The sequence below is a fragment of the Capsicum annuum genome, chromosome 2 (assembly GCF_002878395.1).
Source record: "Capsicum annuum cultivar UCD-10X-F1 chromosome 2, UCD10Xv1.1, whole genome shotgun sequence".
Lineage (NCBI taxonomy): Eukaryota > Viridiplantae > Streptophyta > Magnoliopsida > Solanales > Solanaceae > Capsicum > Capsicum annuum.
In genome coordinates, this window is record NC_061112.1 from 143,687,079 (window position 1) to 143,759,167 (window position 72,089).

Consider the following 72,089-nt stretch of genomic DNA (forward strand, 5'->3'; position numbering starts at 1 on the left):
AAATTGTTGAAAACAAATCCAAGTAAACAGCACTATATATTCCTAGTGTTATGAAGGTTAGACATTTCTCCAAGTGGCAACTTTCATAATATCACATCAAAAACTTTTTGCGCATTACATTTTTGGAGACGTACACAACAAGGTATATCTCGAAATTTAGCTGAACGGCCAATAATTAATTAATCCGAACTTCCGTTTAATTTCTCTCCATCACATAACTAATTAACCATCTGTAAAGTGTGTACTCAATAAAAAATTAAAATAATATTAGGGGCTAATTATAGTGCTACACCTGCCACATTGATATAAGATTATAGACCTACTTCTTTCAGTCATATTTTTGTATCAACCAGCACTACTACCGTTTTGAAAATTTTTGAAGACTGTCAACACAAAAGATATATAAACAAAATATTCGGAGCTAGGAGAAATATTTTGTTAAGCATGCAGTACCCAGAATCTTGTATATTTTTTTATTCAACCACTATAATTAAATCCACTATATATGATAATTTCACCTGCCGGGTATCATCAAATTTGTATTTCTTATCAAAAATTTGGTAAAGCGCAACATGATTTCACATAACGTGGTGGGTGAGAAAAATATCATATCAACTAGGGCTTAATATTAAAGAATAAAAAAGAAGAACACAGTGGTCCACTTTCTTTTTTTTCAACAGAAAACAGTAATATACAGCAACATCAGTTACAATTCAATTAGAGAGAAAATAGAAAATCAAATGACCTTTCATAACAGCGAAGTGGAAAACTTGGCTATATTCTGTGCTATTCCAATTAAGAGCTAGGAATATGTATATCGATCTTCAAGTGAATTAACGAGCTTCCAAATATCTTCACAAATAATCCACTTCAATAGTTCTAATTAATTTGAGTTTGAGTCGGTCGGTACACTTATTAATTAACGGAAGAAATCAAAAGTTTAAAATATGTTGAGTAAACTTTTGCACATATGTTGACTTTGCTGTTTTTAGAAGATAAAATTGAAGAATTACTGTATTAAGTATAAAATAAGTGATCGTGTAACTTTTCATAATTTTGTAAAAGAGAAGCGGTTATAATTTGAGGACTAACAAAACAAGAATCATGATCATATCAGGAGTAACAAATGAATGCTATTTCACTTATATACAAGTTAATACGGACAATGTAAAAAATATTAAGACATTTAACTTATCAAAAATCTTATAGTAGGTAATGGTATAAAAATGAGAACGAATATGATTTAAATTATATACGTTAGTAGTTTATTATCTTTTTACACTTAAATTTCTTCCGGTTTTCTTAAGGTTGTTGATGATGTTCTGTAGAGATTACCCCGTTGCTTTTTTTAGTCACTTAGATGTATTCGAACATGGAGCTACTTTATTTATTTGTCATATCTCAGCTTAGAATTTATGAAATTATTACAACAATTTTGATTTTTTTTTTTACTTATTATTGCATAATTTCTACTCGAAAAAAATGGGTCACACTTTATATTCCAACAGTTAAAATACTTTATTCTCTTTATAAATTTTAATCAAAATTAGCATATTACTTTTCATTTTTAATGAAATTAATATGTTAATATTATCAAAAAATTTATTTATAATTATTTAATAAATAAAAATAATGCTTGTACAGAAAGTAAACTCAAAAAGTATACGAAGGCCGCAACATAAGCTAATTTGTATAGTGCACAACTAAACACGTGAAGATCCCCATACCCATTAATCAAAAAGAGTAGAATACAATTATTTCTCGACTCAAATGATTCTCCCCTAGAAGTTAACACACATTCCAAAACCGATCTTTGTGAACCACCTTTTGACAGCAAGAAGCCAATTACTAATGGCCGCGTAGATTTGTAAGTGCACAATTATATTTTTTATGTCTCAATTTACGTGATATTTTGATATTTAAATTTTTAAATTTTAATTGAGAATTCAAACTTGGAGACTTATATTTTTTTAAATAACATTAAATTAGAAATAAATAAAATAATTCAATCAAATTATCCTCTTATTAAATGTATCTTTTAAGGTGTGCTAAAGAAAAACATACCCCAAGTGTAAAATAGACAGGAGGGAGTAGTACTCATTAACCACAACACTCAAACCCACCAAAAAGATGGTACTCATCGTAGAAAATTACAAAAGCGTAGAAACTTTGCAATTACTTGCAAGCAATCTATTTTCTCCCTTTTCATTTTTTTCAACTCTTTCTCTTTCATTTCTTCTTATCTGTTTTGTCCAAGAATAATCAGACGAGTTTAGTGTTATCTCATTGCCATTTGCAACACCCAGGCGAGTTAAGTGTTATCTCATTGCCATTTGCAGCACCCAGAAAAAGAACGATTTTGGAAACCATAATAAGAAATATTTGTCATAGAAGGACAATATAAAACACATTTGTCTTTTGACTATTTGCTTTATATTGGACCCACCAATGAGAATGCTGCTTATACGGATTGAACAACGTCGTATTATATATTTTCCCCACCTACGTATATATTGTCAACAGGAAAAACGTCGGTTGAGGAAATAAAATAATACCAGCAAGCTAATAAAACCGGCCAACGTCCAATGTCTATAACGTTGGCATGATAGGACACGTTGTTTTCCCGTTAATTCCGCCTATGCCATGTAATTAATGCTAATTTGTGTATTATCGTAACATGAAGAATCTACAATAAATGTAATGTATTAAAGATTGCATGTTTAAATATATACTCATCATAAAGCATCATGTGATGTAAATAATGGACATATCAAGAAAGATTTATAAGATTATAATGTAGTATTTGAACAGTTCAAGAAGATTTGGTGCAGATATCCAATCTTCGAGATGTTAATTACAAAAATTATGAAATACCACTGCTCGTCCATCACATGGAGAGAGTGCACCCTCTAACATAAAAAAAAATTACAAAACATAAAAAAGTATTCTGACCATACAAAAAATTATTTGGGAAACTCAATATCTGAATATTGAGTAAAAAAATAATCTGGACAAGGGACTGTTCACACTTGCAGGACTATCGTTCTCTTTGACGGTCATTGAACGATAGTCGAAAAACCCACATGGAGAATGCCTTCTTCTTTGAATTTGCGTTAGTTTGTTGCTGATTCTGGTGACTGATTTCATTAATGGTATTGGTGTCTGTAGATTTGACAAAATCCTTGATACGTCGCATGGCTAAGTTTAACGTATCTTCGGACATGTTAGCGAAACATGCACGGAACCAGCCTGGTTCAGAACAATGGCATGATGATCCAGGAGAAATGTTTAGGCCAACATCGTATACTATTTTCTTCCATAAGTCCATTTCAGCGTCAAAAGTATTGGAGCTCAGTAGATGCCTCATGTCTACCCAACAAAACAGACCGGCATTGCTTTCAAGGCAGTTAATACCGGCATTTTGAAGACCTTTAACGATCATTGCATGTCGTTTCTTTAGCCTCTTTTGATTTTCGGAGAGGTATTTCTTAGTGAACTTTTTGTCGGACAGCATGCATGAAAGAAGGTATTGAGTTTGAGAAGAGACTAAGCCGAAACTGGACATTTTAGTGGCTGCGGAGACAACCATCTCATCGTTGGAGTAAATTGCACCAATGCGAAACCCGGGGAGACCGAGATCTTTGGAGAGACTGTAAACAATGTGAACTCGTTCCCAAACATCTGTTTTCATGTAGTTCTTTTCAATGAGAACTTCCATGACACTGATGAAGCTAGGCGAGTTAAAAACAGTTCCTGAATAGATCTCGTCACTGATGAGATGGATGCCTTTTGCGTCGACGAATGTAAGGAGGAGTTCAAGCTCTTTTCGGCTTAGTGTTGTGCCCAATGGGTTTGAAGGGTTGGTTACTAGAACACCTTTCACTCTAAGGTTGCGCTTTTTGGCATCTAAATAAGCTTCTTCAAGAGCAGATTTTGTAATTCTGAAACCATTTGAACTTTCGCAGTGTATTGGCACAATCTCTGCCCCAGTTCTCCATTTGAGGTCTCTATCGAATCTGCATTGCATAATGCAACAAGACCATCAGTAATGAACAAATATGAACATTATTTCGGGATAAGCTCACAATGTTTTAAGAAAAACATTGTGACAAATAGCGTCATATAAAATGAAATGAATAAGAACATACCCAGGATAGTATGGAGTAGGAAGGAGAAAAGCGTCGCCTTGGTCAGCGAGGCAAAACATAAGTGTCTCATTAGCGGAAGTTGCACCGGCTGTAAGAACAAGCTTGTTGGAATCAAAGCTTACTTTGTTTCCTCTGATTTCTGACATGAATTTTGTCATTGCCTGCATTATATAATATAAACACAATAACGTAAGACAAATGATGTCACACATACGTAATATATAAATATTCATAATACATGAGAATAACTAATTAATTCACAAGTCAGTGGGAGTGGACACCACGTACATTTTTGAAAGCAGGAAGGCCATGGTAATCTTGAAACAGAGCAAGTTCTCTGAATATTGACTCTCCATTTCTCTTAAACCCAGCTGCATCTGGATTTTGTGCTAGCCATGACTCTAATAAATCAAAAGAAAGCTGCGGTAAAGAAAAAAAAAAGTTATTGTTAGAACAAAAAGAATGTGAAAGCCGACAATCGAAGATGGGAATTTGTAAAAACAGAACAGTAATGTTTTTTTTTCCTAACCTGATTCTCTGCAAGACCCATCTGGATGATTCCTTTAGGATTCTGAATTTCATCGTATGGGTTCTTCTCGTACTCCTGCCATCCTAAAAAGTATGAAGAATCTTGTCCGTGTGAGTTACACGTGGCTTTCTCTGACAGCATCTTCATATTCTCTGGTGTTATAAATTTCTGGCTTGTATGTATATTTATAGAAATAAATTTAGCCACAAAGCTATTGACTAAAATGTGCCAGCAAGAAGGGAATTAAGAAGAGTTGGACGTAACAAGTAATCGACCACTTTGGATGTTGAAAAGAAGAGTTTGATTTGGAAAGAAAGATCAAATTGGAGATTCTAGTTTACAGATTTATAGAATGAGATGGAGATGTAGTTGCCATTTGCTGGCATATCCTATGGCTATATATAGGAATTTTGTCAATCAAAGAAACAGCACGTCAGCCAAACTACCCATAATACTGTTTTGACTCTTAAGCTCTTAAATTCCTTTTTAATTATATTAAACAATTAATTCTTTATAAGTCTATGTCTAATTTCACGCGTTTCGCACCGTTGAATTTCAGTGTTTAATGTATAGAAATTTAAGGACATTTAAAGTTCCGTGTTACCTAAGCGCACTAAATACACTTACTTGGGATTTCAGCCTATAACACTAATGTTTACACTCTCCATCTAAAATTAGTTCTGTAATACGGAAACATTAACAAAAAGAATATTTTGATAGAATTCTTTTTACTTATTCTTTAATATCGCACTTCTTTCACAATATTAATTCTATCCACATTGATTAAGAGTATAGATAAAATTAAGTAATTAATTAATCTTGATTTTCTAAAATGACAATTATTTTGAATTAGTTCTTTAGGTTATAAGCAGACAATGAAAATAGTGGAAGTAGTATTTCTTAAAACTGTGAAAACATAAGTAGTAGTGATATCCCATAGGTATTTTACCCCTTTTACCTTAACATATGACTACATCAACATATACTTGAATCAATTGTGGGTGTGTTAATTAAGTAGGCGAAGGCATATAGAAACAAGAAAATCTCAAAGACAACAATGGGTAGAAGTAGAAAAAAGCCCATACGAATTTTGGACCGACGGTGACCGTGCCCTGGTCCATTTGCTTCCTGCCAATGGCCCATCTTTTACTGTGTGTCGGCCACTTATCTCGCCGTCCCCGGTCTCCCCTCTCAGGTGGGGCTACAAAACCCAAAACTTGTTTTCTTATTTCTATAATCGTATTACTACATAATTTAATTACTCTTAATTATCCTTCATTATAATTATAAAGTTTAATTTCCACTTTAATGTTTTTAAAAACAAAATGTCCTGCCCCATAGCACAAGAAAAGACAATGACTTGTTATAGTACAAGTAATTTTCTAATGTCAAGCATGATAGCACGTGACATTGATCAAAGAATTGAAGTCAAATAGTTGTCTACAGTGAAATGCGTTGTCAAAGTAAAGTAAAAAACTCTTACGTTAGTCATGCACAGCTGTATGCACAAGTTCAATTTTGCTTGCACATATCAAGCATTCACACTGCTTAGTGCGTTTAGAACCTAATTGACATCCTAAATGGCTCAATTATACTTAACTGTTGGATTGATAGAGTTCAAATTCAATTCTTTTACGTTTAGTAAATTAGAAAAACTCTGGAATTGCTGTGGTTTCTTACAGTCCGAAAGTTAATTAGTTGTATAAACTAATGGGACAGTCGAGTTATTCTTCCAGAGCATTTCCGAGTATGGTCCATGTACATATAAATGTCTCAACCAAATCTTTGTTTTGCAATGCAAAATAGAATAATGGAAGTACTGTATGATCAGGAACTGAAAATCAGGACTTTGAATTTTGACTGCCAACCACTAAAGCTCATCAAGAAATTTATTGTACGGTAAATAAATGAATTCCGCCACTAGTATTAGCCAACTGTTTGTTTCAAAATGACTATAGATAATATGCGAATATTAAGAAAGGTTATGAGAGAATTTTGAAAGTGGTTCGCTGAAATCGACATCTTTTTACTTAAATTTGGAGTTTCAACCACTTAAGATCAAATAATTTATTGCAAATGGTAAATAAATTAATTCCGCCTGTAGTATTAGCCCACTGATTTTTTACTCTAGCTAGTTAGAACTTAGAAGAATGTACTAGTTAATATTTGCTGTTTGCGTCATAAGCACTCATGGCCAGGGCGGATAGAACTATAGAAGGATCTCAGATAAAAGTGATCCTGAAAGAGAACTTTTTTGTTAGTATATATTTAGTGTAGTAAAATGAGGGGAAAAAAATTTCAATCCTAATAAATATAGTACGTACTATGTAAATGATACATTTGTTGAGTCGAACATATAGAGGTAAAGCAGGGTTGGTATGTTAGCTACCGAAAGGGCGCTACCAGATTTGGTATCTCTTTTTGTCTCCTTATTACAAATTTGAAAAATCTAGAAAAGTGAAAGACAACTCATGATCCTTGCTGTAGCAATGTCTGATTCTTTGCTTTATAGGACCACTAAACTATGGAGAAACCATATCTTGACGAAATTAAGGGGGGGAAACATGTACACTAGCGACAGAGATTCTATACATGATGCTGTTTTCTGTTTTGACATAAACAGTTTGGTGATTAGTTCATAATGTGGTTCTTAACTACTTTCCATTACACTAAGAAGTTACCTCCAAGTGACCAAGGCACCATATATAAGAAGAAAATTGGGAATTAAATTAAGGAAAACCTACTGAAATGTGACATTGCCAGACTAATAAAACAAATTCATCTTATTTTAAGGGAGAAAAAGAAATATGAAAAGATTCAAATTATCCTTGCCGTGTGGAAGAAGTAAGGTTGTGTATGGTTAATTCAATTATCATAGGTGCGGAAACGGGTAGAATTTGTAACAAGTAGTCTAAAGTTTGTCTGATTAAATTATACCTACGGAACCTTACGTCAACGGCTGGCTTTGACCAAAAGCATATGACTCACAAATAATTAATTAGGCAGTGAGAAGTTGACATAATAGATGGATTTAATGTCCTTACACTGACGCAATTTCACAATATCATGTAATCTCACACAAAATTAAAGATTGGTGTCTTGAAAAGATATAGTTGCAAGTATACGCTATAGCATTTTAAAATATGCGAGGGGGAAATTACATTGTCGAAGTTAAATCCATAATTGATAGATGTTAAATCGACTTAATTAACTAGACAGTTAGGAAAATAAAGGACGGATATGTTTATAACATGCTCCAGTTTTGCCCAACACTGAAGTAGACTAATTGGTCTTACAAATGGTAATCACGATTGATTGACTCAACATCTGGATAAGCTTAATTAAGGGACAAGAAGTGACATCATATCATACCCAGCTCTAAAAATGGAGTAGATTAGGTTTCCTAGGATTGACTGAGATTGTCTTGTTATAGATACAAAATTAAACTTGGTATATATTTCACTGAAACAGCGCATCATGTTGAAATTTCTGTGTCATTTGCTTTGATGAGCTTCATGTTGATGAGCTAGCTCACATGCGTCATGGCTATGAGATTTCTGACATATTTGTGAGTTGGAATTCGTAAAGGTCTAGCAGCTAGCTAGTCTGGACCATGTATAGTGGATGAGTATTTGCTTCTTGTATAGTTGTATATTAAGAGTTTAAATAATATACATTATCGGTATGAGTGCTTTTACATTGCCTGGTTATTCAAAGGATATTTATAGATAAACTTCCTTAATATGTGACCTACGGCATATAAAAATGATTGATAGATAAACGGACCTCCTTAATATGTGACCTTCTACGGCATATAAAAATAATTGATAGTAAAATTTTCTTACACTTTAAATGTTAGAAGTTGTTCAGGTGAAATATTTGGTAAATGCTTAAAATGCACATGCATTACAATATGCTCTTATGTGCATATATATGCACCCTCAGCATTTTGGGCTTTCATATACTATTTTTTTACTTTATAATTGCAGAACAAGCTCAGCTTCAAATTAATTAATTAGTTTCACCCTTCATTTTTACTAGAAGAGCTAAAATTTGTCTTGTTTGATGAGAGATCAATATGTTGGTGAGTGAAAATGAAATAGGGGAACATGAAATGATTGAGCGAGGAAACATGTGGTTTGTTACAAAGGAAGGGTGATTAGGGCATGTGAAAGCCCTGTTTAATTGCCCCCACAGAGGCCTTAGAAGTTTAGAAATACATACATCAATTAAGTATTGTGGGGGTCCATTGACCATAGGAATAAGCCTAAAATGTAACTATCCATATATATATATATAGCCCAATTTGCTTCTCTTTGTGACAAGTAACGTGACAAATCACATTTACGTCCATGATCCTCCCATTCCTTAGAGGACTTCCTAGGAGACATTACCCATACGTGGACCATTTGTTTCCTGCCTTTAGTAACTGGGGACCCCCTCCACCATCCCCACACCACCAGGGGCCCTATATTCTGTAAAAAACTAAATATTTGCAACATACCTATATCTCTATTCCATGTATGTCCGTGTTACACCCAAAGTTAAAAGTGGTTAAAGTCAACGACGGTTGCAGTTAATTACCAAATTTGTTGGATGCTAAGTAGAAAAAGTAAGAATTTAACTTAATTTTTACTGGCATTTCACTCTATCAATGTATTTTAACCTTTCGTAGCAGCTTGGTAATCTCATAATTTATTATGGAGTAGTTACATGTATTACATTTTAAATGATCTGATAATGAGACCGATCTATGTTTTAAGTTTATGGATTTTACAACAACCTCAATATATATGCAAAAGGTATTGAGTTTTCATGAACCTCCATCTTCTTATGCTCACTAGTTCCCCTACCGTTGATAGTATTGTTAATTCCGTTGTGTATACATGTTTAAACTTCAAATTAACGAAATGGCCCGCATAGTTACTAACAGTGTTATTTCGCCACATTTATAATCAAGAGTTGACATTAGTCAAGGATTTCTTCAGTAACACGAAGCAAATTGTTTCAAGTAGCTAGCAAGCGCTGACTTGCAAATTAATGAATCGTGCAAGTAATGTGGTTTAATTTCTTCATCTTCATCAGTTCCACGTCGGACTTTGTCATCCTAGTATTTAAGAACGATCACACTAACTGTGTTTTTTTTGTTTCTAGATTTGTTCGATAGTTTGTTTTTATGAAAATGTCTGGAAATTGTAGTGCACCACATTACGTACTTATTGACCAATGCTGCCACATGTCACGTGTAGATGACAACAATTTATTTAATTTTTAGAGCTTGATCAGTCCTATAATGAAATCATATATGCTGTAATTCCTTCTATAGTAAAACCTCATCAAATCTACTCTTACGTTATCTACAAATGTTGACATGCATGGTGCAACATAGGTTTTATTTGGAGGCTGGCTGTACCATATCTGTGCGATCACGTTCAGATGAAACTCTAATAGTTGGACTTTGAGTGCTAAGATAACATTGCATATGTGATAACATGGGACAAAAGTGATATAAAATTCACACGCCCGAAATAAAATTTGGACTATTTTTGGTTGAACATGTTGCAATATAATATAAATTAAACTCAAAGTAAGTTCACAGTTCATAACCGTGTACGTGTAATTTATTATTTGTTAGATTTTCCCATGATTAATATTTTTAGAGAACGATGGATGGGTCCATTAAGAAATATGGAAAGGTATGGGAAGCCATAATCAGAAAACAACCTTTGGTTTGGGGGCGGCTGAGAAAAATTTAAAATATCAAGAAGCTAGCTCTTTACTACACTGGGCTGTACATATTTCATTTCTTGCATATTCCACAGTTCTATAGATTATAAGAGAAATTATGAGCGGTAAAATTAGCATATGAAAATATCAATCATTCATGTCTGTACGGAGTAATGACCCGCCCATATAATTTTCACTTAGTTTATTTGACCTGCTCAACTTAAGTCATCTAAAATTGGGCTATTTTGGGCCAAACATGTAGCACAAATTAATATTTGGTTGCGCAATACCTAAAATGGTTGCCGTGTCACATTTTCATTCCTTAGGGAACTAAACTTACAACAACTTGTTCCTGCTAATTTCATTAGGCACGTAGCTTTGACAATTTTTATAGTAACATAGACTAGATTTAGACAGAACATAACACATAATTAGGATCCTAATTTTACCTACTGTAAACTACCTACAAACTTGGACTATATATGTAATGCTTGTCGTACAATATTTGAAAAACCCATGCTATCTGGAGTCCCCACTACATAGCTTAAATTGACGCATTGCAAGTGTGTAACAGCACAGCACCTTGATTTTTAACGATAGTGACTCCAGCCATTATTCTAAGATGTTAGATTGACAACTACAAATTTATACGTTGTTATCTCCTTTGTACGTACTAATGATAAATAATCCATATCTATCATGTAAGTGTGTTCATATGACCGGTATTTAGAGCATGATGTACATTATCAAGTCATCTAAATGATAATTATAGACAATCCATCCATTAAATGTGAGATTATTGATATGAACATGGCCCGAGTTATGCTATAATAAATTGGAAAAAATATATATATACTGCAACACTATTTTACATTTTCAATAAATATGTGCTAAATCTAATCAATTAAGAACGTTCAAGTAGTTGTGTATTTATGATATATCATGACCCATGACGAGTCTTAGTCCTACAACGTGTGTTTCATATACTCTTTCTCCCTTCCGTTTTAATTCGCTTTATTATTACGTACTTTAAGATGATAGTTCGACTCGTTATTTATATTAGTGGCAGTGAAGAAAATGTTATTTTTAGTGTTGTTTTGAATCATTTCTTATTACAATGTTATCAGATAATTTAAAATGCGGCGAAATAAAAACAAACATCTTACTCGCGTCCTTTTTAAATAAGTGGTCTTTCAATTTTATCCTTCTTTAAATTAGAAGAGTTTTACGTAATCAAAAAACTATTAAAGAGCTGTTAGAAAGATCACACATTAATTATTTAATAATATTCTCAACACGCCCTCCGCGGTTCTGATCCTTTTTTATGGGCCAAACACGTGAATTTCTTTTTTATTTAATAATGGGTGGTGGTGAGATTCGATCCTACTGATACCATGTCAAAGTATTGTGACCATCTCATATAAAAGCTTAAGTTGTTAGAGCGAGCACACTTTAATTATTTAATTATATTATCAACTAGTAAAAACACTCTTTGTTTTCTAAGAATAAGTAGTTTTGTGACCTTCTCATATAAAAGGTTAAGTTGTTAGAGTGAGCACACTTTAATTATTTAACTATATTCTCATCAACGAGTAAAAACACTCTTTGTTTTCTAAGAATGAGTAGTTTCTTAAGGGTTGTGTTCAAACTAAAAATACCACTTCTTTAAAAACGGACAGAGTATAAATTAGAAGGTAACTGAATAACATTTTTATCATCAATCATTAATTGGGACAAAAATTTGTAAGAAAAATATTAAGTAGTTGCTTAGTTGCATGGCAAAAAATAGGAAAAATTGATGGTGAAATTAAGCAGTAGGCCCAGCCCAGGTATGCAGCATTGGGCCGCTGGCTTAAATCCAGAATTCACACTGCTCCGTCGGGAGAATTGGGGACTCTTCCAGCAGAGCCTGAAAGCGATGAGTTCTTTTGTTGGAATTCACTTCAATGCTAAGACTTGTCTTTGTTTATGTCAAACACACCTTGACCTTGCTCTATTAATTTCTCTAGGCCTAATTGCTGCCCATCTCCTTTTGCCGAAATTCGAGCTTAATATTGACTTCCTTGAGAGTAACCTTATGGACCATTTTGTGTTAATCAGCACTAGATGGATGACACTGATTGAGCCTCTCAACTTGTTTCAACAATTTGAACATATTAAATTTGTCCCTCACAACTTGCCTTTGACTTCTCCAAATCAAGATAGTACATAAAAATGTCATAATATGCTACATAAAAATGTTTTCAACAATTTACGCTGGGTTTGATCCTAAAGTTCTAAAATATTTTGTGGTTGAGATGTAAGCAAAGTATCATGGGACACTAAAATTGTTGGTGGAATAACAGGAGAAAAGGGTCAAAAATCTTTCAAACATGGGCCCAATGTATAATGATTAGAAAAATCTAATAAAACCATGTGTCCAGAGGTGCTGCATCAAGGGAGGCACGTTGCTGACTTGCTGTTCTCAGCTGGGTGGGCTACCACTGTTGGAATTGGAAATGTCCATTGGGCTAACACAACATGCTGAGTTAACCATCAACTTGACAACTAACTTTAGCTTGTAGGATTTGAGAACAAACAGGGCCTAATATAAGTTCCAAAGCCCAGAACTGTCTAATAAATGGTTCGATGCTCATGTTCACATGCCTCCTGGTCCTCAGATGCTTCAGAACCAGCTTTGTACTGTGACCATGTATAATTAATTCGTTCCATACAAAGAAGTAATTGCTTTGAACTTTATTGTGGCAGTATCAGTTTGAAAGTTTGGTGGTGTAGTTGAATCAATACAAAATTTATCATTGGATTCCTTTGTGCAAGGCAGCCATTGTGCTAAGACATGGAGAGTGTCTCTTGGATTGAGCTGTGGCAGTGTTGGTAGCTTTATTTGGATCCCTCTATGGGTAGCATTATGTTCTAAATTTGAGAAGAAAAAAATCTAGCATAAGATCCATGAATGACAAATGACAAGTAATCCATCTCGTCTGAAAATTAATGTTGAAGGGATTGGAGCAAAAGGACGTATATGCATAAGAAATTTTACGTGTGAACTACAAAAGTGCGTTAGATAGGAGTTAAAAAATCATCAATTACCATTTATCGTGAAAGTGATAGAAGCAGATATCTAAACTGTGTAATCTACAAATTTTAACATATTCTAATGATGAGAACGTCAAAGTTGAAAACCTATAGTTTAAATTTTAGCATTAAATTTGGGTGTCCACAAGTTTGCTGTTTCAAGAATAGGAGCTGCTCTGGCACCTTACTGTTTAAGAACTTCCCCTTTTCCAAACACATTTAAGCAACAATGGGGTTTTTCTTTTTCCAATTCATGGTTAGAAGAAAAAGAAAGTATATCTCTTTACTTTTAAAAGGGTATTAATTAAGCAAGAGTCAAAATTTGGAAGTGAATTAATCTCTTTGGTGGACAGGGGAGGTTCAAGATTAGAGCCGTTGGTATGGGTTGGGCTGGCTTAATACCACATACGGTTGGGTTTGGGCCAACCATTTAAGCTCCGTCATTGTGGTGCAGCTCTATTTAGGATAAAAAGATGGATAAATTACATAAAACACCACCTTAAGTATCCTATATTACTTAAAATTTCATCCCACTAAACTAATTACAAAAATCCCTTCTAAATCTCTAAAGAAGTTTTTTATCTGATACATAACACACAACTCCTATTTTTAGGCCCCAAATCACGTTGACATTGCTGTAGATAAGGAAAATTCTGTTTTCCTTAGAAAACATGACTATTAAATCATTAATCATGACGTAAGTAATAAAAGTTAGCAATAAATTCATCTGCAATTAACTCTCATTGACGAAATTCCAAAAATAAGCAAAAAAAAAAAAAAAGTCGTTGTATCTGTGTTATGGCCATTGGCCGCAGAAAAAAATTCACAAACAACCTCCATTAACGTACTTCTTCATAAGTGTGTTGTTGATGTTGTAAAGAGAAAATAAAAAGTTGTGAAGACTCAAAAAAAAGAAGTCGTAGCTTGAATCTTGCACAATTAAGTAAGATAGTGTAGTTTCATCAGTATATTATGGTATACAAAAGTTTTGCTGCTGATAATGAATGTCTTGTGCTTATTATATGATCAACTAAAAAGGTACTACTAGTATACAAGCCCATATTCACAAACTTAATGTACTAAAAAGTGATGTATAATGGGCTTAATACTTATTTTGTCACCCCAACTTGCATCGAATCCTTTTGGCACAGCCCTTGGATAATCTTTCACACACCAAATATTTCTCCAAACAGTCTAATGCAATAGACCTATTACTGGCGTAGGCCTAAATATCCTGCATATTATTGAACAAAATCTCAATAACTGCATCAAGTGAAGCCATATAGCATTTAACTCGAGATGCATGGAACAAGATTAATTCGTTTTTCTACAAATCCTAATTAACACGAATCTCTGAATAAATGACCGCGAACATGTATTCAATTCTGCCATGCTGAACTATATAGTCCTAAGAATCAGCTACACGCCGATTCATTTACGGTTAGGATATGGTTACCTTTGAAAAGATCGTAGAACAGATATCTGGTTCAAGGGATTAAGATAAGATGGACAGAAAAGGTAAACAGACTTTACCATATAGAGAAATTTAATGCTAGCTACAGCAACATCCTGATAACAAATAATGCAGATGACAATTTATACCAAATATCTAAACCTGTTACATGATGTTTTGGCTGTATGAATTGAAGGTAACCAAAGTTTTCAACTTTAAATTAATCTGCTTGTACATATTGAATACTCAAAATGATGCAGGATGTTTTTCTTCATTCCTGCTTCTTTTTTCCCTCTTGCTGTGGAAGGTACAAAAATGAAATTTATAAAGACCTAAAAAATCACCGTGACAATGTAGAGATTGGTCCCTTGAATTGTGAGATGGCTGATGTATCAGTGAAATGATTTTACATGGAAAATCTGACACCTAGGCTTGTATCCATCGCTAGCTGCAGCCTTCTCAAACTTTTTGATTGCAGCATCGTTCTCTTGTAGGCTGGTCTGCACAAAGAAACGCGACCACCAAGAAGAGCTCCGCATTTTTGCCTTTACATGGAAAACCAATAGTTTGTCAATTCTTTTAGTTATGATGTCAGAGCAGAAGGAAAAAGGGAAAAGAGTAATATAGAAACCATGTCTTCGTAAGATCATAGCACGCCTATGCCAATATTATCAAACGATCATAAACCTGGTGTTGTAGATAATACTGTCTATTGCAACACCAGTTCTCTAGTTTGTTTTTGTAATCATACCACTAAACCTTTTAACGTAGTTCTTTGCTAAATGGTATCTAGTACCAAGACAGAAAGCTCTCTGTAACCGCAGAATGCAGTTCAACTAATTAGCAGTAAACCTATCCTCGTCACTTAGAATATCAAGAGAAATGTTTCTTAGATGCGGTCACCACCCTAGACGAGGAACCTTCACACTAATGATTACTTTTTTCACTATCAATCAACAAAAAGAAGCAACACGTGACCTACTTTTATGTGGAAGTGTGGAACTAACCAAAAAAATTCCAGTGCACTTGCATACTCAACTTCATTAATATACGACAAGCATAACTATTATGTTGGTACCTTTATACATTAAATTGAGGTAATCTACTCTAGTAGGACAGGGAGTACCACCATAGGCAGAAGCTCAAAAGTGCATTTAACGGCCAGTCACAATCAACACAACTGACAACAATTACACCAACCCAAACAAGTAATAACTGAATGAAGAGACTGCAACTTACAGGTCGCCCAAACTTGGATAGCTCTGCGACTTTAGCTCTGGAGTGACCAGGGTAACCTGATAATTTAGAACAATAGGAAAAAATAAATATACGAGGAAGTAAAATAAACCACAAAGTGCTTTCAGTAACAATAGATGTTATCCTCACGGTACCTTGGAGGTAAAGATATTTGTCTCTGAAAGCAACTATTCAATTAATCATACGCCATGTATGGCAGTGGAAGAGCAAGGCATTTAACTTACATGGGAACTGTCTTAGAAAAATCTATCAAGACCTATAACAAAGAACACCATCTCCCAGGGAGTCTTTTGTCTTTTTATTCTGCATATCTTTTTACTTTTTTTCCTTTTGGGTGTGGGTGAAGTTATAAGATACAAATTTTCCGATGCATAGAGTGGGTTGCCTGAAACTGACCAAATTCTGTTGAAAGGCAGCTGCTATCAACACCGCCTACTCGAACAAAAGAAGGGCACTACCCCATTGCTGGCTTTATTAGAGCATTTATTTTATCACAAGCAGAATAACTATATCTAATGAGAATGTTTCTGAGCTCCAAATACAGACATATGAATAGATTCTAAGACGAAGTCTCTTTTTTTTTCTGGTAAACCACACCCCTCCAAATCCCTTTCCAGGGGTCAAAAGGGAGCCCGTTCCCACTTTGCTCCTTTACTGACTTGAACTCCCAACTTCTTGGTTGGAAGTGGAGTTTTCTTGCCACTGGAGAAAACTCACTTGTTAATTCTAAAGCCACACTATTTTGAAGCAGTAGCATACTGATATGATTTCAATTTGTATAAAGTCCAATTATTCACCACAAGAGACATCTTTAATAAGTACTTATGAGAGAGTCTAATGTCAAGCATTTGTTAGCAGCCTGCCCAAGAAAAATCAGTTTTAACAGCTAGGAACTCTATGCAATGTACCTAAAGTTTTATTAGTTACCTGTAACAATGACTAGACCATTGGCTGACACCCTTGCTAACTCTGGAATAGTCTTGTTTAGGTATTTAGGAGATAAGTAATCCACTGCATCCGACACGATAACAAGAGCAAATGATTTTGGCCTGTAGGCTAATGGGAATTTGATGTCTGCCACACGTACTATTCCTCTGTGGATAAGATTCTTGCAGTTCACATCAACATCCTCAACATCATAAGGCTCAATACCCCATGCTTCAGTCTCTTCTTCTTTTAATAGTTTGGACACCACAGAACAAGTATCAGGTCCCACGTGCAAAACTTTGTGCATGGTTCCACCATATGCCTTCTTTAAATAGGGTATAGCCAGCTGAAGCTCCGAAGTGCAGGTAAATTCACCTACAACCATTGAAACACTAAAGCTCTAAGTTCAATGAGATGATCTTTTTGAACAAACTGGTTCGCAAATACTATACAAACTCAGTGTGGAATATCGCACCCTGAAATAAGAAGATATGCACTCTCAACTTTGTTTAATCTGAAAAGAAATGCCATCAGACATGCTTTCAGTCTTATTCCCTGTATGAATCGTTTCTAGATGGAAGAAAGAATCTTTGTAGTTCATGATGAAGACAAATTATTTTGATGATTTACGGAGGATATATGATTGACTAAGCTTTGACATATCGTTCTGCAGGTTAGATACTCAAGAAAGATACCTATGTAGCTTAAGACTATGACTCCTTGCCTGATCTTCTATGACATTGGTCAGCTATATGAAATAAAGAAGTGAATCGCAAGACAACTCTTACTAGATTTGGAACGATGCAAAAGATGTGACTCTTCCGCACATAGAGATCCCGAAAAAGCTAACTAGTTAACAGATTATGGCTCCCTAACATGGGATCTGAATTAGTGGCGATACCTGAGAAATCTTTCCGCTGTTAATTATTGGTATCAAGTCAAACGTAAGAAGCTTTCAGACTAAAGGCTTTAACATTGATCACTTGTGTAATTACTTTTTTGAAACCCTGACCTCCCATAACCCCTAGCAATTCATCTTAAGTTGTCCTCTTGAAACAGCAAAAATATGGAGTATCATTATTTTTAAATGCAGCAAAGATAGATGATTTATGGCATGATGCGGTGGAGACTACCAATACATAAGGGGTGCTTACCATCAAGCCTGCTGAATGCTGAACTTCCAGATGTACCTATTGGGGAAAGATAACAATCAGCCAATGTATAGAAAGCCAAGTACTATAAAGCATACAATCCGATTGGCAATCAGAATCTTGCTACCACCGAGTAAAAATGAGACAATTGAAGTATGAGTTGAAAGGATATAAAAGCCAAAGAAAATTTCTGGTTGGTGTAGGAAAGACAAATATCTCAGCACTGATACTACCGGTGCATGATCCCATGGAATTAGGAAACAGCCAATACTTCAAAGCAACTGCTTATTTTAGATCCAAAAAATATACCTGAGCCTCGATATAAGTAGCCAACAACAAGGACAACACCCTGAAATTAGTAGATAAAAAAGCTAAGTGTATTAAATTGGAAGTATAGCCTGAATTAGGAAACCAGACACTAAAACAAAGTAAATATATATAGCTAGAATGAATTATACTTGATCAGATAAGTAGTCATGGAACTTACAAGAATGAGAAGGAGCGTAGGTAACAAAGGAGTAGGGCGTGATTTAGGATGAAAAATGCCCCCAAGGCTTCCACTACCAGCAAAACGCCGTGTGGGGTTTCCGGGCCTTCTAGACATGATTACTTTAGTTGTGTGTCTAGCCCAAAATACTACACCTGCAACCAAATTAAAAAAGGAAATTTTTAACCAATGTTACTCACTCCAACAATAGATGTGAACATGTAGAAACAAAGTACAAATAGTAAGAAATGCATACAAGCTCAAAGTTCTTGCAATTATAGAACGTTCACCTTTTTATGGAGTTAATCAATCATCAAGACAACTACTTTGTTTTTTTACCACCTTTGTGTCACACTATTAGAATTCAATATGCTGATCAGGATCCCCCAAGATAAATATACAAAATGATCTTAAAGTTACACAGAAATGGAAAGTCACCCAACCGCCTTTATATGCTATAGATATAAAATAATTGCCAAAGTGGAAACTACATCCACTCTAATTTCAACAAAAACAGAACCTCATTATCCGAAAATAACGATAGGAAAGTTTCTTAATCTTGAATGAGATACCAATTATGGTTTATCTTGCAACTAGAGAAATTGAATTCAGTGACTAATAACTAATAAGCAATTCTTGAAGAAAACAAATGAGCGTCCAAAAGGGACAATATGGATCCGCTAAAGATTCAACATTGCTAGCAAATTCCATTAAAGATTCAAGACTTAGACAAAGTAGAAAATTGGGTTGACAGCAAAATCAAGAACAGCAACATTAACACAAAGATTATATTCATAAATAAAATGAATGTGAGAAGAGGGGACAAAAGCAAAACGAACCAAATCACGAGGAGGGAAGCTTAAGATGGAACAGAATATTTGGCAAATTAAGGAAGAAAGTGGCACCTCGGATCTAAATCTTCCAAGGTAGTTTTGTTTGTTGCAGGACTAGATTTGGATCTGTTGGTGGTGTTTTACATATACAGAAACAAATGCATGCTGGTGTTGGGATGGCACGCGTGTTTTCTTGGGTGTAACTCAGTGAAAACCAATCAATAAACTTGGATGGATAGGGGACCCTGAAAGACAGCAAATGTCAAACACACACGTACGAATTGAAAAATTGCCATTCTTTATTATATAGACTGCGACTTAATATATACTAGTGTCTGCTCATTTACACTTCACCCATAGTTGCCTTCCACCGTCGGTCATCATACTTTAGTAATCATAATAACACTCGTTACACTTGCCATCAACAAATGACACTTGTGTATGTACATAAAGTACTCTTCCTTTTACGTTGTTTCAATTTATTTGTTTTGTTTCGATTTTATATGGAGTTTATGAAAAAGAAATTTTGAATAATGTGATTTTTAATTAAAAATGTGTAGAATGTGTTAAAAATTTCTTTTAATCATGTAGTCATAAACATGTCATATGAAGAGTTAAATTAAAGGAATGTTAAAAAGATTAAAAAAAAAAAAAACTGCCTATAAAGTCAAGTAAGAGCAACAAATTGAAGTGAAGAAACCATTCGCTGAATCTGGAGACTTATATTGCTAGATACTATATTCTTACCCTTCGTTGTATTTCGGTTTACTCATCTTCAGTTTTGATGGGAATTTAACTCTTTGTAACTGAATAAGTAAACCACCAGTACAAGCTTCATCATCTACAATAATGACTAGTACAATTTTAAGTACGTTTTGTTTATGTACTCTGTACAACGTCTAAAAGGAATTGCTTATGAAAACGACAGGGCTGGCAGTCTACATAAATGGATAGATGAAGCATCAATTATGTACTACTACTAATTTTCAAAAGATGTCCCAAAGCGTGTCGGCAGTGTACAGGGTGCTAAAGAATTTGGTGAAAGACTACTTTCAGAACTTATATATTAAGAATCCTTTGACTAGATACTGCATTGCTGAAAATTAGTTAAATCTTAATCTCAACATTAAGGTTTAGAATCCATTTGAAACTATAAGCTTTATACAATCGAACCCAAACGTACTATATTACTTGTCTTGCTCGAACACAATTCACAATAAGTTCCAAATATAGCTCATATTTTAAATCTCGAGTTTCATTACATACAACTCTCTGTCGTACTATGCTTTCCAAGTGTGCTTGTTCCCTCCTCCTTCCTTAACTTATATGACGGCATTAGAATGTCCCAACTCCACATACAGCATGAAACATGTCGCGACTCGCAAGTTACTCAAAGTACATGAAGGAAATACACATGCTTCTACGGGCTGTAACCGAAAATGGGTGCGAACGCCAGAAGAATGTAAGAGCCTGTGAACCAGTTACAATAGGCATTCTAGTTTGATAAGGAACTCTTGATATTCAGAGAACAGAACACACTAGATATAGGACAACCTTCGTAGCATTAACAGTGGGTGCTCCAAACCATGTTTGAAACTTCCATGTCAAGGAGATGCATTTAATTGTTAGTCACGAGTCCTCCTAAGTGTGTTAAAACTTCAATCCCTTTTAGTCATGGATAAAGACAGACGCCTTGATAAGGAATGCTTCTTTTTTCTTTATAAATACTATTGTCCAACTGCTACTGTGTGATCTTCTGTGCGTGGTGGTCTCCATTTGCGATCAAATATATCCTTCTCTATGGTTTTCTGAGGCTTCAATTTTTCATCAAGAAGCTCCAGCAACTCTTGCAATCCAACACCTGTTAAGGCAGACATCTTGACATGTGGAGCGGGCTCAGATCCAAACTGGGTTTCACTTCTAACAAACTCCCATTTCTTAGAGGGGTTATTTTGCTGGACCTCTGCAGACCCGCAGCCCACCGAGGAACCATTATAGTCAACCCAGGAATCTTGTTCATCACCTGAGACCAACCATTCATCAGAGTCCTCATTTTCATTATCATCATAATCAAGGGGGTCCTCTTCACACAATTTATTGGATGCAACATCATTGTCTTCTGATAACCCGCTGGCAACTTCATCCTCATTGCAATAACCATCTCCAACAAAATCCTCATGAAGATCAATCTACATAAATTTCAAAATACTGAAGCAATGCATCTGGATCCATGTTTCAGAATTTTTGAATATCTTCACCAGTTTTAAATGAATTAGGGAATGGTAGTTATTTTACCTACCTTATTCCAAACTTCAATCATATTCTGGAGCTTCTGTTCAGAGACTCCTATCTGCCCAAGAACTTGCAACACTGCTTCTCGTTGCTCATTTAGGTTTGGTGCATTCGAGTCCAGAACATGCTGCAAGAAAAATGTAATCTGTCAGGTTAGAAACTTTATAGCTCAAGCAAATTTTTTTCAGCTAACACAAATCCGAGTCGAACATCATTTTGCTGGAGCTAAAGATGTCAGGACATATATGCGAACAACATTCAAAATGTACTTGATAAAGAAGATACCACAAGGAGGTCAGCTTCAACCACTTCTTCCAATGTTGCATGAAAGGCTTCTACTAGCTGCACACACAAAAAGAAACATTTAAATAAATTGAGTCCAAGTGATTGTTAAGGTCTCTGATGCCATAACAAGAGGACCAGGTGTTGACGCTATCAACTCACCTGTATAGGCAATTCTGAGATGAATCCCACAGTATCACTAAGCAGCACTTTCCTTCTGAATATAAAGCATTTAATTGAACGACCAAAAAAAGAGGTGAGCCATCATCCTCGGGAAAAGGCATAAATCAAATTTGCAACTTCAATGTTTTGTAAGCTCAGTTACTTAGACATCCCATCTATGTAAGAAAAAATTACTGGACCTCCATTCCACTTTGAGAAATAACATAAACTTCCCTGTATAACAGTAGAAGTCTATTCGAACAGTCTGACCAGAACAGACTCATTTTTTAAATTGATTGCTTAGGGAACTTCACCATTAAATGGAAGGACGGAGCAAATTGCATGAAAAAATCATGTAAATTGAAGTCCATCAGCAATTCATTTGCAGTATAAGCTACAAAATTTAAAAAAAAAAAAAAATTGTCAGATGTCTCTTTCTTATTTCTCCTATAGATGTTAGGTAAAACATTAATATTGTATGGAAAATTGAAACAGAAACTTTAAGTTATTATGACACCATATCTTATAAGAGTACTGACATGCAGCAGAGGTATGTGTAATGAGACATTAAACTTTTCTTATATTTCTCAAACTAAAGAGGAGGTTCATCTAGTTTCGCTTTACTAGATTTTATGACTAACAAATTCATCCGATTTCATATTACCCTGACGGGAGAATCACACTTCTTAACTTGGAGTCCACTGTAGCAAACAATCTGCACGATCAAGAGCCCAAATGTTGGATTGTGTCATATAACTCAGCTTGCCAGAATTTCAAGCAATTGACACCCAGCATCAGAGTCAAAGTACAAACTAGCAAATGGTTTACCATACCGATCATCGCAGTAGAGATAGCTCTCCGAGAGTGCACTAACCAAAGTAGATTTCCCCTGTTAAGGAACCAATTTAATCAATACCAAGAGATTGCATTAATATCATATTAAAGGGATTCATGTGCTTCTGATCAACCTACAGCATTAGTGTAACCAACAACAGCAACTGTACGAATTTCTTGACCATCTGTTCCTCCATGCCTCTTACGAGCAGCACGCTGCAATGCTCGTGTACGACGAACCTCTTTAATCTCAGATAACAATTGACTCCTCCGTTCTATAATTCTGAATCCGAAAGCAGTTGAATTAGAAATATATCATCGGTAAGTGAGCAAGTGAAACGATATTGGATCATTACGAACCAAGTGGTAACAGTAACACAAGGAATGTATAAGGGATATAGACAACCTCTACTATTGACTGAAAATAGTTCACTAAACAAAACTAAGAATAATCCAAAAGGGCAATAAATATTTTTATTGACAAACCTTTCATGCTTAAACCATATATTATCACATAGTATTCTTCTAGTCAGTATTCAATTTCATTTTTCTTCTGACGAGTAAGAATGCGCACATGATCACTAAAAAGATAATAATATTATAGCCTTTGAAAGCAGTAGTTGCTTACCGATACACATGCTTGAGGTACATTCATCTACTCAGCTTCATTTTGCATCAAAGTCTCTAATAAAGTAAGATTCATAATCCTTCCACTCTCAAATAACCTTTCTTTAAACAAGATCCCTTGCATAAGTCTCATAAACAGACTTGTGTACGCATAACATGCACAATGAATTATTATTACCCGACTTGACAAAAAGTTTGCTTTGCCACTTTGCCTAAAGAATACTACGAACTACGCCTCAATGGCAAGCTAGTTGGATTGGGTGGCTGGATATATGAATCCTCAATGCCCATTAGCTCAATTTTAGCCAATTTCATTCCTATAATCAATAATTTAGAGTTCTCTAGCATCAGAGGTTCTTTACATGTTCTACTGACACACTGAAACCTTTCCAGTTTTTCTATCCACACAAAATGTTGCATAACAAAACAATTGTACATCAGGGTCAGTACAACCTTCGCCGCTGAAGCTGCAATTCTGTCTCTCCAGCACCACTAATGAAACCACGTCCCCCACTTCCTCTCCTGCAAGTGAAAATGGCATATTTCAGAAATTCTAGCAGCAGCAACTGGAATTTCTTAAACTTCAACAATCCTTTTAGTTACAGTAAACATATAATTGAAAAGCAGACAACTCTGCCCAGAATCTATTCTTTGAACTTCCAAATGCATCCTTCAGTAGAGATCAAACCAGTAAGCAATAAAGTTTTACCCTCTGGCACTAACTACTTCAATTTCTCCAGCTACGCCAAAACCATGACGTCCACCAGAACTGCGCACACGAACAAGCCGACTTTTTTTGTACATAAGTGCAGCCAGCTCAGCCTGTAAGTTATTGGAAAATCAGAGAGACTGCAAAGGTAAGTATTCCTTTTTCTATAGGCACAAAAACTATCATCTAAGAATACATTGAACAGCATAGCGAGATAGAGCAGCAGGTCACCTGTAGCTTAGCTTCTTTTGTTTGAGCATGTGCATTGAAAATCTCAATTATCAGGCCCACACGGTCCATAACAGGTTTACCCCAAATCCGCTGCAGTGGAAGAAAAAAACATAAAAAGAAAAGGATAAAGAAAACACATCGAAACCTTGGCTGACGGAAAATGGTAGCTGTGAGATAAATTTATGTTTACCTTCAGAAAATGAATGTAACTAACAAGTATAGCAAGTCAGCAACTTTTCCAATGGCTTAATTAGTTTATTTTACACCAAAAATTAATAAACCAACAAGTACAATGATTTACCTCTAAATTACGCTGCTGTATGCCAGTAAGAATTGCATTTACAAAAATCGCATCTACTACTTCCTGCTCATAAAATGGCAGTGACCAATATCAGCCTGATCAGCTGTTAACAGCTCCATAATGCTAGGAGACTTAATGAATTTATCAAATCACATTCATATATTAAATCCTCTACCTGAGTTTCCAAAGAATTTACATGGCATTTAACTGTATTCACTGTTCCAGCTCCAAAAAATGTATCTGTAATATCATAGCAAGCCCAATCAACAAATCATTTCAAGAACAGGAAACAGATGAAAAAAAATTAGCAATAGTTGGCTATCCTTCCTACCAATAACTTCAGGAAGATTCCCACTCTCCCTCTTAAACTCTGATATAAGGAAAATGTTTCAACCATATTCTATGAGGAAGAATCCTAGCTCATGGGCAGACGTCTGCTGACAGTTTTCGATAGACAACCTTTTGCATAGATCAAGTGTGAAATGAGAGCACAAATATCCTGTTCCAACAATAACTATTCTTCTTATTTCTATATCCCCTCTACAGAGAACACGGTCAACTTAGTATTGAGCTGGAGGGGGGGGGGGTTCAGAAATTTTTCTTCTCCTTAAAAATGCACCACAAACACCGACCACCGTAACAACATAAAAGGAACTAAATTTTAATATACGCATTTTCAAAGAAACAAAAATGAAACTTGATGAGGAAGTATAAGGATATGCCGAAATGACATTAGGTCAAGCCCTCACGCTGCAGTTGCTGAATCAAGCCCTTAATTTGTTGCTTTATTAAATAGCACTACAACTGTTCAAGCCCTTTGTTTGTTTTCTCTATTAAGTAGCACTTTAATTGCTCTAAGGCAATGGGGGCATTAAAAAGAGTTCCTTCATATAGATATATTTTACATAAATTTCCCATGTTTCTCACTTCATTCCCAAGGACAAGCAGCATTGCACAATGGAAGATATCAACTGGGAAAAAGTAGAGTTCAAAGTTCAAATATAACCATCTATGATCAACCTGACTCAGCTATTTTACTGTATCTTCTCAGTTTCAATACTCTTTTACCAACTACATTCAATGTGACAGCAATTACTCTTAAGTCAACTGTCTTCACTCCCTGGAGAAACAAACCACCATAATGGAGAACCTTTTTTCTTCTTTTCACAGCCATTGATAAGACAAAGCAATAAAAACAATAGAGTAGAAATATTATACTTCACAGTAATGCATTAAAAGAAGGGGAGCCTTGGAGTAACTGGTAAAGTTAGGGATGGCAATGGTGCGGTGCGCAAGTTTTAAAACCGCACCGCATCACCTTTAAACCTGCATAAACCCGCCCCACATTCATACCCGCACATAACCACACCGCACCGCCCCATGTTTTTATTTTTTCCTTTTTTTTCAAAAAATCGTAACTCCATTGAAAATCATAATATTTTTAAATCTATAATTAGGAAATAATAACTAATTTCTATTATATCACTTTTCACTAAAAATTGTCAAAAAGTATAACGTGTACAGGTAATGATCAAAAAGCATATTTTTATTAAAATGAATAGAGATGTTAAAAAAGCTACTATAAAATTATTTATTTGTGGTGTTATACATGTCATTTTAAGTATCATCAATTTTTAAGTAAAGAATACATATAATTTTAGGTATATTCACGAGAACAATACTAATTTTTAGCTTTTTAAAATTTAAACCCGCATATACCCGCAACCCGCATCGCACCATTTTAAAAAAAACTTACTTTAACCCGCCCTGCACCCGCACCGCACCGCATAACTTAAAATCCGCACCGCACCGCATAGCTTAAAGCCCGCACCGCACCCACACCGCACCGCACCCGCACCACCATTGCCATCCCTAGGTAAAGTTGCTGCCATGTGACCAGGAGATCATGGGTGCAAGCCTTGGAAACCCAGAAATGCAAGGTAAGGTTGCGTACAATACACCCTTGTGGTAGGGCCCTTCTCCGGACACCGAACTTTAATGCACCGGGCTGCCCTTTTTTAAAGTAATGAATTAAAAAAGATGATAATGCATTGACGCACTTGGTAGCCTTATTGTATGTACCTTTTAGGGATGAGATCGCGGCTTAGACAAAATGTATCATTAAGTTCAAGATAAAAATAGCTTCAGTTGAGCAAGCTTTTTAAAAATCTTACAAGAGTAAGACTGGCTTTACATGTGCAGTTTTATCTAAACATGTAGATATCTACCCAGTAAATTCACTAAAGGCTTTACATGCATTGTTTAGATTCAGAGAAACTACTTTCCTTTATTTTTTCCTTAAGATAGGATGAGATTATAGTAAGCAGTTTAGAGTAGAAACGTATTTCTTCAGAACATACTCAAAGGTCAGATATAACATAATTCTGAGGTTAATTTTGACAAGATTCCAAAGGGACTCATCCCATGAAGATAATAAGTTCTCAATCACTTGCAATAGGTTGAAAGAGAGTCTGGCATATTACAGCAACATACCCTGCGGAATCCCACAAAGTGGGGTCTGGGAAAGGTAGACTGTACGCAGGCCTTACCACTATATCTTGGAGGTAGAGAGGCTGTTTCTAAAAGACCGTCGGCTCAAGTGAAGCAAATCAAAGTAGTAACTAAACGAAAAAAAAGGATAGTGGAGAGAAATATGACAACTAAAAGTCGAGGGTCTGCCATATTGTTCACAATATATGGTGGTTATTCACTTACCTGAAAAGAGAGAGCAGCAAAAAAATTACAAAAAAAAACATAAAAAGCGAGTGCTTATGCTTCAGCAGTTATCTGAAAAACTGGATTACACACTTGATGAAAGAGCTTAAACCAGGGCCTGTGATTTAGCCTTGAAGGTCCTAGTTCTTGGTGTTACAAGTTACACATAGCTAACTCTTTACACACTCTCCATATATTACGTTTCCCATTAACTACACAATTTAATCCATACATTGCGTGGATTCCTATAAAGTATTCATACCCTACTTCCATCCCAATTTATGTCAATTTAATCCATACATTGCGTGGATTCCTATAAAGTATTCATATACTACTTCCATCCCAATTATGTGAGGGCTCAATCAACTTTTCCTTTGACTATATAATTTTCTCAAACTTCTTTAACATACTTTAAACCACTAGCTATGTTAATTTGTAGTAGTTCTTTTCGCATAGTTTTCAAATATGTAAATTAAATTTATAAAATACTTGATGAATCTATACCCGAATTCATGATCAAAATTAAGTGTTTAGACACTCGATACACTGAACACCTTCACATAAATTGAAACAAAGCAGTATTAGCTCGAATTCAACTAAGGAATCATTAAACGCACACCGAGACAAGCTGGGAAAATGATACATAAAACGCACCAGCGCGAATTGAATTTCGTTAGGTGTGGTATTTGATGTATGAGAAGATGGCTTCAATTTTCTTCGGTATGGAAATTAAATTTATAAAATACTTGACGATTGTATACCCAAATTAATGATCAAAATTAAGTGTCAGTCATACTCCGAACACCGTCACATAAACTGAAACGTAGCAATAGCAGCTCCAATTCAACTAAAACGGTGGGGAAAATGATAGGGAAAACGCACCAGAACGAATTGATCGGGAAGCTGGATTTTGAACGACAATATGAGGGGGCATTTGCTTATCAAGGAACTCAGTATCGTAGAATCCATCTCTTTGTTCTTCAAGTGACTTAGCCAGGTTTAGTGCTTCACTGAGATTAGGTTTAAGAACCGAATCAGGCCGCAACCGAGGCTGAACAACAAATAGCTTTGGAGGACTCTTAGGGTCCGTATTCAAGTCATCATCTTCATGCTTCTGTAGAAGCAGCGACAGAGAATGGAATGAATATTGAGGAGCAAGGGGTATTTTGGGGATTAAGGAAGATCGCAACCGTGAGATTGTTCGGAACATCGGAGGTGACGGCGTTGGTTAGGAGGTTCCGGTCAGTGATAACTGATATTTCACGGCGTAGATGTATTAGGTAACAGTTGGGGCCGGTGGAGTTGTATTGGGCTTGTTTGGTTGGCCCAAAACCGATGGCTTTTAAGAGTTGGATAAATTACACAAAACCACAAATCTAAGAGACTTATTACCCAAAATCTTCTACCTTTTAAATAATTACTTAAAATTTTGAAATTTATATTTTACTGTTAATACATATTAATAAAATTTTCACCTTATTTTTACTTCACAATTAATGCATGCAATCTATTTATCTTTGAAGATTATTTTTTTCCAAATATTTCATTCCATAAAATCTCTATCAAATTATCATCAGTTGATACAATTTTAACATATGTTTGACATACGTCAATTATTTATTTTTGTGTGATATTAAATTTTTAATGATTAGTGATTAATTTTACGAAATGTATCATTGTGATATATCTGAAACCAGATGTATCATTATGATACATCTGAAACCAAATTTCTCATTTTCACGATTTGTACCTAATTTTACTCCCCATAATAATTGAATTCGTTACTTCCTAAAATAAAAATCTTTTATGAATAAATTATTTTTATGTTTTAAATGTATCACTAATTATATAATATGTATATCGTAAATTTAAAAATCTGAGATATAATATAATTTAATAAATTATTATGATAAAGTGTTATAACACTTAAGCACTTATAATTAATGTAAGTTATCCTTAGGAGTTACACGGCCCAAATGGGCCTAAATGGGAAAAAAATACCTATATGTACACTTAGTTCATCTAGTTATCAATAGAAAAAATTATCTATTTGAGTGCTTTTATAAAATATTTACTGTATTTAAATATATTCTTTATTTATTACCTTAATATATTATATTTAAAAAAAAATATTTTTCATCTATGGCAACTGTATTTGTATTAAGAGTAAATTATGTATGCAATATAGATATATTAAAAGTGTATTAAAATATATTATATTTATTTTGGTAAAGAAAAAATTATGTATCAAAAATAAATTATGCATCCAATATAGATGTATTACACTATGTACTAAAAGTGAATTATGCATGCAATATAGATGTATTATAAGTGTTTTAAATGTATTATGCTTGTGTTGATAAAAGATCTACATCATGTATTAAAAGTAAATTATGCAGCTGTTAAATTAATAACTATAAGTAGTAAATATTTTCTAAATATAATATGTTTCGGTAAGTTTTTCTCATGATGTGGTCAAAGTATACACTACACATACACTTTATTGTGTATATTGTGTATAGATATGAATATTTTATGTGTAGCATATGTATTTTTGGTACATAATATACATTATCTAAACATTGTGTACAGATTTTGTAAATTGGTGGTTCAAATACTTAGGCTGCAATTTTTTATTTCTTTATTCAAGTTCTATTGAGATGGGGAGCTTTAGAGTAACTGGTAAAGTTGTTGTCATGTGATTAGGAGATCACAGGTTCAAGCCTTGAAAACAACCACTTAAGACCGCAGACAATAGATCCTTGTGGTTGGATCTTTCCTAAACTTGCGCATCAAAAACTTTAGTGGATCAAGCTATTTCTTTTTTCTTTTTTAAGTTTTACCAAAATTCAAATTTAAGATATTTGTTTTAAGTCCAAATCTGTCACACTAATATAAATATGTTGTTATATCAGCGTTTGCACACATGTATTGCTTGTGTTCCAAATGAAAACGAAAAAATTGTAAGATGTGAGCTTATAAAGCCCTTGAAAAGAGATGCTCGCGTCGATTCGTGTAAGGGTGTCAAGTGGGTCGGATCGGTCCGACCTGACCCTCATAACTAACCCGGCCCTGTAAGTCCTAGGAATTTAGGGTTTCGGGTTTCGGGCCGGTTATTTTTTAAAAATGGGTCCGGCTAACCCGATCCGGACCAAGCCCGGTCTAGGCCCATCGGTTAATCAGCCCGGCCCGGATACCTTTTTTTTTTTAAAAAAAAAAAAGGATTTTGGGCCAAACTAACCGCTGGCCCAACGGCTATATAGCCGTTTTTGGGTCCAAACGGCTAGTTTGGGCCCATTTATTAAAAAAATAAAAAAATAACTTTAAAAAAAAAAATTTAATCCCAAAAAAAAATCTATAAATACTCTACAACTTTAAATCATTTTTCACTCTCTCAAATCTCAATTCTCAATTCTCAAATATTCAATATATTTAATTTCTTAAAGTGTTCACTTTAATTTTTTAATTTTTCGTTTACAAAGTACGAGCGAAAGTTTCTAAAGTCCCAACCTTCGGATACTTTCAAAACTTGGTATTGCCGTTCCATCTCTTAAGTTTAATTTTTATTTATTGTATTAATTGTTTGATATTTAATTTTATTATATTTGTGTATCTTGAATATTTTTAGTTTAATTTAATTTATATTATGGATAAATTAAGAAACCTCGCTACTAAAGGTGTTAAAAATTTTTGTCCCAGAAGCGGTAGTGGTAGTAAAAAGCGAATTACTAGCGGTAGAGGCAGTTCAAGCAGTAGATATACCCGTGTGTCTTCGCCTCCGATACCGCTTGGTACACCTTTTGAGGAAGAAATAGGTATAGGTGCTCACGATATGGATTATGTAGAAGCTCAGGAAAATTACGATATAGAAGAAGAAAATGAAGTAGATGCGGTTAATTAAGACGAAGATAATAAAAATATTGCTGAGACACCCGCAGTAGGAGATGCTAACGTTAGATCTGAATCGGCTAATCTCCCTCCCCGTCCTCTCAGTGCCCCAAAACCTCGTAAAAGAACTAGTGTTGCATGACAATTTTTTGAACGTATATCAGATATTGAGGTGCAATGCAATATTACAAATATATAAACATAGAGGTAGAGGCAAGCAATGGGGTACGGGTACGTTAATGAGACATCTAGCTGAAGATCACAAAAGAGAGTTAAATATTGCACAAGGTGGTGGGGATGTTGGTGGGCCAACGCAAACTAGAATGGACCCAGTAACCGGTCACGTAGCGAAAAAGTATAATAAATTGAGGGACCGGGAAGAAATAACTAAAATGGTAGCTATGAGTTGTTTGCCTTTTAGTTTTCCTTCTTCTGATGCCTTTATTCGTTATATACAAGCAGTTTATAATTCAATGTTTAACGGTATTCCTAGAACTACTTGTCGGTCTGATATTTTTAGACTTCATTTACAATATTGTTTTTATTTATCAACATTGTTAAAAAACATTCAATGTAGATTGTCCCTAACTTCTGATCTTGGTCGTGCTGTAAATAAAAATGATTATTTAACCGTTACTTGTCATTGGATGGATAGTAATTTCGTGATGCAAAAACGTATTCTTATTTTTTTATATGATGAAGATCGTAAACATACTGGACAATTTATTACTGATTCTATTGTTAAAATTGCTGGATACTATGGTATCGAAAATAAAATTTTATGTATTGATTTTTATAATGCTTCTAACAACAAGACTAATAAAAAAATTAAAATCTACGTTATCTCCGCCCTTGCCTGAAATTTTTCATATTAAGTGTGCATGTCATATATATAATTTAATTGTAAAAGATGGTCTTGAGTTTTTTGAGTTTTATATTGAAAAAAATCGTTTTGCCGTTGGTTTTATTCAAAGAAATAGTCGTAGATCGAGAATTAGAGAATTTAAAGTTAAATGTCAAGAAAATGGACTTACACCGATTTTGATGCCTGAGGAAATTGATACTAGATGGAATTCTACGTATGAATTTTTAAAAACTTATTATAAATATAGAATTCCTATTACACTAGCTTTTAACCAACATTGCGGTTCATTTGCTGATTCTGCTAATTGCATGCTACATAATTCTGATTGGGTTGTAATTAATGATTTTGTTAAGTTTTTAGAAAAAATTTATGTAGCTACGGTTGATTTTTCCGGTACTTATTATCCTATTATTTGTAATATTTTGGCATATATAGCCTATATTTCTGGTTTGCTCAAAGAATATAAAAATAAAGAAGGTTATAAAGAAGCTGTTGGTGTCATGTTTACGAAATTTTTAAAATATTTTTTTCCGATTCTCCCTATTTACTTGGTTGGTGCTATGTTAAATCCATGCATGAGATATAATAATATGTGCCACTTTAGTACTCTTATTTATACTAACTTAGAAATAAATACTAACCATGATTCTGAACAAGTACAACCTGATTTGTGGACGACTACGGCTGATGGAAAGGATTACATAGAAAAATTATATAATCACTATACTGATTTATTTGATTTAGCTATACCTACAAATATCACTCCAACTGTCGTTCCTCATCCTCCCGATGAGCCATCATCTTCTAAAAGGCCGGTACATAGTGATTTTTCTGATTCGTTTTATGATTTAAATTGTTGGAACAGTGTTGATGAGAGAACTGACACATCAACTTATCGGGGAGAGCTGAAATATTATCTTCGGACGACACTAGAGGATCACAGACGACGGATCAACACGTTGGATTGGTGGAGGAGTAATGAAACACAATATCCTGTGCTTTCAAGATTAGCTAGAGATATCTTGAATGTTCCAATGTCAACCGTTGCATCAGAGAGCGTCTTTAGTCAGGGACAACAACAGCTTGGAGACAACCGACACTCATTGAGAAGCAATTCAATGAATGTTCTAGTTTGCCCCAGAGATTGGATTAGAGCGGAAAGAAGAAATCAAGGAATGGAACCGGAGTCGAGCGACGAGCTGAAACTTGAAGAAATTATGACTTCACGCGAGAACTCAGCAGAATCAAGTCCAATGCATGGTTTTGCCCCCGTTGACTTCGACTATCCTATGCAAGTTCCCGTTAATATTAACATGAATGAATTGGAAATGATGCATAATTTGTAAATTTTTCATTCATGAAAATTATAAATTTTTGATCATTTTGCAATCAATAAAATTCCCCAAATTCATTCACTCCTTAGTCCTTACTTTTCATAATTTTTCATTTAACAATTTAAATTTTTAAATTAAATTTCTAGTTTTCTACTTTAAATTAAAAAGTTACTTCTAATATATTATTAATTTACTACCAAATATTATTAATTTATTATATTAAGTAGTATATGTTTTGTATATTTGTGCATATATCTTTTATAGAAGTGTATATTTAATGTATACATGTGTATATGTTTTATAAATTAGTATATAAGTTTATCTATATATATTGTAATGTATATATAATGTAGTATATTTTATAAGTAGTAGTATACATACATTGAATGGTGCGTATACACGTGTATATATCTTCTATAGAAGTGTATATTTAACGTATACATGTGTATATGTTTTATAAATTAGTATATAAGTATATCTATATATAGTGTAATGTATATATATTGTAGTATATTTTATAAGTAGTAGTATATATTCATTGAATAGTGTGTATAAACATGTATATATCTTCTATAGAAGTGTATATTTAACGTATACATGTGTATATATTTTATAAATTAGTGTATAACTATATCTATATATATTGTAATGTATATATATTGTAGTATATTTTATAAGTAGTAGTATATATACATTGTATGGTGCATATACACGTGTATATATCTTGTATATTTAACGTATACATGTGTATATGTTTTATGAATTAGTATATAAGTATATCTATATATATTGTAATGTATATATATTGTAGTATATTTTATAAGTAGTAGTATATATACATTGAATGGTGCGTATATATGAGTAATTGACTAATTGTGTATATGTGTATGTATTTTTTAAATTCTAATGTAGTATATACTATATATATAGTGTATATATATTATTTAACGTATTTATAATGTATATAGGTGGGTATATGTAATGTATATTGAAAGAAGATTTTTTTTTTTTATATTTTTGACCAGTTTTGACCGAGTTTTGGTGGGTTTGACCGGGTTGGGTTAAGTGGGCCAGGTTAGGGTGGGTTTTAATTTTTTTACTGTTTGGCCCGGCTAACGCCAAAACCGGCCCTCAACCCGGTTAAAATAGAAGGGTCGGTTCTGTGTTGGCCCGGCCTGACCCGTTTGACACCCATAGATTCGTGATCTTATACTCCATTTTTCATGAATATTTTTTACTTTATTTAAAAATTTTGAAGTTGAAGTTGTGTCTGGCGATATTTTTTGAAAGAATTTTTAAAATTTGAATATAATTTTTTTTAAAATGGTTTACACCTCTAAGTTTTAAAACCAGCAAAATCATCTAGCTACACGAATTTAGCTAGAACATAGAGGGAAATCTGCTCTAAAAGAGCAATATCTCAAAATAGATAGCCATATAAAGTTATAGATTAGATTCTATATAAATCTGAAATGAAAATTCTCTTATAAATAAAAGTGAGTTGAGCAGCTGCTGAAGCAGGAGATAGACATACCTGCTTTAGCTGATTCAACTGTAAGTTTACTATATCACTTCCAATTAGTTATTATAAGTCATTTACCTATTAAAAAATTAATAATATTTAATAAAAAATTAAAATAAATATTTATGATATGTATACTTCAGTTGCTTCAATCTTAATTTTACTATATCATTTCTAATTAATTATTATATCCCTAATTAATATATAAGTCATTTACATATTAAAAAATTAATAATATTTAATTAAAAAAAATAAATTTGACATTTATGACTGTTTCAATCATGTGTTTATTGTACCACCATTAATTATATAAGTATTTTTTATAATAATTTTATTATGTCGCTTATAGTTAGTTATTACAAGTCACTTAAGACACGTGCAATTTATTATTTTCATCGTGATTTTACTATATCACCTCCTAATTAATTATTATGATCGTCTAAGCATTGAAAAATCAATAATATTTTATAAAAAGGGTAAAAGAGACATAAAATGATATGTCAACATAAAAAAATTGAGTGACTATCGAAATTATATTAATGCACATAAATTGGGATGAGACAGAGCAAGACATAAAATAACATAGTATATTATTTGAAATGATATAAAAAGTATTATAAATCACAAATATTAATATATTTGATTGACTGTCAAAATTTTATTTGTGCCAGATAAATTGAGACAAGGATAATATTCATATATTGTTGAAAAATAACGAAAAAGACATTGTAAATCACATAATCAACAACTTAAGAAATTTTAAAAATGTAAAATATTTTATCAACTCTTGAAATTATATCAGCATTATTTAAATTGAAACAGAATTTTTTTTTTATAAATAGCAATAATTAAAAACATAAATTATTTTAATAATTTAAATTAAAATAAAAAATAACCTATATTAGGTATGTGCTGACATAGCCGATGTAACACCCCGTACTTAATTACGTGCATTAGTCATTGTTATATGTGTTGGGGTATATGTATTGATCCTAAGTTAGGTATATATGAGTTTAAGTATGAGTATTGATTATTTTGAGATGGTTTCAAGTGTATAGTTTGATTATAGGTGTATAGAAATCGACTTTATTTATATCGGAATTTTCCCGTCGATGGTTCCATACGAAGGTTATTGAATAAGCTTTCCAACGATATAAAGATTTCCAAAAACGGATAAGTTTCGGATATAAGCGAGCTCGTTCGAAACTTTAAAACGGTGGCCGGGATGTGAACAGTAAAATGTGCAGGAAACTACTGAGGCCTGCCAGTTTTTTGGGTCAACTTTGAACGATCATAACTCCCTCAATATAATGAACTGGTTGAGCTACCATATATCAAAAGAAAGATCTTTGAGTCTTCTTTCCAATGAAATTGGTTTCATCCAAATCCAACATCTGAGTAAGGAGTTATACTCGTTTTACTTCAGCCTCTCAAAACAGATTTTTAGGGTCAACTTCAAACGATCATAACTACTTGTACAGGACGAACTGGGTGGATTAATTTATATTAAATGAAATACCTTTGAATTATCTTTCTAACGATACCAATTTCACCCAAATCCGATATCGGAGCAAAGAGTTATGGCCGATTTACTTTAGCCTATCAAAACAGTCCACCATGGACAGATTCGGATTTACTTAAATTTTTAAGGGCAATATGGTCATTTTCCATCACCTCATGGACGAAAATTGGTCATTATATACATATACTTAGCCTTATATCCACCATTTATCATCCAAATCATTGAAGAATAAGAAACCCTAGCCTAAGTTCAACTCCAATTATCTTGTGATTCAACCGTAGAAAATCCAAATTGATTCCGTAGTTGTGTTCACCGTCTCAAGGGCTTCGAGAAGCACCCCTTATTTGTGCCAACAGGACTTCGAAATCAAAAGGACCATTTTTTTTGGTAAGGATGTAAATTATGTTGGTGTTATTTATATGGATATGTATATATATATATATATATGCATGTGAGCATAAGAAGTATGTTATTTGATTGTTGTTGAAAGATGATTGGAAATGATGTTGGATTATTCTTGTGCATGGTTGGATTATGTTAAATTGTGAAGGAATTTGGGGTGATGATGTGGTATTGATGATGTGGTATTGAGATGATGATTATATACATATACACACATAAACCTATTGTTCAAGTTGGTTTTTGGAATGTTTTGCAAATATTGGTAGTATGGAATTATGGAAGAGAATTGTGGTGTTGGGTTGCTAATACTAGATGCCAAACATTTCATTGTAGATAAGTGATTTGTAAAGGCGGGAAGTTGTGTTGAATTGGTAGCTGAATCTACAACGAGGTATGTAAAGCATACTCTAACAATGTTCTTTGGCATGAAAACACCAATGTTCCATCAAGTAAGATTCCGAGGTTGTCCAAAAACATGTATTGTTCTACGTTACCAACGAAGTTGTTTCCATCCTATAAAGTGTCAAAATGTTCATTGATATACCAAAAGGCTCTTATTTCATTGTTGTGATATTGATGATTCTGAAACATATTGTTGATGTACCAATGAGTCCTTATTACATCGTTATTGTATAGAAGGTCTATTACTTGGTTCCTATTGATGTATCATTGTTTCAAGGTATCAAAAATGTGGTGACGACCGAAATAACAATCTCAAAGATTAATTGAACTAAGTGATGAAAGTTCTCTCTTATCGGGTGGTATCCCAGGGGCATAAGCCTAGCATGGGTCGATCCCTATTTCATGTGTTTATGGGTGGTATCCCAGGGGCATAAGCCTAGCATGGGTCGATCCCAGTTGATATGTACTGGAGGCATCCTAATGGTCACAGTACAGTACAGTAATGATTACAAAGACGATAAGAACGAAGGTAAAGTGATTGAATAAATACAATGTACAGGTTGTCACAAGTTCTAGTAAGTGTGGTCCACTCCTATTACGACTTATTCACTTGTTTCTGATTTCTATTGAGCTCCTATATCATATGTGATTATTTACAGCTTTACATACTCAGTACATATTTCGTACTGACGTCCCTCACGGGGGACCTGCATTTCATGCTGCAGGCACAGGTACCTCAACTCATACACCGCACAAGTAGGAGCCAGGTCATACAGCTATTGTTGGTGAGCTCCAGTTTGCTTCGGAGCTTTCCGAGTCGGTTCCTTATGTTTTGTTATTGTACATGAGTCACGTGTGGGCGGGGGTTTGTCCCGACCCTAGTTATGTCATGTATATCCTAGAGGCTTTGTAGACATAAGGAAGGGTAAAGTCATGGAAGTTTATATAGTAACGTTATATTTGTATATGTGGTGGCCCCGACGGCCAAGTATTACATATATATATTTGTGCGTGTTGTGCTGATACAGGTAATTAGACCTTTCTATATGCAACGAAGTGCTGTCCAATTTTTTTGGTGACATGTAAGTGAAAGTACAGGTATTTGAACGGGTTCTCCCGGGCCTTCTCGGCTTCGGGTGCCAGTCCGGCCCGATGGGATTTTGGGGCGTGACACGCACAGGCCATCAATATCTATAAATACTAGTCCTGAACATCTCGCCTAGTGAATTTGCTAAACAAAATGGGGTAGATTCCCTCTAACTCAGATATGTGATTTAATAATTTGAAATTGTAATCTATCTATTTCATTCTTATTTCAGGCCTTTAAACTACTTCTTTAACCAATTACTTTCACAATTGATCCGTCATTATCTTCACAATACAAATCTTATCCTACGAGATAGAAAGGTTATTTTCAATATAATAGACCCTAGAAAATACTAACAACTACTGCAAGATAAAAATCTTTTTGTGTGAAAATAGTTACGAGATCTTTTGACAACAAGCAAATGGTTACAAAATATTCTTTTGACATGGTCCATTCACTATGTTTGATGAACTCTTTTTTAATACAAAAGTCTCCTTCTATGACTTTTATCCAGTTTTGGTTACTTTTCTACAATTCTAATTAATATAAATTTAGTAGGCGTTTGGTCATAAAAATTAAAAATTTTTGAAGTTGGAGTTGAAGTTGGGGTTGGAGTTATATTTGATCATGTATTTTTGAAAGATGTATTTTGACTTTTGAGTTTTTTTTTTAAAATTTAATTTTATACCCCAAACTTTTTAAAATTATCAAAATTGCTCAACTTATTTATCTATTGATTATACTCATGAATGAAAAGAATTTCACATCAATGATGGAAGGGGTCCTGAACTTAAAAATGAAAATATACCTACAAATAATGAAAATATACCGATCTTTTAGCTTAAAAATCTTTATTTGTTGTTCAAAAATATCTTTTATCGAGAAGAAATGTCTTTCAAAAATGTGTCCAAACTTGATTTGTTGTTCTTCAAAAATGTCTTTCTTTCCGAATTTGCTCCAAAACTTATCTAAACCATTTAAGGGTCTTTTATGTAATATTAAAAAAAATTGGGTTATATATAATTTAGAGAAAACTTAGAATTGGAGTTGAAAAAAAGTGAAAACAACAAAAAGTTGTTTTCACTTTTTTTCAAATTTTTGTTTAAATGTTTTTGGAATATCTATGGCCAAACATCATGATTCCATAAAGTGAAATTTTTTTCGAAAAAAAGTAAAAAAATATCTATGGACAAACGGCCTCACAAGCAGGGTTGGACATATTTTGGTTTAAACCGAAAAAACCAAATCGAAATTTTAATTTCGATTTGATTTTTCGATTTTTTCAAATCGGTTTGAATTTTCAATTTTTGAAATTCGATTAAATGGTTTGGTTTTCGATTTTTCAAAAAAATAATTCGGATAAACCGATTAACCGAAATTCTATAAATAATTAATAATATATATATAATATAAATATATAATAGCAACCCTAATAACTAATAAGTAATAGCACGCCACATACAACTAATAATATACATCAGTCCAATAGTCGAACAATCGATCGAACCATAAACCGTCGGTGAGATCGTCGTTTGTACAACACCAGAGCCGACGACCAGACGATCATTGTGGGTTGCAGCGTGCAGTGCCGAATGTGGTCTTTTCGGCAGCGACCACTCTTCCGAGTTTCGACTGTTTATGCAAACTTATACATAATGAAGTTATATATTATATTAAACTTATGGTTATATCATTTAGTTTCATCAATGTTGAGTTAATTATATCTGAAAATAAAAAATAGCTTTTAATTTTTTTTTCTTTTTAAAATCATTAATTTTAAATGTCCAATTATAACAAAGAGAGGTTTACTACTTTAATCTTCAAAATTGAAAAAATCGAATCAAATTTGTAGAAACCAAATCGAGCCGAATTTATTTTAGTTTGATTAATTATTATTATTTTTATTAATTCCAAAATCAGAAAATTAAATCGATATTAAACTATTAAATGGAACAAATCGAATGTCCAACCCTCTCCACAAGGGACAATTTTGAACCTACTACCATATTGGCTGCACTTTATAGGAATAGGCATACATTTTCTTTATTCAATTCTGCATATTGGCTGTCATCATCTGACATATTCAAATATATTTATTTGTCATTTACTCCCTAACATCAATTATTTGTTCTCTCTCTATCTTCTCCTCCACACAAATTTGCAAGCTTTTCATTGTTCAAGCTAATAGTTCTTTTGGAAAGTACACAAAAACATAGACGAACAAAGCAGCTATATCAGATTTTTCATCAAGTAAAAAGGTTAGTTTCTAATAAACTTTAAAAAGTTTGTTTAACTTTAATACTACTATGTAGAAAAATTTGGTAAAGTATACACAGAAAACAATTGAATTGTTTATATCTGTACATTTTTTTTGCTACTATATTCTCCTGATAAACTTTCTATCTATATTTTATATATCGGATCCGGAGAATTTGAAAGAGAAGGAACTTACAATCATGGAAAATGAAGGAAAAAGAGAGAAAGGGAAAGCAAACAACTGTATGGTATGTCATATTCGTTTCGTTCCTAAAACTGTCAGTTTTAGTTGGGTGCACCCCTTGAGAAACTATATTCATTTCTAGAAATTAAAGATTGTTTTTACTAATTTATTCTCAATAGATATCTTGAAAAAGATGTGACTCTTTGGTAGTATTTTGGTTAGATAAAACTTATTTTATTTTAAAAAATAGTAAAATTAGAAAATCATCATTAATGTCTTCTCGATTATTTAAAACGCCATTTATTTAGAAATAAAAGTTAAAAAAAGGCTAAAATATCACTTTATTTAGAAATTGAGGGAGTATAATACTTGTATTAAACTTTTGTCTGTTTAAAGTGACTGCACTATGTGTTACTCCATTGATACTAATTTATATAAGGTAGTTTTACTGACACCAAGTTAACAAAAAGTAAGATTTGTGAAGTTTGTGGTTTAAAATAAGTCACATGTTTTTGTGGTTATAAATCATTTCATCAAGAATAAAATGATTATTTTAGAGTTAAATTATTACTCATTGAATATAGAATTGTGTTATTTTTTTTTTGGATAGAGGGAGTAATTTTTCAGACAGTACAATTCACTGGACAGTCAAATCTACGGGCGTAAAATAATAAAATGTTAATAATTATTTTAATTTATTTTCAAAATTCTAAATGCAAAGAAAATGTATTCCTTGAGTAATAGAAAATTTTAAACCCCACAGTCGTACAAACCAATGTATAATTTTTTGCTTGCTGATACGAAATTCAATAAAAAGACTTCAATTTAATGGTTTCGCTTATTTATTTCCTCGATAACCTGATAAATATAGAAAATAAATACTAAAACATTGGTTTGGTCATTTGGCAGGTGTCATTTTCTGCTCTTCGCATGGACGTTGTCAACATTCTGGATTTCATGGAGATGTTAAAGACTGAAGAAGAGGATCAAAATGTTGTTAACATGGCCAACAAAATTGAAAAGGCTATGAAAATGGTGCTGGCATTCATTTGTACATATGTCCAGCTTTCGTATTGTGATTTTGAGCAGTTTGAAGATAAAATGACTTTCAAAAGACAAGAGGTTGAGGATATGCTTCGACCAATTTTGAATGATGTTGACAACAACATCGGGTGTAAATACAACATGCATCATGTCCTTCACAGCTTCACCCATAATATGAATGACTGTATCAGCTCAAATCATCATTCTAAATCAAGTGCCACCATGACTGAGGAGCAGTTGAACTTCCTCCTCCTGAATCTCCATCATCTATCCAAGATCCTTTCTGAATATATTTTTCCATTAGACATTAAGTTTGAGATTCTTCAGAATGTATGTGTCAACATCAGAAATTTCCATGGGTTGATAATGAATGGTTATGTTGAGCACGAGATTGTTGAATATGTCTTACCTCAACTTCAACCCATGGCTGAGAGTGTTGGACGCTTTCTGTGGAATGGATATATTGATGAAAATTCTCTTCATTTCAAGCTACCACATCTATTCTTGAAGATTATTCCAATTGAACTGGAGGTGATGCACATATATTTTACAAATTTGAAAGGTTCAACTTCAGAAGAAGTGGGACGCGTCATTAACCAGCTCCTGGAAACCTTTCCTGACATTCTTAGGGAATATTTGATTCATCTACAAGAGCACATGGTAACTGTTGTTACGCCTAGAGCTTCAGGGGCTCGAAACATTCATGTCATGATGGAGTTCCTGTTGATTATTCTTACTGACATGCCTACTGACTTTATTCATCATGACAAATTTTTTGATCTCTTGGCACGTGTTGGGGCACATACCAGGGAGGTATCGAATCTTGTTTGGGACTTATCAAGGAATGAAGCGAGTACCAATGGAACAAATCGTGCAACTCTAGACTTGCTGGATAATATTGAACTCCTCAAGGAAGATCTCAAACATGATTATCTGAAAGCCGCGGAGTCATCTCAATGTTGCTTCCCCCTGAGTGATGGACTTCTCTTCATGCATCTTCTACATAGACACTTAACTGATTTGCTAGGTTCCAATGCTTATTCAATTTCTTTGATAAAGGAAGAAATTGTGCAAGTGAAAGAAGACCTAGAATTCATAATATCTGGTTTCGTGAATATTGAGCGAGAATTGGATAAAAGTCTCTGGGCACATGTTTTGGATGTGGCATATGAGGCAAGAGATGTGATTGATTCAATTATCGTAAGAGATAATGCTCTTTTACATCTTATTTTCTCACTTCCCATCACCATAAAAAAGATCAAGCTTATCAAAGAAGATGTCTCCAATTTACTTGAGAAGATTCCCAAGAATAGGAGCTGCATTGTTGTAAACTCTAGCAAGAAGCCAGTTGAAAGCAGGTCATTGCCATCTGGTAAAATAATTGTAGGTTTTGAGGATGAGACAGATTGGATAATTAGTAAGCTCACTAGTGGACCGAAAGAGCTAGATGTCATTTCAATCACGGGTATGCCGGGTTCGGGCAAAACTACTTTGGCATACAAGGTGTACAATGATAAGTCAGTTTCTAGACATTTCGACATTCGTGCATGGTGCACAGTCGACCAAGTAAGTGACAAAAAGAAGCTGTGGGTGGAACTTTTAAATCTAGTTGCTGGCTCGGGATTGAAGTTCAGTGAGGATATTGATGTTGCTGATATGCTACGGAAACAATTGTTTGGAAAGAGGTACCTTATTGTCTTAGATGACGTGTGGGATTCTACTACATGGGATGCGTTAACAAGACCTTTTCCTCTATGTGAGATTGGTAGTAGAATTATTTTTACTACTCGAGAAAAGAACGTGGCTATTCATGGAATGCGCAACACTGATCCTCTTAACCTTCGATTGCTAAGACCTGAAGAAAGTTGGGAGTTATTAGAGAAAAGGGCATTTGGAGAACAAAGTTGCCCTGATGAACTATTGGATATTGGAAAAGAAATTTCCCAAAAATGTCAGGGACTTCCTTTGGTTGCTGATCTGATTGCTGGAGTCATTGCAAGGAGGGAAAAGAAGAAGACCGTGTGGCTTGAAATTAGAAATAACTTAAATTCCTTTATTTTCGACAGTGAAGTTGACGTGATGAAGGTTATAGAATTAAGTTATGACCAATTACCACATCATCTGAAGCCATACTTGCTTTACCTAGCATGTTTTTCGAAGGACACAGCAGTTAGAGTTGATGTGTTGAAACTGTTATTGCATTCTGAAGGACTTGTGGAAGACGTGATGGAGGATTATTTGGATAATTTAATTTCCAGTAGTTTGGTAATTCTTTTCGATGAGATAGGTTTTTACTCGACTTTCCAACTTCATGATCTTGTGTATGGCTTTTGTTTGATAAAAGCAAGAGAGGAAATGTTGTTTAACTTGGTAAGTTCAAGTGCTCCATCATCTTCTTCAGATTTGTTTCCATGGAAAATGTCGATTATTTATTATAAGGAGCACGTTGGTCTTAACAATTTTGTCCTGCTCGATTCAGAAAAGAATAAGTATTTGGGTAAACACCTCTATTCTTTGACGATAGCTGGAGACAAGATGGATGACAGTCTTTCTAATACATGTCACCTGAGACACTTGAGGCTTCTTAGAGTGTTGAAACTGGATCCCTCTTTTATCATGGTGAAAGATTCTTTGCTGAACGAAATATGCATGTTGAATCATTTGAGGTACTTAAGAATTGGGACAGAAGTTAAATCGCTGCCTTCATCTTTCTCAAACCTCTGGAATCTGGAAAATCTCTGGGTGACTAACAAAAGATCAACCTTGGTACTGCTACCGAGGATTTGGGATCTTGTAAAGTTGCAAGTATTGGCCGTGGATTCTTGTTCTTTCTTTCATATAGATACAAATGAACCAATACTGATAGCGGAGGACTCAAAGTTAGAGAACTTGAGATTTTTAGAGAAACTTGTACTTTCCTATTCAAAAGATACAGAAGATATTTTCAAAAGGTTTCCCAATCTTCAACATCTTGTATTTGATCTCAAGGAATCATGGGATTATCCAACAGAGCGATATTGGTTCCCAAAATTGGATAGCCTAACTGAACTAGAACTCGTCCAAGTAAAATTTGAAAGCTCAAATTCAAATGACTGCCGTCACTCTGTCGCGACAAATTGGTCATGGGATTTTCACTTTCCTTCCAATTTGAAAAGATTGTTGTTGTATGACTTCACTATGGCATCCGATTCACTATCAACAATAGCAGCACTGCCCAACCTTGAAGAGTTCAGCCTTATCAGAACAATCATCCAGGGGGAAGAATGGAACATGGGGGAGGAAGACACCTTTGAGAAACTCAAATATTTGGGGCTGAGAGAAGTGACTTTTTCTATGTGGGTGTTTGGAGAGGAATCCTTTCCCATGCTTGAGAAATTAGTACTGGTTGGATGTCGTAAGCTTGAGGAGATTCCGTCTAGTTTCGGGGATATGTTTTCATTGAAAATTATCGAACTTATAGAGAGCCCTCAACTTAAAGATTCCGCTTTGCAGATTAAACAATATATTGAAGATATGATGGGAGGGGTCGAGCTTAAGGTCGAAATAAGTTGAGCACCAACCGAACAGGTTCTTCTCCATTCTTATGCACATTTAATATATCAGATCTTGAGAACTTGAAAGGAAGGGAAGGAGAAATAAAGGAGGAAATAAACAACTCATCGGTACGTCATGCAGTAGTCTCCATATTAAATGCTATACTTATGTTAAAGAATTGTTATTAAAAGTTCATAATCCGAAGCATAAATGATAAAAGTTTCTTTCTTTCCCACAAACCTTCTCTGTCCCGTCAAAGAGCAGAACCCTTCCCTGCTGCCCCCAGCTCCTCCGCCATGGTCAGTTCATCTCCTAGTTGGCGTGCTGTTGTCATGCCTCGATCTGCAAGTTTGCTGCCACCAAACGCCGGCACCTTCTTCTGTAAGTCTCTTTGAAAAATGAATGAAGTGAAACAGAAGGTCTGCAACCTCTTTACTATATGAAAGTTATCCTATATCTCATTTTTTCTCAAGTTTCTGTAAATCTTTCAAGAAATCACAAACAAGTGAACTTTTCAGGTACTGAAGTCATTGAGAAATTCCAATGCAGCAAGAAGTGGGATCTCTGCGTGCAAGGAGTTATAATGGTCTTGAAGGCTGCTGTATTTAATGATCAGAATGTTTAAATAGGTGTTGCTGTACAACATTTGGACTCATGTGCAACTGGAAGTGTTATTAAAAATCCTCTTGTGCCTATTAATACACCGATTGATGGGAATTGAATGAATCCGGGGTAATAAGGTGCTAAGAACATCACCTTTCCTGAAGGTTAATTCTTTTCCAATTTTGGATACTCTCACTTTCATCACTAATACCTTCTAACTGTGGTGTCTTTTCTGCATGTGGTACCTTTATGTCTCACTAAGCATAGGCTTGACAAACTAGTAAAATAACATAATGAGGTGCAGTTTAAACTGTCACCAGAAGGTAATTCCAACTCTAAGCTGACAAACACATGCTATGCAGAGGGCGATTTTTAAGCTCGCAGGTGGTACCTTTATGTCCACTAAGCATAGGCTTGACAAACTCGTAAAAATAACATAATGAGGTGCAGTTTGAACTGTCACCAGAAGGTAATTCCAACTCTAAGCTGACAATCACATACTATACGAAGGGCGATTCTAAGCTCATTGTAGAAAGTAGTGGAAGCCTATCACCTTCAGAACCCTGATGCAAATGGTCATGTTGTTTCAAAGTTTGTTACCTGTGTTGTCTCTGGTTTGTCAGTAAGTATAATGTGTAATTATGTTATTGCTCAGTGACTTTGATCAATAAATGATCATCTTAATTTTTTGTTTATCAGTCTCTAGTTTCCTTTGCTAAATTTATCTTCGGTTTCATGATGTGGAATGATCATGTTGGAGTCTTGATGTTGAATGAATATATACAACTGTTATGGTTAATCATTTAGTAGTTTTGAAGTACTGTTATGTGGATTTGCATACTTAAGTAATCGGGCTTTTCTGCTGGGATCTGAGAGAACTGGACTCGGGAGAAAGAAAAATAGAAAACCTGATTGGCTCTCCGGTTCGGGTATCAAGGAAACGGAGCGATTGGCTTAGTCAGTTTCCCGATAGCGACATCTCACTAGTCTCGCCTAAAAATTCTTCTAAGGAGAGTCTAAGGTCGACTTATCGGCTTTGGAGAATCTAGTTTCCTGCTCTCCTAATTTTAGGATTCTTGGGCCCTTGAGAAACTTCAATACATTCATCTTCATGCTTCCCAGTTGAGTGAATTTGGTGCTGGAGCCTACATTGCTAGACAGGTTGATCCTACCGAAGTTGACATAAAAGTGGGTAATTCTTTTTCAAACTCCTACCAGATCGAATGCTTGATCGGGTTCTAGGAGGCTGTGCCAGACTATTTTCCGCATGTATATCCGGTCCGCCATAGACTCACGTCTTTGAATTTAAACCATGCTATTGTTCAAACCCAAGATCTTGTCAAGATGATCAAGCACTCTTACAAATCACGGTGGCTGCAAGTTCTAGCTTGAGTTTCACTTTTCTATAGATTTGCATATTGATAGTTTCGAGACTTGATGCTGTAGCTGCGTTTGTAATAAAATAGAAGAAAATTATCATGGTCATTAATTATCTACCTTAATGAGCATGTCGTCTAGTTGCAAAGGTAAAATTATCGTAAGAGAATTTTTTTCTTTTTTGAATAGACCTGGCATGCCGTTCCTGCAAAGAGTAAAATGGAAATATGGGAATTAAAAACATACCAAATGTAAAAAGACGTATTCTTTTTTAAACAGGTTACAAATAAGGTAACACACGTAAATAGAAAAGGGGGAGTATATTTTCTTTGTAGATTACTCTTTTCTGAGTACTTTTGCCCTTGCAGGTGAAAAAAGTTCTAATCTTTGCATCTGAATGTGACTGCAGGTGCTAGATTATATTGAAGATATCGGTCTCGAGGAGATTGCCTATTCTCCCTTTCTAGCCCCGTACAGTCATCGCGTGTTCCATTACATTGGGTTCCAGACTAAGAAGATAGAGATTCTCTGTGTATCTTTTACAGGGAATAGCGATCTAGGCTGCGACTACGTGCTCTCTGGTTGTGAAAGCATCTGTAAGTTGGAGATCTGGTGACAAGGCTTTGTTGGTCAGTGCTGCAATGCTGGAGACGATGCAATATCTTTGTATGTCCTCTTGTTGAGTAAGTTATGGTGCATGTAAGCTGGTATCTCAGAAGTTGCCAAGGGTTAATGTTGAAGTTGTAGATAAAGAGGGGTCATCCAGATACGAGACAAGAAAGTTGCCCCGTCGAGAAACTCTACATATATAGGACAGCGGCAGGATGGAGGTTTGACATGCCTGATTCCGTCTGGACCATTGACAGAGATGCAGCAGCATCAACTTCACATAGACCGGGGAATTGCCCCATGGCTTCTGCGTAGGAAAACTGCAGGTATCAGTTCAACATTGTTCTTTATCCGCACATTTTTGCTCGAGCCCCTTGTGTAGTTTTAGCGTGCTAATGGGAGCTAAAGGTTATTGGAGAAGGCTTTTGAAGCTCATATATCTTCAAATTCGCCCTTGACCGGGCGAATTCACAGCAACATGTAGTACAAAATTTACAACTCTTTATGTCATCACAAACATGTGAAAACTCTCTTCAGGTAATGAAGTTATCAAGAAAGTCCAATGCAAGAAGTTCAGTGTGTGCTGCAGGGTGGTGGAATTCACATGCACCAAGAATCAGCCATCGATAAGCATTTAGAGTTGAGGGATATTGTATCTAATGATCATTGGATGTACTTCATTCAACTGAGAGGAATTCAATTGTAGTTTTTTTTTTTTTTTTTTTTTTGAAATTGTATTAAAGATTCCCACTTCTTGTACACTACAATACAAATAGGTGCTGGTTCAAGAAAAATGTACAAAACTTGAGAATGCCAGTTGCTTAGTAACTTTGCTATGTTTATCTTCAGTTTCATAATGTGGAGTAATCATGGTGGAGTCCTGATGTTGAATACATCATATCATTTTATTATACCAAATAACTATGGGTGAGACTTTTCATCTGCTCGCCTCAATAAATTGAATCCGAAAATAAAAAGTAAATTCCAAATTGTGGAATAGACGAGTTCCCGCTCTATTTCAGTATGAGTGAGACAAAAAAGGTATCATCTTCTCCAGGGTGTGTTGGTATGATGGAAAATATTTTCCGGGAAAAAGTTTTTCTGGAAAATAAGTTGGTTTTCTATAAGTTTTTCTGGAAAATAAGTTGGTTTTCTATTTATTTCCTCACGTTTGGTAGGTGAATGGAAAATATTTTATGGTGTTTAATTGGTGAGTGGAAAATATTTTTCAGAAATATATTTTTTAGTGCTTGATTGGTGAGTAAAAAAATATTTTTTAGAAAATACTACTAACTGTTAACTAGTATATTACTGCCTTTAGCAATTCAATAATTTGTAAGAAATAATTTAAGTATAGCAAATAATATCAATATCGAGTACTAAGATATTACAAGTCACTAAATTTAAAGCAACTATTAATTAGCAAACATAGGAGACATTTTTCAATATTTTGTCAGGACAATCTCAAGATTCTACGATCAATAGAAATATAATTGAACGACAAGCTTATTCAACCTTGTGAAACAAGCTACAACGATGACAAAATGAAATATGCAATTAGCAAAAGTAATATATGTAAGTCTTCCTCTATGCACATGAAAATAACAGTAAGTAATATATGTAAGTCTTCCTTTATGCACATGAAAATAACAGTACATTCAACGAACATTGGAAGCAGGGAAAATGTAAGACCTCGCAAAATCCTAATCTTAATTCAGTCCTTTAACTCTTGTTAAGGGGTCCCAGACATAGAGAATTTTAGCTAAGTATCCAGACTTAGTTTTATTTTAGCCTTCAAAAGTTGGCAATCTTATTTAGCGACCTTTACGTCCGTTAAAGGTCTATATTTAAGTTAATTCATGATCAGGAATGTCAATAGGGATTCCCGAACTAGTTTCAGATTTTTCGGACCTCGTTTAGACCATGTTCAATTAACCAAAACAGTGAGTCGACGCGATGTTGGCGCGTCGCATCATCCATCGCATCGACAGATAAAATTCTCCTCAGTTCACGCAATTTCCAGTGAATCGGTGCGATCTCGGCGGCGTGGCGGTTATCGCGTTAGTACCCTCGATGCGACACGTTGGCTATAGCGTCGCTGGGCATATTTTTATGTCTTTTAAACCAGCGTCCAGAGGGGTAAATGGGTCTTTTCCCACCTTATATCAGCCCTAAAACACGAAATTTAGCCCCTTTAGAGGCATAATTCAATCATTATTCACAAGATCCTTGTAACGCCCCGTATTCAAGTACGTGTATTGGCGTATTCAAGTACGTGTATTGATCTTATTTATATGGAATTAATTTTATTTTATTTTATTTATACCGGAATTTGCCCATCGATGGATCCATATGAAGGTTATTGAATAAGCTTTCCAACGATATAAAGATTTTCAAAAACGGATAGGTTTCGAATATAATCAAGCACGTTCGAAACTATAAAACGGTGGCCGGGATATTTGGGAATAGGAAATGTGCAGGAAAATTTCCTGCACACAAACTACTGAGGCCAGCCAATTTTTTTGGGTCAACTTTGAATGATCATAACTCCCTTAATATAATAAACTGGGAGAGCTGCGACCTATGAAAAGAAAGATCTTTGAGTCTTGTTTCCAATGCAATTGGTTTAATCCAAATCCAACGTCTAAGTAAGGAGTTATACTCGTTTTACTTCAGCCTCTCAAAACAGATTTTTAGGGTCAACTTCAAACGATCATAACTCCTTGTACAGGACGAACTGGGTGGCCTACTTTATATGAAATGAAAGCCCTTTGAATTATCTTTCCAACGATACCAATTTCACCCAAATCCGATATTGGAGCAAAAAGTTATGGTCGATCTACTTTAGCTTATCAAAACAGTCCACCAAAGGACAGATTTGACATTATTTAAATTTTAAAGGCACTTTGGTCATTCCCTATGATATTATGGACGGGAATATGTGTATATATATACATGTATATGAGTTCAAAAACTCATTTTCATCATCAATCATTGAGAAAGAACAAACCCTAGCCAAATTTGACCTTTAAATTACTTTTGATTCAACCGTGAAAATTCCAAAGTAATTCGATAACTGCGTTTGTCATCTCGAGAGCTTCGAACGGCACCTGTTATTTGTGCAAACAGGATTGCATAATCAAGAGGTGAATTCTATGGTATGAATATTGTTTGCCTTTGTTCTCTTCCATATGTATATGTGTGATAAATGATTATATGTATTGGTTGTTATTGAAAGGTGATGAAAATAGGGTTATGGACTATTTTGCAAGGTTTGGTTGTATTGAATTGTGGAAGGTGGATATGGTAATTGAGTTATGGAAGGTGGATATGGTGATATACTATTGAATTGATGATTATTTATGTCTATGGCTCAATTTGATTTAATGGATTGGTTGGAAGGATAAATGAATCCAAACTTGATATTGGAGGATGTTGTATGAATATGCATGGCATGTGAATGTAATTGGAGTATAGGAGGGTTAAAGTGACACCCTTTATGGTGTAATTAAGGCTTACTACTTAACCACTAGTTTGGTGAATTCAAATACTTGAATTGTGACGTTTGGTCGTTAATACTAGATTGCTATATATGTTCATTGTAGATAAGTAATCCGAAAAGACGGGAAGTCCATTTGAGACTAGTATTGAAGGTTGATAGTCAGGTATGTAAAGCATACTCTATACCATATCTTTGGCATGAAAGTGAACAATTGTTCTATTAAGAAAGTTTCCAAAGTTATTCAGTAACATATGATCCATAATGATTTTGTATGATGTCCTACGTTACTAATGAACTTGTTTCCACCCTACAAGATGTCAGGAAATTCCAATACTTACTTATTTTCCAAATCTTACATATTTATTGCACTAATGAATGTCAGAAGGTATCCGGTTACTCGAACAAGATCCATGTGCTATTAATGACTCCAAAACGTTTCATTGATATACCAATAAGTTCCTACTTCATTGTTATGGCATTGATGACTCCAAAACACTTTATTGATGTGCCAATGAGTTCTTACTGCATTGTTATTGCATTGATGGTCTATTTATATGTCTCTTATTGATGTATCATTGTTTCAAAGTATCAAAAATGTGGTGGCGATCGAAATAACAATCTCAAAGATTAATTGAACTAAGTGATGGAAGTTCTCTCTTATCGGGTGGTATCCCAGGGGCATAAGCCTATCATGGGTCGATCCCTATTTATGTGTTTATGGGTGGTATCCCAGGGGCATAAGCCTAGCATGGGTCGATCCCTATTTATGTGTTTATGGGTGGTATCCCAAGGGCATAAGCCTAGCATGGGTCGATCCCAGTTGATATGTACTGGAGGCAGCCTAATGGTCACAGTACAGTACAGTAATGATTACAAAGATGATAAGAACGAAGGTAAAGTGATTGAATAAATACAATGTACAGGTTGTCACAAGTTCTAGTAAGTGTGGTCCACTCCTATTACGATTTATTCACTTGTTTCTGATTTCTATTGAGCTCCTATATCATATGTGATTATCTACATCTTTACATACTCAGTACATATTTTGTACTGACGTCCCTCACGGGGAACCTGAATTTCATGCTGCAGGCACAGGTACCTCAACTCATACACCGCACAAGTAGGAGCCAGGATACCCAGCTGCTTTTGGTGAGCTCCAGTTTGCTTCGGGACTTTTCGTGTCATATCCAGCCACTTTTGGTATTGTATAGAAGTTAGTTATATGGCGGGGTGTGTCCCGAACTTAGTTAAACTCTATGTATTGTCTAGAGGCTTTGTAGACCTAATGTACAGTCAAGGTGATGTTTTGTTAATAGACGTGATGGCTCCAACGGCCAAGTATTGTATATACATATATATGTGTGCTCGAGCTTATACAGGTGATTATTTCCTTTTATATGCAACATGATGCTGTCCGAATTTCGGGTTGTCATAGAGGTGTGCATGGGAAGTATAAGGTTATGAGATGGTTCTCCTGGACCTCCTCGGTTACAGGTGCCAGTCCACCCCAATAGGATTTGAGGCGTGACAATCCTCAAGAGCAAAACTCTAGGGCTATCAATTCAAGAATCAAATTCAAGAGATTTCACCGTCAATCTTTCCAAATTCAAGCAATAAGGTATGCAAAGTGTTCATCCAAGGGTCCCTTCCACCCTTGGAGTCCAAAAAACTATTTTCAAAGTTCAAGTATGTAGACTTTCATAATTCCATGTTGGGTTTGATTATATTTATGTCTATAATGATTAAGTTGAAATTCTAATGTATGTTCTATGATAAATTTTATGTGGAGTAATTGTGTGATGTTGTCTACATACACCATGCTCACTAAGTGTTTTATGAATTGACTATGTGAACTAATAAGAGAAAGAAACCATGTCGTGTTAGCTTATGCGCAAGTTATGTCATGCAAGTGTTTGATAAATTGTCTATGAGAATGGAATAGTGCCATGCTATAGTATGCTAACATGTATTTTCCCCATTTATGTACAAGTAATGTATCACAAGTGTTTGTTGAAATGTCTTAATGAATGAATGATGAATATGTAGCCATTGTTGAGCTTTTAAGCTTGTGCCATGATTTACTTATTATGTTATCGAGTCCTGGGGTACTTGATACCCGATAATTTAGTTGGTTGTCTAGAGCTAGTGTCAGTTTCATGATAATCTCAGTCATGCCATGATCAGTAGAATTCAGTCAGTTACAGAACTCAGAAAAACTCATTAGACTCAGTATCAGCCAGTCCCGCTCAGTGTTCAGTTCAGAACTTAGTAGTATTCCGTCAGTCAAAGAAACACCGTGAACTCAGTTCAGTTAAACAGTACGATCAGTAATAGTTCAGTTAAGCCTAGTATGAACTAGAAAATCGGTTCAGTGTCTATTCAGTTGGGAGTAGGATTCAGGACCGAGTAAACCCAAGGACGGGGGCTCACCCACCAACAGAGGGTGTGATCCTTAGAAGCAATCCTTGCGTTCCAGAACTACGTAGCCAGTGTAGGTTGAGATACTTCCCTGACAGACTAGGGTTGATACATCTCATTCTAGTTTTCCTACCGGCGAGGGTTGACGGAAGAGCTTTCTATTAGAAAGGGTTAACTCACAGCTTGTCTTTACCCATGGCATGGTACTGATACCCTTCCAGCTGGGGTTACAGGTTGGACCCCACCAGTTCAGATTCGAGACATGTCGGTTAAATGATTACCTCCCACAGTCTCAGTTTCAGATTTAGTCTCAGTAATAGAACTAAGTTCAGTTCTATAGATTTCAGGACTGTCAGATACAGTCACTCAGCTCAGTAAGGAACTCAGCTAGTTTCATCAAAATCAGGACTGTCAGATACAGTCATCTAGTTTAGTATAGAACACAAATAGTTCTGATTTAGGACTGTCAGAAACAGTCACTCAGTAGACTCAGTTATTCAGTATTCCAGTATTAGTACACTCAAATATCAGTAAATTCATGTTATCAGTAGACTCAGTACTCATAACTCAGTATTCAGTGTTATCACAACCTCAGTTACAGTTACGTATTCATGCATGTACTCTCATTCAGTCATACTCATGTTATTCAGTTAGTATTGTTCATGCATATGAACCCATGCATTCCGCCTTCCTCACTTTGCATACCAGTACATTCCCACGTACTAACACATACTTTTCTTTTGCGCTATGGTATTTTATACCATAGGTTTAGACGCATGAGCTCCCGAGCACCCTTAACAGTTCAGATCTCAGCAGTCAGAGTCAATGGTTAGTCCTCATAGTTCAAGGACATAATTATTTCATTATTTCAGTTACTTCAGTACTTAGTTTATTTCAGTAGATGGAGTTAATTGGGGGTTTGTCCCATCAACTCCACAGTTCAGACAGTTTTAGAGGCTTTTGAGACTAGATTATTTCAGACAATTGTTTTCAGTTTTGGTATTGTTATACCTGGTTCAGACATTGTTTTATTCAGTATTATTTAGTTTTGAACCTTATGACAGATTTTCGCATTTATCTCAGCTATATTGTTACTACAGTATTACTATTATGCAATACTCACAACAGGTACCAGTGAAAAATATTTGTGAGTAATGTGAATTTGAGTGTTGTTGTGGCGGGAGAAGAGGGGTGGGGTGGTTGACAGGGGCATAGAAATCGCATTTTTCATTTTTCAGAAAATGACTTCCCCTGGCCCATGAGGGAAGTCATTTTTCCTCAAATAGAGGGAAATGAGTTATTTTGAAAAATATTTTCTCAATATTTTATTACAACCAAATAAGAAAAAATAGAAAAATATTTTCCAGAAAATATTTTCCATCATTACAAACACACCATCTAACTGAAAATGTTTGAGGCCGAAGAAAAATGATAGTTTGTATCCGAATTAATTTATAACTAGTGAAACAGTCCGCGCTTCGCGCGGTCATAAATAACATTAATAGAAATTAAATTATTATAAATTTATTAAAGATAATAGTAGAAAATTTTCTTGTATGCTTATAATTATCAATTATTACACAAATTTTTAAATTACAAATATTAATTATTACATGTATTCATGTATGTGTGACTTCTATCTGTAAATATTTATCTCAAAAAAATATATGTAAATTTCATGCATAAGTATTTTAAATAATTAGTAACGCAAGATGTAATATTTGTCTATTCAATTACATTTCTATTATCTACAGTAATTTATTTCCTTTTCTTATATTTTTTTCTTACTATTGTTTCTTTTTTCTTCTAAATTTTTTTATTCCTTAATGTCTATCTCTAAAATCGTCTTACCTCAAATAAGCTTATTTTTTTGTTCTCAAATGTTAATTATTTTAAATTATCAATATTAACTATGATAAATATCACGTGTTATGCTTTTAAATTCTTTTTAAAAAGAAAAGAAAGTTAAAGACCTTACGTTTTTATGTCTCATTCGATGAATCAAAAGAATGTTTACAATATCAGTAAGCAGTACTATCGGCCTAATAGTGATTTTTTTTTTTTTGAAAAATCTTTTCAGTTAATTAATGACAGTAGGCTATTTTTTTTTATAAAATCATAGAATTAATTATTTATCACACAATTTTGGAATGTATATACCTACAGAAATATGTAAAAGGCAAGAACAAAAATTATATAATTTAAAATCACCTTAATTTTTATGCATGAAGAAAATGAATCGTGAACACAATTTTGGAATGTATATACCTGCAAAAATATGTAAAGCACAAGAACAAAAATTAAAATTACCTTAATTTTTATGCATGAAGCGCATGAATCATGATGAACCATCTCTTTGCTCACTTTCATTGTTTACTTATATTAATTACAATATCACTATCTAAATCTAATTAAAAAATTATAAAACAACTACATACCGTCTTTGAGAAATCTAACAATGCTTAGCTTTATATATAGCAATAATAAATATGTACAGATGAATGAATTATATACCGCTATCTTATCGATGTTTTTTCACAAGGATAGGAATAAATCGTCTTTATACTCAAAATGAGCAATAGTAATCTCGTATGATTTCGTCCAAAAAAATTTTAGTAATTCTTTTACCCAAGCTTTCGGGGTCTCCTGTGGGCGGTGAGGATCTCCCAAGTCAAATCACCTACAAACACAATAGTTTAAAGGATGGAGGAAGACAAATCACACTTATAATAATTAATAAGCAGTATAAAGAAAGAAATTATTTTAAATATACTAATAGATTAGAGAAACTAATCAAGATTGCAAGTGATAACAAAATTCTAAAGGAAAAAAGTAATTTTCATATACGTCCTAAGAGGAATAAGGTCTCACCTAAAAAAATAAAAAATCGACTCTGATGTGTATCTTTTTTTCATGACAAATACGTTAAAATTCTATATGAAACTTGTGCATTGTAGAACATGAAGAAAACTTAATATTTTATTACCTACCTTTCACTTCAAAGGATTGAAGCTCATTATGTTGTTTATATATTTGTTTTTATAAGATATAAAGTCTCTTAACTTTAAATATTATTTAATATAATTAAGAGAATTGAAGGAGCGACTTGGAATTACTTTAATATAGAATTAAAAAAAAAGAAAGAAAAAGGGCAGAAAAAGAAGAAGCAAAATCTTCACTGCTAAGGGGGAAACGTATAACAGCCAACAACCAAAAGGAGAAATACTGAAAATTAGTAATGTTATTTTTTGCATTACAAATGATATCTATGAAAATGACTTTTGTGCTATCTAAACTGAAAAATAAATGAATAATTAAGAGAATGTAATTTGTGAATTAATTTTCAGTTTTTATAATAAATCATATATTTGAAAAAATTTAATAAAAATATCAAAAAATTGTGAAAAAAAGATAAATGTTATTCTTGACTTTAGAAGTATGCCACATCATCACTCCTATGTTTCTCTTTTATATTATATATAGATTTTTCTCTAGTGATAAAAGTTCTAGCATGAACTAAGTCACACAGTTCTTACATTGATTTTTGGTATTTGAATTAGTGATTTTCTATTTTCAACTAAAAACAATGACGAATTGAGAACATATCATACAAATATGCATGGGCGATTCAAGGGTATATGTAACACCTCAATTTTTTATAATCAAAATGCCACACGGTGCTTATAACCCCGAAGGACCACAAGCTAACCCTTATCTGGTACCTGCTGCAATAATTGTATAAAAATACTGAATAGTGCGAAAAACTGGCGAAAAATTGCCATAAGCTTCAAAAACTAAAAATACAACTGAATAATATCTTAGCAATATCTAAACTGAATAATAGCTTAGCAATATCAAAACTGAAACAACTGTATGAATAACTTAGTCTGAAAAAATCTGTAGTATGAAAGCCTCTAAACTGTCTGAATAAGGAGTTGATGGTACATGTCCCCAACTAATTCCATCTACTGAAAATAAACTGAATCTAATGTAATACTGAAATAAGAAGCATCCTCGAATGATGAGGACTCACTGCTACGTCTACTGCTGCTGACTGAGTCTGGACTGCTAAGGGTGCTCTGGCTCTCGCGCTTTTGAACCTATGGTGTAAAGTAAAACACCATAACACAAATGCATCAGTACGTGGGAATGTACTGAGTATGCAAAACGAGGTAAGGCTAAATGCAAGGACTTATGCATGAATAATTACTTAACTAAATAACATGAGAGTACTGAATGAGGACATATGCATGAATGAACAAACCAAAACTGGAATCGCAGTAACACTGAATACGAACTCTGAATACTGGTTTCTGAATACTGACTTACTGGTGACTGGGTCTGATAATACTGATATCTGAGTTTACTAACTTTGGAATACTAAATAACTGAACTACTCATATCAATAACTGAGTTCTGAGCTTGCTACTATCGACTGACTAAATATGAGATCAAACCTCTATAATGGATGATCTCTGAATCTACTAATAATGATAAGGAATTATTGTATCTGAGATCAGACCTATCTAGCGAAAGATTTCTGAATCTTTTAATAATAGAAATAATGGACTGAGTTTGAGATCAGGCCTATCTAATGGGTGATCTCTAGATCTATTAGTACTGATACTGATTAACTTTATGAGAGACCAGGCCTATGTAGTGGGTGGTCTATAAATCTATGGAACTCTCTAAGTTTCTTGGTGAGATGGGTGACTGTATCTGACAGTCCTGATTTCTGAGTTCTACTCTGAAGATTGATACTGAACTGTAACTGTGATAGTTCTCACTCAACCGACATACCCCAAATATGATCTAGTGGGGTCCAACCTGTAACCCCAGTTGGAAGGGTGTCAATACTGTGCCACGGGTAAAGACACTTCTATGTTCAAGGCTGTCTAACGGGTGACCCTGAACAGAAAGTCAAGCCTAAGGTAGTATGATAGTCAAGCCTTAATCTTACGGGTGACTCCTGGTTTTGCGTTGGCTACGCAGTTCTGGAGTTCAGGGACTTTTACAAACGACTCTACCTTTCTAATGGGAAAGCCGTCATTCCTACACTCGCTCGGTGCTAGTTCCTACTCCTAACTGAAGGACTCTAAACTAATTCTTAAACTGTACTGGACTAAGCTGAATCTGTTATTGACTATCTCACTGGACTGATCTGACTGAGTTCACTTGATCCCGAAGACTGATGGAACACTACTGTATTTCATTATCTGACTGAATGATACTAAGTTCTGGATTGATTACTTGAATGCTACTAAGATCTGAAACTGAATTCTTGAATACTACTAAGATCTAAGCTGAGTACTGAACTGAAGCTGGAATGCTAATGATACTGAGATTACTGAGATTTTTTAAATTCTATAATTTTCTGAGAGTACTGAGTTCTAAGAATCGTGGCTTGACTGAGATTACCTCGAGAACTGATACGAGCTCTAGACTTACAGCTAAATTGTCAGGTATAAATACCCCTAGGGCTCGATAACATAAAAGTAAACCATAACCATTCTTGAGTAATCATGACCATGGGTTTTCATTCACCATTATAATCATTTAAGCATCTATTCAAGCACTTAGAAATCATAAACGTGTGATAGTATAGGAAGACATGCTATTGGCTCATACTCCATTCACAAGGTCTTGCATCAACCACTTAACACACATTAAAGAACACATAATTGGGGGATTTCATGTTAACATGTCACAGTTTATTCACTAAGGCTTTTCAACAAACACTTGGCATGTATGGGCCTATACATAATTGGGGTTTTCTTGTCAACATGCAATAATGACCCTATTTCCTTCATACAAACATTTTATCAAACATATGGGGAGCATGCTTTGGTTATTCAATAATTTCTACACCTAATTAACGTAAACACATCACTTAACAAGCAACTTGAAGGGGCTTTTTCATGAACATCACATAAACATCACATACTAAGATCAAAGCTTGCAACTTTATAATCAAAACATTAATTAAAGCTCAACAACAATGAGACCTTCAAACTCAATTCACATAAACCATGAAAAACTCATAAACCATAACTCTTGAATTTAGAAAAAGGGATTCTTGAACTTATTGGGTGGAAGGAACCCAAGAATCAACACTTGTATACCTTACTATATGATCCTTGGAAGATTAATGGTGAAATCTTGATGATTGGGGTCTTGATTTTGGAACCCTAGCTCTTGTTCTTGAATAATTTTGAGAGAAAACTAGTATTTTGGGGTTAAAAGAGGCTGAATCTTGTGTTTAAGGGTATATATAGGGGTTGAAAATTGACCATTTTACCGTTGAAAACACGAAAGTTGAAGGCTGAAATTTTGGCCCAAGGCATTAGCCTGGGCGGCGCCTTGCCTTTCCCTTGGGGAGAACCTGGGCGGCGCCTTAAGACTGCGTAGGGCTACTGTTTCGAAAATCAAACATGCCCTAAATGGAGTTCGAAAATTTTGAAACTCACCTGAGATGTACTATTGACTTGCCCCATCGTAACGCAACTTTAAAATCGCAAAACGAAGGTCGGGAAGGTAGCAAAATAATTCGTCAAAGTTCAAAGGCTTATGAAATGAATAAAGTTTCTAACACTTTGCCAATTTTTCTAAGTGTTAAGCCTTTCTTGGCATGCTTTAGAAGCTCTAATGACTGGAAAATTTTACGGGGTGCTACAGTTTATGATTTAGAATCCCTCTAAAAACTTTATTGGAGTCCCATATAGGTGGGTTAAAGGGTCCTTGGTCTCCTTATATGATCTTAGGAAATTCTCCCTTCATGAACTAGATTTTGAGGTTGAGTTAGGCCCAAACTTTGATATTGTTATATTAATAGTTCTTAGTAAGTGATCTATATATTGATTATCCTAAGAAAAAAAAGTTTTCGCTTGGTATAACCATTCGATGCTAGCATAGGACAATTCTACTTATGTGCAAATTTAGGAAGAAAAAATCATTTATTATTTTAAAATGCCAGTTTAAAAATTCATATTTGTTAATTAAAGGAAAGAAAACATCATTTCACCCCTAAGTTTGTTCGTACAAATTGATTTTCATAAGTAAATCAATTTTTTCTTAATTTTTACTATATCCAAGACTTAATTTTCTTGAAAATAAGATGTAATTTTTCAGAATAATCATTTTTTTTAGTTGCTCAAACTTTTTTTGATTAAAATTATTGTAATCATATTTCTTCAGTTACGACATGATTTCTTGTTTTGTCAACTTATGACTACATCCAGCGTGTGGATTGGTGAAGGCGCAAAAGAGGAAAGCGGGTAGTTGGGGTAGCAGGGGTGTGTTTGTTGAAGAAGAAGAATGAAACAAAGTTGAGTGAGAATGGGTCAAGAAGAAAGGAGCGGCCGGGGGGGAGGGGGTGTTTATTTTTTTCTTTTTTTATATAATATACATATAGTGGGGTCACCTTTTTAAAAAAATACGGCATGTCTACGATGTGATACTAATGTGGTAACGACATGACGTGGGTGTAATATACTATCTGTTGGTGAAAATTACAATAATTTATAATAATATTACAACTGAAAAATTACAAATGAATAAAGAAAAATATTATTTTCTTCTTCTACGGCTGAGGCACAAATATCTCGCTCTCTTTAAGGAGATTCAAGTCCATTGCAGCAATTGTTTTACCGGTCCAACAATAATACTCTTGACTTGTCCCCCCCAGGATACAACAGTCTACTCACAATAACTCAACAACTCTAAACAAGAGTTGAGTTCAAAGCTCCACAAAAATAACACCTCCCTTCAACTAATAAACTCTCTATAATTACTATGATATGGAAACTCACAATTTTCTTTTTACATATTTTTGTCGTGCATTGTAGTCTTCTTTATATAGAAGAAAAATGCTTTCAGTTGAATGTAGTGTACCAACTATTAGGCACTAGACATAAATTAGAGGTTAGAAAAAGTAAGTTAGTGCAGGTGACAAAGAATAGTGCTAAGCCAAAACAAAATGATTCTGCACAAAAAAATAAAGTTGCACTATGAAGTGCCTTTAATTTAGGATATTATTATTTTTAATAAAAATAGCAAAAAAATGTAAAAAGCAACTTCAATCCCCCCACTCATTTTTTAATATTAATAAGAGAGTGCAATAATTGAAGAAAGATTACCATGCATAATGAAGGTGTGCTCAACATTGAACCTCCACTTAGTAAAACAATAATTTTTTACTCCATAGTCGTAGTATTCTCAGACTTGAACTATGACTGCTTAAGGGAAATAAAAAGTTACTGCTTATGCATAATAGTCAAGGTGTTGACATGAGCTTTTTAGCCAGCACGTTACGTCCTTGTGCTATCCCCATTTTAATGAGTGACTTTTGAGAATGAGCCTAATTCTCATAGGAAGCGGCCTACCTCCACACTCACATAGGTGAAATCCGTCGACAGTACTCCTGTAATTTAGCACCCCACTCATACCAGTTATAGCAGGCAAATGCACTCACATCATAGGGAGGGATAAATAAATAGTGCATTTTTCACAAGTCATCATGTGGTTCATTTTTTTCATTGAACCTGGTTATAGGATCTCTAATTCTTAGGTTGGGTTTCCTCACATATGACTCAAGATTCAATAGGCTTCAATCCCATCCCCCTCGATGTGCTCCAGACCTTTTCTCTTATTAAAGCTTTAGTCAATGGATCTGCAAGATTATCACAAGATATGACATAATCAACATTAATGGTACCATTTGTCAAATATGATCTCACATTACTGTGTTTTCTCCGTATATGTCTGGATTTACCGTTGTAATAACAGTTTTGAACTCTACCAATTGCAGCGGTGCTATCACAATAAATTAATATAGGAGCAATTATTTTTTCAAAATAAGGTATTTGAAATAATAAATCTCTCAACCAATTCGCTTCCTCACTAGTTGAAGCTAAAGCAATTAGTTCAGCCTCCATGGTAGAGTTAGCAATGATTGTTTGCTTTTTAGACTTCCAACAAATAGCACCACTACCCCAAGTAAATACATAGCCAGTAGTTGATAAGGAATCAACTGATAAAGTATTCCAGTTCGCATCATAAAAGCCTTCAAGTACAACAAGATATTTTGTATAGAACAAACCATAATTTTTCGTTCCAATTAAATATCTCATTACTATGGTTATAGCATGCCAATGCTCATTACCTGGCCTGCTAGTAAACCTGCTAAGTATTCCTACTGCATATGCAATATCAGACCTAGTCCAATCAGTCACATGTCTCAAACTTTCAATCATGCTAGCATATTTCTTTTGATTTATTACATCAGTTTCACTTTCAACAGAAAACAAGTGAACACTAGAATCAAATGGAGTTACAACATGCTTGCAATCAAGAAAATTATATTTTTTCAATATTTTCTCAATATACTGTGACTAGTCAAGAAAAATTTCATCACATGTTTTAGTAATTTTTATTCCTAAAATAAAATTTGCATCACCAAAATCTTTCATTTCAAAATGGCTTCTAAAAATATTTTTAGTTTCATCAATAATATTCATGTTAGAGCCAAAGATCAATAAATCATCAACATATAGACAAATAATAACATGCGAATTATTCCAAGACTTATGATACATGCACTTATCACACTCATTTGTTTTAAACCCATTATCAATCATGCAGAAATCAAAATTTTCATGCCATTGCTTTGGTGGCTGTTTCAAGCCATATAGGGATTTATTAAGTTTACACAATTTGCTTTCTTGGCCAGCCTCAACAAAACACTCGGGTTGTTCTATGTAAATCTCCTCATTTAGGTCTCCGTTTAAAAAAGCAGTTTTTACATCCATTTGATGAATTTATAAATCAAAAATTGCCGCAATAGCAACTAAAAGTCTAATGAATGTTATTCTCGTTACCGGTGAAAAAGTATCAAAAAATTCCAGGGCTTCTAGTTGTTTAAAACCTTTAGCCACAAGCCTAGCTTTATATTTATCAACAGATCCATCCGATTTTAATTTTTTACGTAAGACTCATTTACATCCAATTATTTTACAACCCGGTGGTAAATCAACTAGCTTCCAAGTTTTATTGGAAATTAGCGATTCCATTTCATCATTTATAGCCTCTTTCCAGAAAATAGCATCATGTGAAGTCAAAGCTTCTTTTAAAGTGAGTGGATCATCTTCAACTTTAAAAATATAATAATCAGGATCAAAATCTTTTTATATTCTAACTCGTTTACTTCTTCTTAACCCAAAAACATCATTTTCTTTATCATTTAAAGTAGAAGTAGAAGAAATAGGCAGTGACAAAATATTTTCTTTAGTCCTTTGACCCCCACTATTTTTAGAATCAAAAGAAAATTTATTTTCATGAAAAATAGCATCACCTAATTCTATTATCATGCTATCTTCAAGATTAAAAACTCTATAGGTTGTACTATTTGAAGCATAACCAAGAAAAGCACAAGTAATAACTTTTTTTACCCAACTTAGAGATTTTAGGATCCATTAATCTTACACAGACTAAGCTATCCTAAACTCTTAGATATCCCAAATTTGGCTTATGACCTTTTCACAACTCAAAAGGTGTTAATTTGGTCTTTTTACGAGGCACACGATTCAACACATAATAAGCAGTCAAAAGAGCTTCGCCCCAAAAAACTTAAAGGTGCACAAGACTCAATTAACATGACATTAATTAACTCAACCAAAGTTCTATTCTTCTTTTCCGCTACACCGTTAAATATAGGAGAATAAGGAGGAGTAGTTTCATGAATTATACTCAATGATCTTAAAAAAGAATTGAACTCAAGTGACTCATATTCACGCCTCTATCGCTTCTTATACTTTTTATTTTTCTATTAAACTGATTTTCAACTTCATGGAGAAAATTTTTAAAATTCTCAAATGCATCACTTTTATTTTTCATTAAGTAAACATATGTAAACTTAAAAAAATCATCAATGAAAGTGATAAAAGATCTATTTCCTCCACGAGTTAAAATTTCACCAAGTTCACAAATATCAGTATGAACTAATTCTAATAAATCAATTTTTCTTTCAACTTGGAAATGAGGCCTTTTTGTGATTTTAGCTTTACTACAAGCTTCACATTTTTCAAAATTCTTTTTGATCATTGGAATTAATCCTAAACTACTCATGATTCCCACACAACGTTCATTTATATGACACAAACGAGCATGCCAAAAATTAGTAGAAGAAAGCATGTAAACAGAGTAGATGTTTTATTCATTTCAACACTCAATTTGAACATGCCATCACATGCATACCCCTTTCCCATAAAAATATTATTTTTCACAATTATATACTGATCAGATTCAATAATCTGTTTGAAGCCTATTTTATTAAGAAGAAAATTAGACATTCATTTTTTATCATAGAAGGAGTATATAGCACTTCTTTTAAGATTAATACCCTTGCAGAGGTAAATCTCAACTCGATATCTCTCATTCCAAGTACTTGACTTGTGTGTGAATGTCCAAGCATGATGGTGTTGGACTCCTCAATGTAGACACGTAATTTTTGACCCTCCCAAATTTAATATATATATATATATATATATATTGGTATTAAATATTTTTATTTTTGGTATAATATTATTTAAATTCTTATTTTATTTTAATAAATTTTTCGTTAAAAAAGTAAATAACTAAATAAAGTTAATTTTGAGATATTTTATTTATATTTTTTCTAATTTTAAAAATAATATAAAAATTTAAAATATTTTTCTTTTCTAAAATTTTAAATAAATTAGTAGTTTTAATATTATTATATTTATTTTGACTATTTGTAAAATTTATTGTATTTTTCTTAAATATAAAATTAATTAGTTATTATTATATTTATTATTATCATTATTTTTATTTGTTATTATTATTGTCTTCTATTTAAAAAATAATAATTATTATATTTCAAAATAAAAAAAAAAATCCCCTTATCTATCAATTAACCTTTCTCCACAAATCCCTGTACTTAAAAGACTCCCACCCCCTTCCCACAGATGGAACTATACTAACATTATTATATACACTGTACACAGGATCAGACCAAAAATTAGACACTGAACAAAAAAAATAGTCAAAGTTAAAAGAGAAGAGATCAGTAAAAAAAAATGCAACATCAGAGGAGAGAAGAATAAAAGGGAAAACAAAAACAACAGATAAAGAGAAGAAGGGAAAAGTTGAAGTTGAAATTCTGTCGAAGTTTCAGTTACGATATTCGAATTGCTATTTTAATATATCAACAGGTTCTTGTTTCTTATTTAATTATGTAACATTTATGTTATGATGTTCTTGTGAAAATATAAATGAAAAATGCTTAGGTGATTTCGTTGCCTTATTTAGCATGTGTAATTGCCTAGTTTTCGTAGAATTTCATGATACTTGTTATGCCATTATACTACTATGTATTTGTATATTTATATTTTGATACCAACATTTCATTCTTTACAATAGACATTAATTCACATATGCACATTCACTGTGTCACTTTCATACATACATAGTGAGAAAAAATAGAATAGAAATTCTAGATAACAGACAGAGAGGAAAAATATAAAACCAGTAAAAATATAGTAATAAAAACAGAAATAATGTCACGCCCCAAAATCCCATCGGGTCGGACTGGCACCCGAAGCCGAGAAGGCCCGGGAGAACCCGTTCAAATACCTGTACTTTCACTTACATGTCACCAAAAATTGGACAACACTTCGTTGCATATAAAAGGATCTAATTACCTGTATCAGCACAACACGCGCAAATATATATATATATATATATATATATATATATATATATAACCACATATACAAATATAACATCACTATATAAACTTCCATGACTTTACCCTTCCTTATGTCTACAAAGCCTCTAGGATATACATGACATAACTAGGGTCGGGACAAACCCCCGCCCACACATGACTCATGTACAATAAAAAAACATAAGGAACCGACTCGGAAAGCTCCGAAGAAAACTGGAGCTCACCAACAATAGCTGTATGACCTGACTCCTACTTGTGCGGTGTATGAGCTGAGGTACCTGTGCCTGCAGCATGAAATGCAGGTCCCCCTTGAGGGACGTCAGTACGAAATATGTACTGAGTATGTAAAGCTGTAAATAATCATATGTGATATGGGGGATCAAGAAAATCAGACACAAGTGAATAAATCATAATAGAAGTGAACCATACTCCATAAACACTTTTAGGATCATGTACATTATCATTAATCTGAATTGGGTTCTTGAATTCAAACACATTTGTGGAATGGTATACATTCGTTCATTTCATTCTTTACAATTATCATTCGCCATTACCTCTTCCTCCCGAACCTCCAACCACCTAACAATAATCAATACTGTATCGTACTGTGACCATTAGGCTGCCCCCAGTACATATCAAATGGGATCGACCCATGCTAGGCTTATGCCCCTGGGATACCACCCATAAACACATAAATAGGGATCGACCCATGCTAGGCTTATGCCCCTGGGATACCACCCACACGTATATCAAGTAACACACATAAGAGATCTTTCCAATAACTTAGTTCAAAAGCTTTTGAGATTATTACATTAGTGTTCATGCCAATATAGTACCTTTGGAACAATGATACATCAATAGGAATCAAGTAATAGACCTTCTATACAATAACGATGCAATAAAGACTCATTGGTACATCAACAATGTGTTTCAGAATCATCAATATCACAACAATGAAATAGGAGCCTTTTGGTAAATCAATGAAACATTTTGACACTTTATAGAATGGAAACAACTTCGTTGGTAACGTAGAACAATACATGTTTTAGGACAACCTTGGAATCTTACTTGATAGAACATTGGTGTTTTCATGCCAAAGAACATTGTTAGAGTATGCTTTACATACCTCGTTGTAGATTCGGATACCAATTCAACACAACTTCCCTCCTTTACAAATCACTTATCTACAATGAAATGTTTGGCATCTAGTATTAGCAACCCAACACCACAATTCTCTTCCATAATTCCATACTACCAATATTTGCAAAACATTCCAAAAACCAACTTGAACAATAGGTTTATGTGTATATATATATATAATCATCATTTCAATACCACATCATCAATACCACATCATCACACCAAATTCCTTCACAATTCAACAAAATCCAACATCATTTCCCAATCATCTTTCAACAACAATCAAATAACATACTTCTTATGCTCACATGCATATATATATATATACATATCCATATAAATAACACCAACATAATTTACATCCTTACCATAAAATGGTTCTTTTGATTTCGAAGTCCTGTTGGCACAAATAAGGGGTGCTTCTCGAAGCCCTCGAGACGGTGAACACAACTACGGAATCAATTTGGATTTTCTACGGTTGAATCACAAGATAATTGGAGTTGAACTTAGGCTAGGGTTTCTTATTCTTCAATGATTTGGATGATAAATGGTGGATATAAGGCTAAGTATATGTATATAATGACCAATTTTCGTCCATGAGGTGATGGAAAATGACCATATTGCCCTTAAAAATTTAAGTAAATCCGAATCTGTTCATGGTGGACTGTTTGACAAGCTAAAGTAGATCGACCATAACTCTTTACTCCGATATCGAATTTGGGTGAAATTGGTATCATTGGAAAGATAATTCAAAGGGATTTTATTTCATATAAAGTAGTCCACCCAGTTCGTCCTGTACAAGGAGTTATGATCGTTTGAAGTTGACCCTAAAAAACTATTTTGAGAGGCTGAAGTAAAACGAGTATAACTCTTTACTCAGATGTTGGATTTGGATGAAACTAATTGAATTGGAAAGAAGACTCAAAGATCTTTCTTTGTAGCTCTCCCAGTTCATTATATTTAGGGAGTTATGATTGTTCAAAGTTGACCCAAAAAACTGGCAGGCCTCAGTAGTTTGTGTGCAGGAAATTTTCCTGCACATTTGCTGTTCACAACATCCCGGCCACCGTTTTATAGTTTCGAACATGCTCGATTATATCCGAAACTTATCCGTTTTTGGAAATATTTATATCGTTGGAAAGCTTATTCAATAAACTTCCTATGGAACGATCGACGGGCAAATTCCGATATAAATAAGGTCGATTCCTATACACATATAATCAAACTATACACTTGAAACCATCTCAAAATAATCAATACTCATACTTAAACTCAAATATACCTAACTTAGGATCAATACATATACTCCAACACATATAACAATGGCTAATGCACGTAATTAAGTACGGGGTGTTACAAATAAGAAGAAGTTTGCTTATTTTTAAGCGACCGAAAACCCATCAGGAAAAACCTCAGGCCGCGGGTTCATCATAGTTATGGCAAAATTTGTTGACAGAAAAATTTAAAGCATCAGTGGCTAAACTATCATACACCTATTCATAAAAACACGCCGGAAAATACTCTCAATCATTGGTTTGTCACAGTTGTGGAAAAACGACACCAAAAATTCTCTCAAAACCCATCGGCTAGCCTGCCGCGCCACTTCCTTTTCCAGCCGATCCCTCACTGAATCCGCGCCACTAGAGCTAGCAACCAACCAAAAAAAAAAGATCTGGCGCTACTTCTCCGGCCAATATCCACGCCGGAAAACCCATTAAAATAGGCAAAAACTAGCCGGAAAATTCCAGCCTCACCAGCACCGCTTCCCTCTCCCCGTTCACACGTCGCCGACCCCTTTTTTCTCTTCCTGCCGCTGACGCCTATCCCCTTCCCCGTCGGTACTTCACTGCACCGCCAAAATCTATTAAAAAATATTCAACGGAGTAGTGTCAATGATACCAGTCCCGATTTCGATTGAATTTTGCTAATATAAACCAATATTACACCCAACTAGTCTCGATTCTGGCGAAAGTTTGTCAGAAAATGGACGAAGCAGTTGCAGGGTGTATGGATCTGATGTGTCATTATTTTAAGAAGTTAAGCAATGGTATAGAATATGAATGTATTAAATTTCATGTTTTGGTTAATGATTTTATGTTATTTAACAGTTTAAGTATAATTACTTTGTATAGTTTTTCTTATTTATTATATTATTTATTATTTTAATATATATATATATATATATATATTTGCTTATTCATTATCAATAATAAGGTTTAATCATTATTTGTTTAATTAATTAATCACTTTAATTGAATTTTGTTAAAATATATTATTAAGATTAAATATTCTTTCAAATAAATAAATTATTTTGAATTTATAAAAGATAAACCAATGTCTTTGACGCTAGATAATTTTAAGCGTGTTTAAAATATCCATCTTAATTAAGAATGCGGCACACACATCTTTTCGAGATATTTAAATTTCAAGGATGCAATAATGCACCTTGGAGAATATTTTTCTAGAATTAATTTTTCACCAATTTATTTAACATAAAGGACATAGGTAGCTATTTTCAGTATAATAAAATGAGCGATTCAGGCCTTAACTTAATTTTTATAAAAATAGTTTTAGTCAAGATAAGTCAATAAAAGCGACCGTGCTAGAACCACGGGACTCGAGGGGTGCCTCACACCTTTTCCTCGGTCAACAAAATTTCTTACCCTGTCTTCTATTTTTGCAGACCATAATAAAGAGTCATTTCCTATTGACTAGGGATTCAAAAAGGTGACTTGGAACACCATAACTCAATTCCAAATGGCGACTCTGTAATTAAAATAATCAGTATTCAATACTGTCACTTTAATTGAAAAAATCCTTTGACTCAACCTCAGATCCCTTCGAGCGAAAAAGGGGTGTGACACTCAAAATTTGTATATTTTTTAAACCAGTCTTTGTCATAACAGACATGACGGTTTGCACCAGAGTCAACCCACCGTCCATCAACATTTACCATCATGTTTATGTCTGTTATCACTGCCACAAATGGTTCTTTGGTAACGTTTGCCTGAGGTGTAGGCCCACGTTTTTGATACCTGTAAAATTGAGCAATATGCCCACTCTTGCCACAGATAAAGCACGGTTATTTTTCTTGTACATGTTGATTTTTTGCTTGGTTATTTCCACCATTATTATTATTGGGATGTCTACCATTATTTTTCTTGATTTTCTTCTTCTTAGGCTTCAAAATAGTATTTTTGTTAGGTTCATGGGTAGCATTACTTGAAGATAAATTTACCTTGGGTGTGACGTTATTCTCTTCGATTTGCATAAGTGCTCTTGGCCCCTTGCCTCTTCTTCTACCATTGATTTATTGCCCACCATTTGGAAACGAAAAAATTTGTTAGCCGCATATTTTTTCGCTCCCGCCTCCTCAGTGTCATACTTACTCTGCAATGCTTTCCAAATTTTCTTTGCATTAGAGTAAGTTCTATCATAATAATCATAAAAATTATCAGACAGACAATTAAGTAAAAAATACTGACACTTGTAGGAGTCACTATTGTATTTTTCAACTTTCTCTTCAAGAGAGATAAGTACGTCGTCAGTCATGGAAAAATTATCTACTTTATTTGGATTCTTCCCAGTTAACACATAAGAAACATTGAGAAGACTTAAGTAGAAAAACACTTTATCCTTCTACCTCTTGAAGTGAGTACCATTGAACCGGAATGGCTTGTTGAAATCTCCCATCTTGACATCCACGGAATTTTCAGTTGTTGCCATTTGAACCCCTTAAAATTGTTGGTGAAAATTACAATAATTTGCAATAATATTACAACTGATTACAACTGAAAAATTACAAATGAATAAAGAAAAATAGTATTTTCTTCTTTTACGGTTGAGGCGCTGATATCTGCTCTCTTTAAGGAGATTCAAGCCCATTGCAACAATTGTTTCACCGGTCCAGTAGTAATA

General features: G+C 34.1%; 4 protein-coding genes across 13 annotated transcripts; 1 reads left to right on the forward strand and 3 right to left on the reverse strand.

The window, feature by feature from the left end:
* Positions 1 to 2,784: 2,784 nt before the first annotated feature.
* LOC107861366 (1-aminocyclopropane-1-carboxylate synthase 3) lies at positions 2,785 to 5,060 on the reverse strand. Its single transcript, XM_016706706.2, has 4 exons — positions 4,678 to 5,060; positions 4,437 to 4,568; positions 4,149 to 4,309; positions 2,785 to 4,016 (listed from the first exon to the last, which is right to left on the reverse strand). The coding sequence occupies exons 1-4, from the start codon at positions 4,822 to 4,824 to the stop codon at positions 3,038 to 3,040; spliced, it is 1,419 nt and encodes a 472-aa protein (XP_016562192.1). The 5' UTR covers positions 4,825 to 5,060; the 3' UTR covers positions 2,785 to 3,037.
* Positions 5,061 to 14,403: 9,343 nt separating this feature from the next.
* LOC107860160 (probable pectin methylesterase CGR2) lies at positions 14,404 to 20,053 on the reverse strand. Of its 4 annotated transcripts, none has more exons than XM_047407325.1 (8): positions 19,660 to 19,939; positions 18,755 to 18,909; positions 18,577 to 18,616; positions 18,271 to 18,306; positions 17,117 to 17,491; positions 16,172 to 16,227; positions 15,277 to 15,477; positions 14,404 to 14,713 (listed from the first exon to the last, which is right to left on the reverse strand). In XM_047407325.1, the coding sequence occupies exons 2-7, from the start codon at positions 18,869 to 18,871 to the stop codon at positions 15,325 to 15,327; spliced, it is 777 nt and encodes a 258-aa protein (XP_047263281.1). In that variant the 5' UTR covers positions 18,872 to 18,909; positions 19,660 to 19,939; the 3' UTR covers positions 14,404 to 14,713; positions 15,277 to 15,324. The 4 variants fall into 4 exon arrangements, with proteins under 4 accessions (XP_047263281.1, XP_016560904.1, XP_016560905.1 ...); XM_016705418.2 differs by having other exon boundaries at positions 19,594 to 19,938; XM_016705419.2 differs by lacking the exon at positions 14,404 to 14,713 and having other exon boundaries at positions 15,053 to 15,477; positions 19,660 to 20,053.
* Positions 20,054 to 20,707: 654 nt separating this feature from the next.
* Positions 20,708 to 29,118, reverse strand: LOC107860162 (GTP-binding protein At3g49725, chloroplastic). The gene is made up of 13 exons (XM_016705421.2): positions 28,623 to 29,118; positions 25,201 to 25,265; positions 25,026 to 25,088; positions 24,725 to 24,814; positions 24,494 to 24,606; positions 24,238 to 24,306; positions 23,296 to 23,440; positions 23,157 to 23,212; positions 22,988 to 23,038; positions 22,324 to 22,378; positions 22,165 to 22,221; positions 21,887 to 22,006; positions 20,708 to 21,776 (listed from the first exon to the last, which is right to left on the reverse strand). The coding sequence occupies exons 1-13, from the start codon at positions 28,948 to 28,950 to the stop codon at positions 21,315 to 21,317; spliced, it is 1,674 nt and encodes a 557-aa protein (XP_016560907.1). The 5' UTR covers positions 28,951 to 29,118; the 3' UTR covers positions 20,708 to 21,314.
* An 11,704-nt stretch (positions 29,119 to 40,822) lies between these two features.
* On the forward strand, positions 40,823 to 49,224 carry LOC107860163 (putative late blight resistance protein homolog R1A-3). Of its 7 annotated transcripts, none has more exons than XM_047407329.1 (7): positions 40,823 to 41,020; positions 41,184 to 41,266; positions 42,112 to 45,908; positions 46,040 to 46,199; positions 46,299 to 46,547; positions 48,170 to 48,695; positions 48,907 to 49,224. In XM_047407329.1, exons 2-3 carry the CDS (start codon positions 41,219 to 41,221, stop codon positions 45,796 to 45,798), a joined length of 3,735 nt encoding a protein of 1,244 aa, XP_047263285.1. In that variant the 5' UTR covers positions 40,823 to 41,020; positions 41,184 to 41,218; the 3' UTR covers positions 45,799 to 45,908; positions 46,040 to 46,199; positions 46,299 to 46,547; positions 48,170 to 48,695; positions 48,907 to 49,224. The 7 variants fall into 7 exon arrangements, with proteins under 7 accessions (XP_047263285.1, XP_047263287.1, XP_047263286.1 ...); XM_047407331.1 differs by having other exon boundaries at positions 46,040 to 46,161; XM_047407328.1 differs by having other exon boundaries at positions 40,825 to 41,020; positions 46,045 to 46,199.
* Positions 49,225 to 72,089: the final 22,865 nt, after the last annotated feature.

Bases quoted from the DNA above. Each gene is read 5' to 3' on its own strand.
- LOC107861366 (XM_016706706.2), bottom strand. From the start codon at position 4,824: ATGAAGATGCTGTCAGAGAAAGCCACGTGTAACTCACACGGACAAGAT. The intron at 4,569-4,677 runs GTTAGGAAAAAA...TCTTTACCGCAG, and splicing joins TGGGTCTTGCAGAGAATCAG to CTTTCTTTTGATTTATTAGA. The intron at 4,310-4,436 runs GTACGTGGTGTC...TATATAATGCAG, and splicing joins GCCTTCCTGCTTTCAAAAAT to GCAATGACAAAATTCATGTC.
- LOC107860160 (XM_047407325.1), bottom strand. From the start codon at position 18,871: ATGTCTAGAAGGCCCGGAAACCCCACACGGCGTTTTGCTGGTAGTGGA. The intron at 18,617-18,754 runs GTAAGTTCCATG...TACTAATTTCAG, and splicing joins CTACGCTCCTTCTCATTCTT to GGTGTTGTCCTTGTTGTTGG. The intron at 16,228-17,116 runs GTAACTAATAAA...CTAAATTATCAG, and splicing joins TGGTCTAGTCATTGTTACAG to GTTACCCTGGTCACTCCAGA.
- LOC107860162 (XM_016705421.2), bottom strand. From the start codon at position 28,950: ATGTTCCGAACAATCTCACGGTTGCGATCTTCCTTAATCCCCAAAATA. The intron at 25,089-25,200 runs GTAGAGGATTTA...TTTTATGAGCAG, and splicing joins TAAATTCTTTGGAAACTCAG to GAAGTAGTAGATGCGATTTT. The intron at 22,007-22,164 runs GTATCTTCTTTA...TTTTTCTTGCAG, and splicing joins TTGAAGCTGACCTCCTTGTG to CATGTTCTGGACTCGAATGC.
- LOC107860163 (XM_047407329.1), top strand. From the start codon at position 41,219: ATGGAAAATGAAGGAAAAAGAGAGAAAGGGAAAGCAAACAACTGTATG. The intron at 41,267-42,111 runs GTATGTCATATT...GTCATTTGGCAG, and splicing joins GGAAAGCAAACAACTGTATG to GTGTCATTTTCTGCTCTTCG.